This window comes from Euleptes europaea, chromosome 12, assembly GCF_029931775.1.
Source record: "Euleptes europaea isolate rEulEur1 chromosome 12, rEulEur1.hap1, whole genome shotgun sequence".
Taxonomy (NCBI): domain Eukaryota; kingdom Metazoa; phylum Chordata; class Lepidosauria; order Squamata; family Sphaerodactylidae; genus Euleptes; species Euleptes europaea.
The window spans coordinates 61,545,290-61,617,378 of NC_079323.1; the positions used below are offsets into that span (position 1 = coordinate 61,545,290).

The following is a 72,089-nucleotide window of genomic DNA, read 5'->3' on the forward strand; positions in this document are numbered from 1 at the left end:
TCCTGAGATTCTATTTTATGTATTTATTTACTATAGACCACCTTTCTCACTGAGGTCGCTGGAGGATTACAACATTTAAAACAATGCAATAGGAACAATATATACCAAACAATGTAATAAAAATAATATATGTATATATTGTACAATACTAAAACATTTAACAAACCATGCAATAAAAACTAGATTATTAAATTAGAGAACAAACTAGGAAAAATGTCTAATATATATAATTAAGCAGGATTACAAAACTGAAGACCAATGCAACAAGATTGTCCCCATCTTCAAGAAGGGGAAAAAGGAGGATCCGGGTAACTACCGACCCATCAGCTTGACTTCTATACCAGGAAAGGTTTTTGAACAAATCATCAGTCATTTAGAAAGCATGGGTTTCTCAAGAACAAGTCATGTCAGACTAATCTTATCTCCTTTTCTGAGAAAGTTACTACCTTGCTGGATCAGGGGAATGCTGTAGACATAGTTTATCTAGATTTCAGTAAGGCTTTTGAAAAGGTTCCCCATAATATTCTTGTTGACAAATTGGGAAAATGTGATTTAGATCCTGTTACTGTTAGGTGGATCTGTAATTGGTTGACAGATCGCACCCAATGAGTGCTTGTTAATGGTTCCTCATCCACTTGGAGTGGAGTGACTAGTGGAGTGCCTCAGGGATCTGTCCTGGGCCCTGCATTGTTCAATATCTTTACAAATAATTTGGATGAAGGAATAGAGCGGGTGCTTATTAAGTTTGCTGACGATAATAAATTGAGAGGGGTAGCAAATACGGTAGAAGACAGAGCCAGGATACAGGATGATCTTGACAGGCTGGAGAATTGGGCTAAAACCAATAAAATTCATTTCAACAGAGATAAATGTAAAGTTCTGTTTTTAGGTAGGAAAAATCAAATGCATAATTATAGGATGGGGGAAACTTGCAATGAAAACTGCATAAAATATCACTGACAATAATGAGAACCCTGTTCCCTTTACAAAATGCTGTCCTGAACAATTCCATTTTACATATCCTACAGAACAAAAGAAGTCTGGCAGCCTTCCAGACTAGGGTTGCCAACCTCCAGGTGGTAGCTGGAGATCTCCTGCTATTACAACTGATCTCCAGGCAACAGAGATCACCTGGAGAAAATGTCTGCTTTTGAAAGTGGACTCTATGGCATTATACCCCATTGACACTCTCCTCTCCCCAATCCTTCCCTCCACAGGCTCTACTACCAAAATCTCCAGGTAATTCCCTACCCAGAGCTAGCAACCCTATTCCAGACTGAAACAAAGCTTCCCAGTTATAAAAAGCCTTTAAAACATGCTCAGACTTACAAGCTCTTCTAAAATGTAATAAAACATAAGCCTTCCACACTTCCACACACAAGGTATTTTACAGAACTGGTCTAACAACTGGGAAAAATGAGAATTCAAGCAGCATCAGAATGAGCAGCTATATGGGAAGGAGGCCAGAGAAAGCACAAGTCACATGAACTTAAGTGGGACAAGGGTTCATATAAGGAGATGTTGGTTTAGAGGTTTCCTCCCCCCCTCCCCATGCTTTATTTCCCAAGTTTAGACATTGTCTCTGAAGTCAGTTCCCACCCCCCAAAGAGCACCAAAGGGTGCATTGGGGTGTTGTGACAATCATCTTCTTTTCAAGCTGAGAAGAACAGGTGAGAAATAATACCCACAAGTAATGCCAACATCAAGTCTGGCCCAGAGCCTTATGAGTTCACAACCCCAACATCAATCCCCATGTTCTCCTGGCCAGAGGTCTATAAACTATTCCTTTTCAAAACTCAAGTATAAACTACTGTTTCACTGTAGAATCATGGAGTTGGAAGGGTCCACCAGGGTCATCTAGTCCAACCCCCTGCACAATGCCTCAAGCACAGGATCCAGGGGTGAAAGTCACTTACATTTCTTACCAGTACTGTATGTCTTGGAAGGCTCCATACAGAAGATGGAGGGAACCACTTCAACCCCTTCCTTACTGGTACTCCATACCAGTTTACTTTCACCCTTGATAGGATCAGACTGACTGGAAGAGAGGATGCTCTTAGTTGTTCACAGCAGAACTACCTGGTCTTTGGCATCATAAATGCTTTTTTATGCAATATTGTGAATGCCTAGGAGAGAGCTCTTTTGAACCTAGTGGGGACTAGAGTTCTCCTGGAATTATAACTGATCTCCAGACCACAGAGATCAGCTCCTCTAGAGAAATGGCAGCTTTGGACTCCATAGCATCACATCTATGGCAAGCTCCCTCCTCTCCCCAGACTCGTGCTCCCCAGGCACCACCCCCAAATCTCCTCAAGCCCAAGGTGGGGATTCCCCAAGGTGGCAACCCTAAGTGGGCGTTATCTTTCTACAATTTCAGCAGTTGCTTCGTGGCAGTTTGTAGGAGTAGTGGAACTGGGATTCTGCAAACCCCGAAGGACTGATCTTTCTTCTGTGGCAAGTCACCAGGAGGAATCAGGAAGAACTAGATCCTAACTGAGGAGATAGGTAAGTATTTGTTTTCTTTACACTTTTTAATTTGTAGGTAGTTTCTTCTTCTCTTGTAGGTAGTTTCTTCTGTAAATATTTTATAGTTAAGCACAAAAGAATCTATTGTGCTGTTTTCACAACACAAAAGTATTTAGTTCTGTGTGTTTGTCTAAGATATGCCTCAGCCTTAACTACAATTTTGCGTCAGTCTTTCTCTCTCTCCTCAAAATTGGTTTTTAAACTCTGTTTGATATTTGGAGGTCACCTGCCTTGCCTGAATGAAAAACCCAAAGCAAATAATGCATCCTACTTTATGCTGCATTTGATGCCATGCCAAGAGGCATTTTATGGGCACACCTGGTTGTAATAAATACCTCTTTAGGAATAATTTATTATATTTAATCCCAGCTAGTGCTTTTTATACAAAAGTGTTGTTTTGCATTGCTAGACTGTGAAAGCTTGTTGAAAAGGTAAGAAATATAAAACAGGCCAAAGAACTTACCTTTGCTTCTACTGTGAAGCATCCTGAGAAAGCAAATTGGAGACAAAGCTGTGTCATGGTGGAGCCACATGGCCCTTTTCTATTACAAAATGATGCAGCATCAGACATTAACATGCATCCTGGTCTTGAAAGCCCTTCAAATTGTGGTCTAGATTGCCCTCAAATTGTGACCGGCCAGTCTATGATCTGGACCAGTGGCACTCACTCCACAGCTTGCAATTGCCATCACCCCAAAAAGCCGCCTGATTACTGTATGCCCTGTGCACCACCCCAGCAAGTACACAATACAATAAAAGAAATATTACTGTTCCTAATAAATATACTATCCCATCTATATCCCTTTAAATTACCAGATTCCTTCTGAGCTTGTAGTTGTCTCTCCCTACTACGACAGTCCTTGCGTATCTGGAATAAGGGAAAGGGCTTCTCTTGTCTGCTTTCCTGCTCTCTCTTCAGCATTAAGAACAGCATCTCAGGTGAAAGAGTGAAAACTGCCAAGGTGCTGGGTTGCCATCCTCCAGGTAGAGCTTGAAGTTCTTTTGGAATTATAATTGATCTCCAGAATACAGAGATCAGTTCTCCTGTAAGAAATGGCAGTTTCTGAGAGTAGACTCTATGGAATCACATCTCCACTGAGCTCCCTCTCTTCCACAACCTCTGCCCTCCCCAGGTTCTGTACCCAAACTCCAGGAATTTCCCAAGTCAGAGATGGCCATCCTATCTAAGGTTGCCAACTCCAAGTTGGGAAATTCCTGCAGATTTGGGGGTGGAGCTCACGTGCGGAAATGAGCCTTTGAAGCTTTTAATGGCATGGAAGTAAATAAAATTTTATTAAGCTTTTATTCAAGGGACAAGACATTTTTTCTCCAGGCAGCTGCCAATGGGGGGGGGGGTGTTCAGCAAAGCCAAACCAAAGCCTCCCCTCCCCCCTGAAAAATACCTTATTGGTATTTGGGGGCAGTGCCGGATTTACGTATAAGCTAAACAAGCTATAGCTTAGGGCCCCACTCTCTTGGGGCCCCCCCAAAAAATTTAAAGGAAAAAAACCTGGATGTACATTTTCAAAATATAAGATAAAAAACAAATATTGTCGAAGGCTTTCACGGTCAGAGTTCATTGGTTCTTGTAGGTTATCCGGGCTGTGTAACCATGTAAAATTCCAAGACCACGGTTACACAGCCCGGATAACCTACAAGAACCAAAAAACAAATAATTATTTCACTATTTTCACTATTTTCACCCATTACCTTCAATAGCTTAGGGCCTCATCAAACCAAAATCTGGCCCTTTTTGGGGGGCAAATCCCAAATCATGCAAAAATTTCCCATCATGATTCGGGCTGCTTCGGCTCCACCACCATTAAAAAAAGACTGGGGGGAATCCTCTCTCCCCCGCCCCCTCACTTACCTGATAGCCAGCCAGGCTGGCCCAGGACTCCACCGCTGCCACCTCCAGGCCCCGCAGGGGACGCGGAGGTGTGGGTTGGTGCAGAGTTGCAAGCCAGGCTCGGCCTGCAGCCCTGCACCAGCCACTGTTGCCACCTCCATTTATGTTTACTCATAAGTAAGCCTCTGTGAGCATAATGGTACTCACTTGTGGGTATATGTGTCTTGCAGCCTTAAAATACTTAACAGCAATAAAGCACCTACAGTCACCCGGGGTGCATAAAAGATAAAAGTACAATGTTGTTGTCCTGTTCACATACTGCTCTCCAAGAGACTCACTGTCTTCATACTCTCCAGCCTCTATTCCTGCCATGTCCGCCCAATATTTCTTTTTCAGTTTTCTTTAGAAGATTTAATCCTGCCACCATCTACACCACTGGTTCCCAACCAGGGGTCCACGGACCCCCAGGGGTCCGCGAGAACTAAATTAAGGTCCGCGAAACAAAGTTATAAACCCATAATAAATTAATATTTTCAATTAAAAGTTCTCTATTATAAAAATATATATTCAAATATTATTCTAAGTTTAATGTTTAACTAACAGTTATGATTAAAGTTTATTTTCAAATTCTCGGGATTTTTATTTTGAACCTTGGGGTCCCTGCACCGAACAAAAAAGTCCTAGTGGTCCCTGGTCAAAAAAAGGTTGGGAACCACTGATCTACACCCACAGTAAGCTGGAACTGTTGTGGGAAACTGATTGGTCAGCCACAAAAGTCTCTCCCTTTCCAGCTTTCTTCAGTCGAATCAACAGGGTTTCTCTGAGAGTGCCATGCCTGACCTTGAAGTGGTAGATGAGGTTCTTTTCAAACCTTGCTAGCTGAGATGGAGAAGAAGTGGACGGGGGTGTCATTAAGCTGCAGGGAAGAGAAAGAGCACATGCATGGAGCTTGGCCACGATAGTTGCAGGCTTATTCAGTGAGAAAATACTGGACAGTTACCGTATATGTCCAGAACGTCCTCAATTTATTTACTAGACAGAAAGGGCAAATACTAGGGTTGCCAGGTCCCTCTTTACCACCGGCAGGAGGTTTTTGGGGTGGAGCCTGAGGAGGGCGGGGTTTGGAGAAGGGAGGGACTTTGATGCCATAGAGTCCAATTGACAAAGCAGCCATTTTCTCCAACGCAGAGAATGTTAATAACAGCCAGCGTTGGTCCCTGAAGAAGGCGTTAATCGCTGAAACAGAAAGATCACCGGGCTTCTGTTGAGAACTACTGCACTACTGAATTGCTACTCTCAAGAAGCATATCTGTGGAAGAAAGGGAGGTTGGCACCCCCTTTCATGGACTTACCTATAATACTGTTATTTGTTTGTAACAAGGCATAGTCCTCTCTTCGGCGTTACTTTTAAGGCAATAATTAACAACACATGTTTTTGCCTACATACTATCAGTGGTGGATATGTTATTAAATACCACTACTTTATAATCATTGTGTCTAGCTTTGTGAAGTGCTGTTTCTAGTTTGCTGAGTACCTGGAGGTTGGCAACTTTAGCTAATACTGGACTGTTCAGTTCAAAATGAACACCAGTTTAAAACTGGACACCTGGCAACTCCGTGGCCAGCTTGCTCTTCTCTGGGACAGTTGCTGTGGCTCCTCTGAAGCCAGATTGCTCTCCTCACAGCAGGCCCCTGGAGACTGGGATGAGAGTACAGAGGCTGCAAAGAAGAGGGAGAGGCTGCTGGAGAGTACAGGTCCATTCCTAGCCCAAGGCTTCCTGTTCAAGAAGGCTAACAACTAACCCCTCACCAGCCCTTCTGACAACAGCTGTTTTAAGATGCAAACCACCTGCTAAACACAAGCTCTTCTGAACAATGGCCTTGCCCATTTTTCTGGAACATGGATAGGTTGCCAAATGGCCAGGAGGAAAAAAAAATGTCCTGTCTCTTCAATAGAGACTTCATGGGATGTTATATACCAGGTGATTGTATTTATCTCCATGCCATGAAAAGCTTCAGCTGCCCATTTCCATAAACTAAGCCTCTATTAAATGGGTAGGACATTTTTGTCCAGGCTTGTTGGTAACTCTAAATAAGGGATGAGTGCCACATTGGAGAATGGCTCAAAAGAGGCACAGATGGCTTGTCAAAAAGCCACGTGTGGCTCCCAAACCACTATCACTGATCTAGATGTAGATGGATGCCCACTTTTCAGTAACAAGATAGAGGGAAATTGTGCTGCCCACAATTCTCCTGATATATGTGGTCACCATTTTATGCGATTAGGGAAGTGCACATATTTCCCAGCATACTCACTGGGCTTTCTACTGTACATACCAAATCTGGAAAATACAGACACTGTCCTATGCACACAAAATGATCACTGAGTATATCATGAGGAGCACAAGTAGTGGAATCTGCTCTTAGTGTGGTTTGAGCATGATAACTGTATTGACTAAATAGAGCTGTGATGGGTAAAAATCAACTTTGTATTGGGATAATGATCATGGGAATCTACCCTTAAGAATTCACTGAGAGTTGGACTGTATGAAAATCAAACCAGGTGTTATTGGCTTCCACATGTAAAGCATTTCAGTACTTTCAAAAGCATATAATGCCAACCACAGGTACATTGTCATGTGTAGTACTTGCTAAACGCTCCATTTTGGAGTGTGTAGATAGGGTTTATATTGATGCTGGAAAGTTACTGGCAATCACAGCTTCCCAGCATGCGTACGAGCAAAGCAGAAGCATCAGCAATCATGACACGTGACACTTCCACATGCATTTCACTTATTTTTTTCTAATACAGAAGCTGTTTCTGCCTAGTAAATTTATAACTTTAGAAGTGGCTATCAGCCAAAATAGTAGCCATAAAGTTCTAAATATCATCTGAAGGTTGGAGTTTATGCAACCAGTGTGCGAATAAGATAAAGGACTTTTCCATGTGGAGTTTTTATCCGGGTTAATTAACACATATTAGCTAATAATTAACTTGATATCTGTTAAGCACTGTACTTTGAAAGCCCAAGAGAGATGCTTCATAGGAATTAAAAGCAGATTTTCAGAATTAAATTTATCTGAGAGCAGGATTAAACTTGGAAAAGATACCCTTAACTGGTACTGAAATGCTTTCTTGAAGCACAATTCCAATTCACTATTTTCATTTCTTTTTTTTTTCATTTTAAATTAAAGCACATTAAACATGAGTTTTAGAAATATGAATAACATGTTCTGTCATTTCAGTCTTTCTTGTTTTATTTCTCATAGTTCCTTCTGCAAGATGTTCAAATGTGCACACACTTAGGAGAGGATGCAGTTACCAGGTTAGTTCAGGAGGAAGGCTCATGGTTTCTCCCCCCAACTACATTCCTCTTAAAATTTGAAGAAGAAAAATAACTACAAAACCTTTTCATCTGAGCATTAATAGTTTTTACAACTGCTAAAGATGAGGAGCCACATTTTCTATGGTATCTGTTCATTTACTCATTTTCTGTCAATTGTCCTTATCCTTATTTGCCAATTATTGGCAAAAATAGATGATAAAACATTTCTCTCTCTCTCTCTCTCTCTCTCTCCCTCTCTCTCTCTCTCTCTCTCTCTCACACACACACACACACACACACACACACACACAAATTTAACCTCACCACAACTTCCTTATTGCATTAGAACATTTTGGATGGAGAATTTCTAGTGTAGGCTTTGATGAAGCTATCTTATTGTTCAAAAATTAGCTGTTGACTCAGATAATTCCCCCCCTGAACTTACTATCCTTGTTCTCACTGCTGGAAGCCTGAAAGCTGGAACAGTAAATTACATGATCCTTCTTATACCAATGTATGCACATATATTTGATAGTTGAGCTCAAATTATATTTGGGTTGCCAATTAGGAGCAGCATTTGCAAATGCACAAAAATAAATACACCTTTTATTAAGTGTTCGAAACTGGCTCACTTTTTTGTGCATGAAGGTTCTTGCATGGCTTCTTGGGAATTCCTTGTACTTCATGAATCAACATCAAATTCGATATTCACAGGTGTGGATCAACTTAAGGTGGGGGAGAAGGAGGAGGCAGCATTTATATGTTTTTAAAACAAAAAGCATAATTCCATTTCAGCAATCAAAATAGTTTCAAGACCAAGTGGGGGTTAACCAAATCCCCCTTCCCCCTGTAGACTCCCCTCATGTCATTCCTAAGGGTTTCTGATTCCCCAAGAGCAGCATTTCATGGAGACTGGTGGGCTGCAGTAGGGTGGTGAGGCAGGGAAGTTCCATTCTGACACTGGAAGATTTAGGGCACAATCCCGAAGGGGGGGTAGATCTGTGGCAGCCAGGAGCGACAGAGCCACATTGTCTCCTCAGAGGCTTCCCGACCACTGCAGAGCCTAAAAAAGCCTTTAAAAAATAAAATTATGAAAAAGCAAATACCCCATTGAAAACAGTGAGGATGCACCACCCAAAAAGGTGGTGCAGCCCCGCTGCCGCTCAAGGGGGCATTCCCCAGATGAAAGGGCTGTGGAAGCTGCCTAAAGGCAGCTCCACCCCTGGAACACCCCAGGAATGCCCCCCTTTCACACAGGCACAGGCTTTTCCTTCTGGGAAAGCACTGCCGTTGTGGCTGTGCTGGCGGCGGGGGTGACAGTGCCCGGACACCGGTGTATTTGCCCCCACTCTGGCGTAGATGCCACCTTATTCTGTGATAAGGTGTCACCTACACCAGCACAAGGTCATGTTGGCTCCAAAGGAGCTTCGCCCCCCCCTTCAGGAATGGGCTTCCTGTCAGGATCCAGCTCAATGTATTTGTTCCTCCCTGGGACAGACAATATGGACAAGTTGTTTGCAAACAAACCTGCAGTGATATATGGTGACCTGTGAGAAACGTATCAGTAGGGGAATCCCCCCCACAAGTTTTGACTTGTATGTGTATTCCTTTATCTAAACGCACACAATTAAATCGAAACCTGGCAGCTTATTGAAATTTAAGAAAGTATTTGCTGGTTGTTTATGCAAACATTTGAAACCTATTGCAATATGCCTGAGATAATAAAAAGAGCAGAAATCTCTACAGTCAAGTCCTTCAATAATTGGAACAACACTGACGATTACTAGATAATACAATAGAATTTAGGGTCACCAACCCCTACGTGGGACCTAAAGATCTCCCAGAATTACAGCTGATTACCAGACAACAGAGATCAGTCCCCCTGGAGAAAATGACACCTTCCTTGAGATCCCTTCCCTCCCAAACCTTTGTCCTCCCCTGGCTCCACCCCTCCATCCTCCAAGAATTTCCCAGCGCAGAGTTGACAACCCTAACCCTAGCATATGATGTTCTTTTACTATTTTTCTTTTGAAATTTGTGTTGCATAGATGTGTTTGGTGTTATGTGCTGTTTAACTGATTCTGATTTATGGTAATCGTAGGGATTGATTGATAGTTCATATTTGTATCCCAACTTCCCCCACCAAAGCAGGACTCAGGGCAGCTCATGCCATGTTAATACAATTCTACAATAGTTAATAAAATTAGGGCCCAATAAGAGGCCAATACAACTAATAAAAACAACAATGGCACCTAAAAACTTATAAACATCCTCCCCACAATAAAAGTATCACAACATACAAATCTAACCCATAGTTCAGGGAGCCAGATAAGCCAGACAACCTGGATGATAGTTGGAGAAGGCTGTTGAGGGGACTGGGCAGAAAAGGATGGGGTCCAAGGTTCAGGCCAGCAGTCCCTATGTGACTGTTGCAGTCCTCAGCCATAAGCCAGGCAGAACATCTTTGTCTTACAGGCCTTGTAACCACGTCCAAAACATCCTATTAGTACCAGCTTTGCTCGGGGTTTGCAAACTGAAGGTCAACCATGGGGGAATAGGGTTGCCAGGTCCCTCTTCACCACCGGCGGGAGGTTTTTGTGGCGGAGCCTGATGAGGGCGGGGGAGCCAAATGGGGAGCCAATGCTGCTTACACCATTCTCCTCCATTTTGTCCTCCCATAACCCTGTGAGGCAAAGGCAGTGCTGAGAGCGAGCACCTGCTCTAAACTATACTACCATACTTGTATTTTGAAGTGGCCCAATGACAGAAGACTGCTTCTCCTGGATATTTGAATCAGATGAAAAAAGATGCCCTTATAGATAGAAGTACTGTTGTAAAATGCTAAAATACAAAATTTCAAATTAGAAAGTATCACAACAGACACAAAAAATCCAGTGAAGCTAACCCTAAAATATCTAGCTCTCAACCAGCTATTATTTGCACTAGAATTAGCTATCTTGAAACTGAGGAGATAAGGTGAGATACAAATATTCTAAATGAATGAATGAATCAAAATAATTAGGAATACATCAATTTCAGAATTTGACAAAAAGCATTCTTATGGCTACTACCACTGAGTATAATATTACAAAAATCTGAAAAGTGAAATTTATATCATCCAACATTTTGTTTCCAGCAGTGACCAACCAGATGTTTTTCAAGGATGGAATAAACAAGATGACCTTCTCCTGCTGTTTGTTCCTAGCATCTGGTTTGCAGATGTATACTGCATCTGTGCATGGAGATTTCATTTAACTATAATGTACTGTTATACCTTGAAATGCTCTTGCACTGGTAGTAGCTGATCTGTTTGTTTGACCAGGTAAGACAATCCTTTTGAGACTTTAGTTTGATGTTAATACTTGTACTACATTCTGATAGAATATAAATTGATATCCTGAGTGCCCGATCACAATGATTAACACTGTCCTAGCAAATCCTGGTCAATCTGATGTGGAACCACTTTGTGTTCAACAGATGGATAAGGAGTCCTCGGTTATAATAAGAACAAGATCCAGTTAATTTCTTCAGGATATTACAACTGTATTTTCAAGGAATACACAAGTAAGTGTTCTCCACAGGCAACAGGGCACACCGTGGCCCATAGCTAGAAACTCAGTGTAAAATGTACTTTAGAATCCTTTGAGAGGAAAGCATTAGGCAAAAACAAGATGATATTTCTCCAGTATTACAATACAACACCTTGCCCTCAGTCTTTGCCGTGGTTTGAGATAAGTAACTGATCTCAGAAACAATATTTGTAGTAATATTTGAACACAGCAAGGTCCTTTAAAGGTGGTTATAGTTAATTAAAAACAGCCCTCAAATGTAACTTCACCTTCCCCCCCTCCTCCTTCAGCGGAAATGAATCTTGATAGAAACAGATAAGATACTCATGTTAAGCTTTAAAAAAACATGTGCAATAATATCCTAACAGACAGTAATAGGTTGAAACTGACAAGTATAGTTACTTATTTTTGGCATTCATGCCGATAATGACTAAAAATATTATTTACCGGATGTTTTGCGGGAGCTCTTTTAGAATCACCACAGTCTATTAGCTAAACTTCGATTTTATGATAATGCAGATGCAAACATAGGCTTTTTGGGTTTTCTGCAATCAGCTTCATGCTAACAAAAATATTGCCTGGACACATAATTAAGAATACTAGCTTAACTAATCAGATGCCTTATGCTTTTTATTGCATTAACTTTATGCCATAAAATCCACTTTGAGAAGGATAGGTTATAATTGAAGTAAGTAAGTAAATAAGTAAATAAATAATCACAGGAAGTAATCTCTAAATCTCTGTTCTTGTGCAATTTCCCTTCATTACAGAGAGGCTTGTATGGAGCTTGAAGTAATATAGCAGTATCCAAAAGTGTACTCAGACATCTTCCTCTTTTTTATTTGATTTATTTACAAAATTCATATCCTGCCTTTCTGCCCTCACAAGGGTCACCAAGGTGGCTAACAATTTAGAACATTCATGATAAAATCATATTTTAAAACCATTAAAACAACCCACCAACACATCCTTAAATCAAATTATAAACAAAATTAAAATACAAAAAAGAGCAATTAAAACATAGGTCAGGAAGAAGGGATCACTGAGGGAATGCCAAATGAAACAAAAAAGTCTTCAGCTGTTGGCAGAAGATAGTAACAGAAGGGAACAGATGAATTCTCCTTGGGCAGTGAGTTCCAGAGCTTTGGTGCCATGACCAAGAAGGCTTGCTTCTGAGTTGTCACCCACCCAATCTGAGAAGGCAGAGGCACTTGAAGCTGAGCCTCCGAAGATGATGGTTGTTGTCACACAAATTCATAAAGGAGTAGGTGGTCCTTCAGGTAAGTTGGTCCCAAACCATATAGGGTGTTGAAGGTCACAACCAGAACCTTGAATTATCCCCAGAGACAAATTGTGAGCCAGTGTAGATGGGCCAAGACCACATTCTCTAAATTGTTCAACAGTGTCTTTGAAACCCAACATACCGTATATACTCGTGTATAAGCCGACCCACGTATAAGCCGAGGTGCTTAATTACACCCCAAAAATGGGGGGAAATTAGGCACCCGCGTATAAGCCGAGGGTCGGCTTATACAACGCCCCTGCCCCAGGTCGCCCTCCCGCCCGGCCTCACAGGCTCTCCAGACCCACCCCGACCCCAGCGCCACCCTAGGGGGGAGGGGGAAGAGCCCCTGAACCCCTTATTCACTGGGAGAGGCGGGAGGACGAGGCCCGCTGATCAGCTGGAATAGCGCCGGGCCCTCCCTGACCGTGAGCTGGTGGCTTCGGTGGCGTCAGCGGGGCCCTGCCTGCGCACAGGAAGGCCCCACTGGCCGCTCCCAGGCCGCAGGGAAGGTGCGCGGGCCAGCGGCGGTGGCGGCGGCGGTGGGGCCTGCCTGCATGCAGGAAGGCCCCGCTGGCCGCTCCCAGGCCGCAGAAAAGGCGCGAGGGCCGGCGGCGGGGGGGGCGGCGGCGGGGGGTGGTTGCGGCGGGGGGGCAGCGGGGGGGCCTGCCTGCAGGGAAGGCGCGCGGGCCAGCGGTGGCGGTGGCAGTGGTAAGTTCCCCTTCCCTCCCCTCCCCCCTCCCCTCCCCTACCATATTGACCCGCGTATAAGCCGAGTTGGCTTTTTTCAGCCCTTTTTTGGGCTGAAAAACTCGGCTTATACGCGAGTATATACGGTATATCTATTCTTGAATATTCTTCCCGAATAGAATGTAAAACCTCTTTTGGGGCTGTTTTTGCTTCTCCAAGCATCTTGAAGTTGTAGTATTTCCATATATTCTATTTATTCAACAATTGTTTTCGGTAGGCGACCACCTTTGTGATTCTTTGATCTGTCAGCTTTCGGGTTGAGAACGTTATTCATATCTCCAATTACAATTAATTGTTGTTCCTGATGTTCCATTATCAGCTGAAATATTTTTTCAAAACATTGTTGTCTTCCATTACTTGGTGCATAAATGTTGGTCAATGTAATAACTTTCCCTTCTGTTGATTTTAGCTTTACCAAGAAAAATCTCCCTTCTGGATCCTTGACTTCCATAATTATTTTAAGATAAGGGTTTCCTATGTATACAGCTGTTCCATTTTTCTTTTCTTTAGCCAATGTGGTCACTACATATCCTACTTTTTTATTCTTCAATAAGTGTTCATGCTTTTGCTTGATATGAGTTTCTTGGATGCAGACTATATCTGACTTTTACTTCAATAATTGATGAAATAGCTTGCTTCTCTTGGCTGGTGAATTAAATCCATTAATATTCAAAGAAATTATCTTTAGCTTATCCATGTTTACCGATTGTTAAAATGCAGCTGCTTTGTCTAATTTGGTAGCTTCTCCCTGATCTGCTTTTTCCTTCTCTTGTTTCTTTTTGCCTTTCTCTTTTTGTTCTGCTTCTTTCTTTTCTTTGTCTTTGTCCATGTCTTTTTTCTTCTGATTAGTTCCCGATGTCGGGAACCAATTGAACCTTCTGAACACTTCTTCAGGGCAACCCAGCATGAATCTCCAGATGACCTTACCCAGCAGGTTCATGTAGATGTTAAAGGCACAGAGGAAAAGATTGAGCTTTGTGGGATGCCATAAGCCAAAGGCCAAGGGGCTGCGCAGCAGTCTCACATCAGTACCTTCTGAAACCTACCTTCCAGGTAGGATCGGAACCACTGCAGAACAGTGCCTCCCAATCCCAGCCCAGAAAGGTGGTCCAGAAGGATACAATGATCAATGGTAATGAAAATCATGGAGAGATCCAGGAGAATCAACAAGTCGCATTCCCTCTGTCCATCTCCTGGGGCAAGTCATCTTCCAGAGTGACCAAGGCTGTTTCAGTCCCATAGCCAGGTCTAAACCCAGATTGGAAGGGATCAAAACAATTTGCCTCATCCAGGAAAACTTGGCCCTTTGATTTGGGGAAGAGTTGCTTTGAGGAAGAAAAGAGTATGCACCAAGAAACACATTGGCAGGCGCCATGAGCACCATGTTTGGGATTACTTCTCTACGGCCCCATCTGTTGGGGTGCTAATAAAATTTACTGATAAGAAAAATGCAGATCTGTATAGAAAGGGCTCTTTTTCTAGGATCCAGATACCATTCAGCAAGTGCTGCTCCATCATACAATATGGCATAGTAGGAACATGTAAAGTTAAGGGGATTATGGTGATATGTTACCTTTAAAAATGGTACCTGTGTGCTGGCAACCCATGATGAAAGAAGTCATCTCATTTTCATGGTTGAACAATTCATCTCATGATTCAGACATGCTATAAAAAGTCTTAAATATTATAGAATGCCAGGTGCTTGAGGCTAAAGTTTTTCTTGCTATTTTTCTTGGATGACATGCTGAACAGATGTAAATATTTTTCTGTGGTTCAAGCAATATACAGATCATTATAACAGGTCATTTTTCAACAATGGAGTTGAACAGATTTTGGCCACTCTTCTCCAAACAGCTGTACAACTTCTTTACCTACCATTACCTTGCTGTCAATAACTACAAGGTCTTGACCAGTTTTCACAAGTTGATTGTTCCTTTGCTGTTTTGCATGATACTAACTTGGAATTACTTGTATTGTTCATGGTGATAATTTGAGCCTTTAGTATTATTTAAGAATCACTTTCAGACTCCTCAATTAGGTGACATTTGTCTGGGTCACCAATCATTTAGCATCCTAGTGTTAAAAGATTCTCTGTCACCCTTACTATTTTGCTATCACCATTGACTATGAATTGTTTTGTTCTGGTGCCTAATCTAAATTAGTTGCTGAGAAGAGTTAATTGATTATTAACTTCCTTTTCTGCTAGGTTGCCAACTCTGGGTTGGAAAATTCCTGGAGGTTTGGGTTTTTATTATCAAGGATAATTAATGAATACTTAATATTCAATAGAAAGAAATAATTTGTATTTATTTATTTATTTATTTTATTTATGCCCCACTTTTCTAATGGCAATGGCAACCTAAAGTGGTTATTCTCCCCTTCTCTATATGACTTAAAAACCCTGTAGTTCTAAATATTACAATTTCCATTTACTTTATGGGCTTTTAAGTCTGGGTGTTGCCTATTCTGATATTAGGCTTCTAATTCTATGAAGGATATATGAGTATACAGGACTGGAAAACAGGTTTAGCAATAACCTGAAGCAGAAACCTGAGTCCCTAAAAGGATTTTAATCAAACTTTGTGTGTACCTTTGATTTAGGCATGGGAAACACGGAAAACTTTAAACTCAAGAGGTCAGTGTTTTCCACAGTTTGGGGGCATGTGGAAATAGGGGGTTCCAATGGAAACAGTCTGTCAATCAACGGGTTATTGGATGTGCCTAGTACTTAAAACTCTAGTGATAATTTTGCCTCATCTTCAATCTTTTTCTTCCCTTCTGCTCACATTTGGCAGACGGAGAAGATAAATCTTTTGTTCCATAATTTGTTTCTTCAAATATATGAAATCTGGTCAAGATTAAGCTATATTATGGCTTTATTTCCTCATAACCATAGTATTTACACTGGCCTACCCCTGGAGGTCCCTTTCTTGGCTAGCATAGATTTTCATACTGGTGTAGGGGCCTTAAATAGGGCTGTCAAGCCCCCACTTGAACTCCCACCCCCAGCTTCCATTCCATGCCACTGCTCAGAGCAGTGGTAGCAGAAAAAATACCCCCCCCAAAAGCCATCAGGCCAATGACATGATGTTACTTTTTGGGGAAACCTTGACATCCTGTCAGCACTCTCTAGGAATCATCAGAAACTATGGTAAAACTCAGATGTTTTCCCCAGATGTGACATCATGCTGTCACCAATGTGACCACCATGTCCATGCTCTCTGGTCTCTTGCTGGTTGCCACGATGTGTTGACAAAAAGTACTGTAAGGGATTGAGAAGGTACTAGATTTGTCACAGAATGTATGTAGCATATTCCTTAGCAAGTGTACTTCAATTACTTAAGTATGAAATAGGCAAGAGGTTTCCCTGCCCATATTCCCTTTATACAGGCTGAAGATTGGGCCAACAGTACCTCTTTGGTGGTACTCCCTTTTCATGCCCAGGTGACTTGGACTTTGTGTAGAATTTTATAGGCTTGGTAGTTTGCCTGATAGTTTGCACTAACAAAATCCTCTAAAAGTGATTCACTCACAGGCCAAGGAATATACATTTAATGATGGAGACAGAAAAGCAGTCTGTTGACTGTTCTTTGTGTGTGTATAAAATGCTGTCAAGTCACATTTGACTTGTGGCAACCCCTCATGGGGTTTTCAAGGCAAGAGACATTTAGAGGTGGTTTGCCATTGTCTTCCTCTGCATAACAACCCTGGACTTCTGAGATCTGAAGAGATCAGGCTAGCCTAGGCCAGTGATTTCCCCAAAATCTCAAAATGCAGAGCTCCACAGGGAATGAAATTGTCTCAGAGTTTGAACATTTAACTGAGGGGGGCCATCAAATTTTGTTGTCAAGTTCAAAAATTTGGCAGGCTGAAAGAATCATGGCCTCAGAGCTTTATGTTAATGTCCACTTCTAGCAACCGATGTCACTGCAATGTCAGAAGTCATCATGTGAAAAAATTCCAGTACTTTAAGGGTTCCTTATTGAGGTTTCATATTCATTTGTATTGGGTAGCTCAGTACCCCAGATGTTTTGCACTGCAATAGCTCACAATAAGCTTCAGAACAGGTTGAAAATATAGGGACATTATAGCCTGGAGTTATGATAAACATTTTTTTTCCTTTCCCAGTTGCTCATCATACTAGTCTAAAACTTTTTTTAAAAAAGTGGACAGGGGGCTTGGAATAGTTCACAGCACAGCCATCTTCATATTACTCCCTTCCTCCACTGTCCCATTCTCAGCCTGCCTTTTAGACTTCTAGACATGGGGGACTTGCTGTACAATATTGCCTCTTCTCATTTGTGCCAAAGCTGTATTGAACTGAGGATTAAGGTGCTATTAATAACAAGAATGGATGTGGATTTTTCCTGTTCCGTAATTGACCTGTGAGTCAGCTTTGCCCTGTTTTCCATTCTACATTCCTTCCAGTACAACATGGAGAATTTCTAAGTTTTCTAAAATGTTTCATCATTATACATAAACACTGGTGTGCCTCTGTAAACTGGAAGGAAACTGACAAAATGTGTTATATTTTAGGATACTTTGTAATGGCTATACAAATAAACTCACTTGATAAAATGTGTGTCATGCACAGTCATTTATACAAAATCTGAAAATCAAAATGGGGAGAACAGCAGATTGGTAACATACTCCTGCTACTCTGCAGTTGGCAGTGCAATCCTAAGCAGGTGTACTCAGAATCCTACTCAAAACTACACAGTGGGGCTTACACCCAGGAAAGTGTTCTTAGGAATTCACTGTAAGACCAGGTAATTCAGGATTCCAAAATCTAAGGGGAAATTTGATTGGATGAGAATTTGGTAAGCTTCATTGATAATATGTTCTATGTGACATCAATGTGATAGTATAGTGATAGTATAGACTTAGACCATGCTTTACTGGAAACAACCTCTACACAGTCCCCTTGGAAATGAATGAGGTACACATGAACATAGTATTCCTTACATATGTGCTCTTGTGGTGCTCCTATTAATTTCAAAGGAGCTCACATATTCCTGATGGATTGTATTTTTAATGTACAGAATCACTCTAGGCTGAAAATATGTGAAAATGTTCCCTCCATTCCTCCCTCCTCAGTTGATGAAAAGATCAGAGACCATTTATTGGCTTGTAGAAACCTTTTCCCGATAAGAGTGTATTGTTCATTCTGGTAAACAAAAGCAAAGCTATCTTTGGATATCTATGAAATGCTAGCATGAGGGTTTAATCTATGTACCCATCTTAAGGGTGTTTACAGTTAGAAAGTCAATTTTTGCAGCACATTCCTGGGCTCTTTCGGCGAAAGAGCTCAGGAGGCAAAAAAAGAGGCTGCGCTGGCGTAAGTGGGACGGCTGGCAGCGGCCGTCCCATTTACGCCATGCAGAGCAGCCTGGATGCTGGCAGGGAGGCCTGGACACCGTCCTCCCCGCATTGCTCTGGCAGCGCAGTCCAGGGACGCTGGCACAGCCTCACACCGTCCCCAGGAGGGCGTTCCGGGGGCGTTCCGGCACTGGGCTGGGAGAGGAGTCACCTTTATGCGGCCTCAAAAGCCCTTTCGGGCCAGGAATGCCCCTTTTTTATTTTGGCAAGATACGCCACCTAAAAGGTTGCACAGATTTTGAAGGGTTGCACAGATTATTCCCACTGCGAGGAGGTTTTGGCCCCAGTGTGTGTGTGTGTGTGTGTTGGGGGGCAAAACCTCCTATGACTGGTGCAGCCACTCCACTCAGGAATGCACAGTTAGATTCAAATGACAACATTTGATATATTACTGAATTAAATTTACCAGTAATATTTTATTATCCAAACATTTAACAGATAACAATACATATAACACTGATTATAGTAATGGAATTATAGGAGGTCAGAAATGAAGGAGAAAAAGAAGAATGACAGGTAAACAAATGATCTAGAGGAGAAAATAAGCCAGGATTCCACATTTCTTCAGGGCTTGGCATAATTTTCAGTAGTAAGTACAGCATCACCAGCAGGTTCAATCTGAAGACAGATCTTTTATATTAAATTAGGGGGACCAAGTTCACCCCTTGGCCCCACAGAGCAGATGTTGAACATAGGCCTCCTTTCCATTGTCCTACTTTCTCCTGGTTGAAAGAAAGCCAATTCTTATTTTAAGAATTCATTTTTTGATCTGTTGAACAAACTCTGTACTTTCTGAGGAACTCAAAATTTCACAAGAGTTTTGCCAATTCAAAAATATGAGCCTTAAGGAGTGATGACAATATAAATCACTACATTAAAAGAAAAACGCCCCCTCAAAAAAGCCCTAAATTAAGGATTATTGATACTGTCAAAAGTAATCAATTTTCTTCAAAAATACATTGAGAAGAAATTTTTAATGGAGTTAGCCTTATTAAATTTAACATTTCTCAATTCTTGATTTGAGAGTCTAGTATAGTTAAATTGTGGAACTCCCTGCCCCGGGATGTGGTGATGGCTGCCAACTTGGAAGGCTTTAAGAGGAGAGTGGACATGTTCATGGAGGATAGGGCCATCCATGACTACTAGTAAAAATTAATACTAGTCAAGATGCACACCTATTTTTGCAGGATGCTGCTGCAGTCATCTTGTTTGTGGGCTTCCTAGAGGCACCTGGCTGGCCACTGTGTGAACAGACTGCTGGACTTGATAGGCCTTGGTCTGATCCAGCAGGGCTTTTCTTATGTTATATCTCTGTTCTTAGATGTTTGGCATGTTCCAACATAGTCATTGTGTACACTGTGGATCCATCCAACACACAATTTCTGTTTGCAACAGAGCTCTTGCACAAGCAGATATGTAAGAAAAAGATCACAATAACTGCTTGTACTAAGTCAAACTTAGACCCACTTGCGTTTCCACTTACACAAGATATTGTGCAAGCAATCCCAGGTTTTCAGGAAGTGAACCTGCAGCTTCTTCATTCTCAAAATGGCTCCCTAAGGTACAATACAGGAGAGCAAGGGCATTAAATACAGTCCTGGATTTTCTCTGCTCATGAGTAAACTGTTCACAAAGCTCTACTGTGCACTGGGCTAGGATAAGGGACATAATGATAGATCAAGGGTAACACAGGACAATCCTTCAAAAGTGTTCCAAGTAGAAATGGCTGAAGGCTGACTTTGTGGGTCAGCAGAAGATGTTGCGCAAGATTACATGTCTGCATGTCACTGTGTATATGAGCAAACTAGGATGTGGACAGGACATGTTGCACAAGATCTTGCTCAAGGTTAACTATGCTAAGTAGATTCCTTTTCCATTTGTACATCTCTGGATCCAACACATTATATGTTAATACAAAAACTAGAATTTAATTAAAATTGAGTAGTGTGTCTTGTTGCCAACACTTGGCAGTGGTTACCTTTTAAAAAATGATTCAATTTCTGGGAATTTTGTACGAGCAAAAGATCACCCAGATCTTCATCATGAAAGAAGGAATGTTGTTTGAATCTGTAATAGCAAGATAAGCAAAGACAAAAATATACACAAAAACTGGGAAAAAAACCCAGGGAGGATTCGCTTGTCTCTTTCTACATCTTTATCTGAGCTAACACAAAGTTCCTCTCAATGTCACATGTTCGTTTTGCAGCTCCAGTGATAAATGGGGATCTCAACAGCTGAATTATTGTTGGAGCTGTCAAATGTGTATGTAAGTTGAACTCAGGCAACCTGGAGAGAAAAGGATATCAAATGTCCAATGAGTATTGAATGAACAATGAAATACACACAGAGAATATCTGGATGATGTTCAACAACAACGTTGGCAAAGTGGAATTTGGATAAGAATTTTGTGAAAGAAAATTCATTTTGCCTCAAATGTAATGTGTGTGATAAATATTTGCACTTGTGTAGCTGCTGCACATGCTCCCTCTTGCCCCTGACACCTGTACCTTATTATGCTATCAATATAAATGCCAATGCAACATGCATTAGTCGGTAACCCTGTCTTAAGCACTTAATTGCCATCACCCACAGTAAATGTTAGGCAAGGCATAATCTGTGGGAAATGGAAGCAGGATATTATTTCAGTTTGCAAAGTAGAGTTGTGTCAAATTTTTTATGATGTGCAGGGGTGGACTGGCCATGTAACTTTCAGGGAAATTTTCTGGTGGGCCATTGCTCTAGAGGGCCACTGGTGGCTGGGAACAAGCTGAGCCAAACCCCAGGTATTCTTCAAGTGCCTCAGGGGCTACTTGGCTCAGAACCTTTATCAGCAAAAGTAGTTGGTGTCAGCTCAGCAGTTGTTACTTCTTGCACTGCTGCTACTTTGGGGAGGAAGCCATGGGTACATCGATGGTCACTGTTGGTGCTGCTGAGCTGCGGTAGTTTGTAGCATGACAGGGGCCACTCAATAGGCTTGCTCCAGGACCATTTTCATTTCCCAGACAGCTCCTGGTGATGTTCCATTTTTCAGTTACAGAGCTGTCTTTGGTGGAAAGTTATGAAAATGTTCACACAAAATAACCCCTTACCTCCTCTTCTTAATGGAATATTCCACATTAATTTGGAGCCATTTCCCCAGCCGTCTGTAATCACCAGGACAGCACGATTAAATTTCCTTCTGGGTATTGTTCCTCACTGTATTATTTTCGATAGGATGCCCAGCTAGATGCACATCCCACTAAAGGTGATAATGGTTTGAAGAGGAATGACATCCATGAGTGACTAATAAGTGGAAATCCTCTTTATATGCGGCATTCATTGATTTCAGGGCAGCATTTGATTCGATCTCCAGACCTTTACTTTGGGACAAGCTTGAAGCCACAAACATTGACAAAAGGCTCCTGATGTTGCTGTGAGTCCGACATGAACACACGGCACTGAGAGTCAGGTGTAATAGAGGAGGACATTTTACTGCCCCCATAAACACCTATAGAGGAGTTAGGAGGTTGCCTTCTCGCCCTCCAGCTTTTTGCCTACTATATAAACAATCTTGTTAGTTTGTTGAACGCACCGGATTTGCATCCTCCTAAACTGGCGGACAGGCATATTCATATACTGCTCTACACCGCTGACGCGGTAATTTTTTCAAGTATCCCAGTAAGTCTAAGGAGGGCGCTTATGAGAGTGGCAATGTTTTGCGAGAAGGAACGCTTGATGATTAACTACAATAAAACAAAAGTCATGGCCTTTGGCAGACATCCTAAATATAGGAGGTGGAGCATTAATGGCCACATGCTGGAACAGGTAACCCAATATAAATACCTTGGAACGTCAATCCAGGCATCTGGTTCCAAGTTGGCCCAGAATACCCATGTAGCCAATTTGGGGGGAAAATCAGCTCGATTAATAATCAATTTCCTCCAGACCAAAGGAGCACATTATATTCCAGCAGCACTTAAACTTTATCAGGCGAAAACCCTAGCACAAATGCTATATGGAACACAACTTGATTCTCCACCCTCTTGTCTTACTCCCATTGAGTGTGTGCAATCCAAGTTCCTTAGAGCTGCCCTACAATTGCCAAGATGTGTTCCAAACGCCTTGATCCGTTTAGAAACTGGCATGGTGAAGGTGGAGGCAAGGATTGCCCTGTCCTCGATTTATCTCTGGCTAAAAATTAACTTCAACCCTAATGTGAGCACTTGTCCCCGTGGTAATCCCACAAACAGCATCCACAGACAAGGAGTCCAAAAGAGAGCTGATTTATTGGAAAACATACAGGTATGCAGAGCTTACAGGTGCATTGGCATGATTGCGAACAGGTAGCACAGTGCAGGGCCTATATGGGAAAGCGTTAGTCACAACAAGTCATGGCAACCCCCCTCCCAACGAGGAGCCGTTCCCACGGGAGATAGCGCTGGAACAGGAATTCGACAGCAGTCTCAACCTTGAGAGGCACCTGGTGGAATCGAAACTAAAACATTCTCAGTCTGACAGGCTGCTGAGAGCAGAGGAAAGCAGGCCTGAGACCTAAGGCCTGACACCTCCCACTGACCCTTTGTGACACCTTTAGGTCAAAATGGGTGATAGCCATAGAAGACAAATTAAATAACTTGGGTTTTACACCCCTAGCACTTTAGGGTGGGAACAAGCTAAGTTAATTATATCCCAAAGGATTAAAGACATTGAGAGACGAGCAGATTTAGCAAGGGCGCCTCTATTCATGACACCCCTCCATTATAAATACATCCTAGCACCAGCAGCCTATCTCCACTATTTAGAGATAAATAATTATAGAAGGGCCTTTACCCTGGCCAGATGTGCAGCCTTACCTTCTGCTATGCACGAGGGGAAATTTAAGAAGATACCCTGGGAGAAGAGATTCTGCCCCTGCAAATCAGGGGACTTAGAAACTATTGAGCATGCCCTCCTGAACTGCAATTTTTATACATTACCCCGTTCGAAGTTTATTTAGCCCCTCTTATTGAGAATGGGACCTGACAGGGCAAGAGAAAGGATTGAGACACTCCTACAAGGGGATAATCCCTCAGTCACTCTTCAGGTTGCGAAATTTTGCATGGCAGCAATGAAAATTCGACACCATAGAACAGCCTCTTAGTGCAATTGACAGATGTGTCTCAGTTGTAATTTTCTTTTTAAGTGTTATAAGACTCAGACTGTAATTCTTTGCTTGTAAGAATTTATTAGTCCATGTTTCCTGTTTTATCTTGTTTTATCTGGCTAAGGGCCGTAAATACATTATCTATCTATCATCCATGAGTGAGTACATACACATTAGAATAATGATGTGTACCTGAAAAAAATCTGTATTTTTCAGATTCAGGTATTAGGAAGAGCACACAGATACTTGAATTCCAGGTTATTTGAGTTTCCCAGCACAGTTTTGGCACTTGGGTCCCCCAGTACAAAGCCTTTGAAATATAAAAAGTTTTAGAATCAGAGAAAATGCAAATCACTTAAAAATTCTTAAACAAACAAGAGAAGATAACCCAACCCTTTTAACAACAGCACAAAACCAAACCAAGGAAAACTATTTTTAAAAGAACAAGAACGAAAAAGGCTCCCTTTCCCAAACCACAACCCCCCCAGGCAAAAATGAAAAACACACAAAAAAACCCTTGAAATAATGTTTTAAAACAAAGCCAGTAATTATAAAAGTGGTCCTAAAGAGGTCCAGCAGGCAAGCACAGAAGGTGTTGCCAGGCTGGCTGCACCCCAAGGCAGAGATCAAAACAGCAGCAGCAAAAGCAGCAGAAGCATTCCAAAAGATCTAGCCATGAAATGGAATCCATCTGCAGGTGTTTTATCTTCTGTTCATGCTCAGAGATCCATAAAGAGATGGCAGAATTGTCATGATTGGGCAGGCAGCTCAAGTGCTCTCCCTATGTTCTTGTCCCAGGGCCTGAGCCCCACCCCCTTCCCATTGCCCAGGAGTCCTGTTAATTTGAAAAGAAAAACAGGCCTGGGAGCCTTAAAAAGGCACCCCAAATATTCCTGGATACTCACAAATATTTCCAGTGTTTTGGAGACGCCAATTACCTGTATCCCGACAAATCCTGAATATCATCTGGATACCCGAATATACCCAAAAAATACCAGTAAGGTGTATTTTTGATATATAGTCAGGCCAGACATATTCAAGCACACATCCCTACATTAGTATGCATGCACTACAATAGGATGCAGAGGTCTTGCCATGGGATTACTTTCAATGGTCATGCATTTGGCCATTTTAATACATTTTAATACAAGGAATATTAATTCATGCCTCAGCAACAGGGTCATGCTTCCTCTAGTCACTGACGTCTGTCCCCTTGGGAACTGTCTCACACCCCTTGTGAATAGTCTCAAGGGAGGCTAATATTTGGCTCAAAAAAATTGGGGCTCATTTCTCAGGACTGAAAGTTCATAAAACATCTTCTTCCCCATTTCAAAGGACCTCTCATTGAAAAGGAATCGGAAGGACCACAGAAATCCCTTAATTACTTGGACACAACTTAGGACTTTTTTAGCCTATGTACCTGGGTTTTCCACTGAATCCTCCTGGGAGGGGGTTTAAACCAATGCCGGCTTCGTGGCAAGTATATCTGTATGATATATGTAGTTCCAAACATTCACATTACATTTTAGATCTACACATCAAATATCTTAAATGTACTTGTAAAATCATACACCACACACCACCATGCTTCCCCAAAATATACTTTTGTACATTAGTGGGTTGGTCACATTTTATTGCCCGCACTAGGCAACATCTCCCTTATATCTATAATAAAACCATAAAACCCCCAACCTTCAAGAGCAACTTGGGGAACAGTTTAGGGAGGCACAAAGGGCTGCAGTGGAAAAGGGGTGGCTAGAAAAACGTTGGTGTGCATGTGGTAAGCTGTGCATGGCTACTTAGATATGAGCATCATGTGAAGAGCCTCTTGATCTTCAAGTGCCTTAAAGCGCAGAAAGACATGACAAAACCATAGATTTCTCTGTGTGGAAAAGATACATTGCTCATGTGTGCAGCTCTGATTTGGATTGTGGCTACTGCATGGAGGTGGAGGCAAGATTTAACCCTTTGCCCTTCACAAGGTGGCCACTTTAAATTGTTGTATGTAGTGGCTGCTTCCATGGGGTGAGCTATTTGGCAAATCAGGTGCTCTCCTCTACATAATTGCAAATGTTCAAAAAGAAAAGCCCCCATTCACACACATCCATAGCAGGAGCATGGGAATAGTTCCCTTGTTGTTTAACCCTATGTGCTCCCAGTGCATGATTCTACTACAAGGGGCAGATCAAATCATGTACATTTTTTTCACCTGATTGCTTCTTTCTCCAGCTCGGTGACAGCCAGGAAAGGTTCATATACTGGCCTAATGAGTCTGTTTTTCTTTCTAAAGTGCCATTTACATTTTAGGCCATTCCTGTTGCTACAATGACTAAATCTAAATGAGAAACGCAAAGCTCTTCAAGGAATGAATGAGGAACATGTGTGAGTGGTGTCAATACGTCTGCCTCTGAGAAAAAAAGAGTCACAGTTTACTTATATCCTCTCAAATTTAAGGCAGCTGTTTTGTTTTGGCACAGGCTACATACTTAACCATAAGAACGGCAGTAGTCCAAACCTCTGGATTCCTATGTTTGCATATTGATGACATTATTAATGGCTGCTTGTTGATGCTATTCTGGCATTTATTTCTTTGACGATAATTTTTTTCACATAAGAAGGCACATTAAACCTCTCCCAACATGAGCGTTATCTGTTCCAGCAAACAAAGAAAGTACTTGCTTCTGGATGTTTACTTGCTAATCCTGATATAACTTGGGGGTTTGTGGTATATGGAGACACATGTGTCAGTGAACAAGATCCTAGAGTTTCTGAAATGTCTTTCCTTTTCTTTCTATATTTTAGTGATTTATTTCTGGAAATCTCATCAAAACCCATAGTGCCTAAAGCATACTGGAACCATTAAGGCAAGACAAAGCTCTCTCTCTTGATTTCTACTTAGTGTTTCCCAGTGTTCAATTTTGATGTCTTGTAAATAGTGAAGGAAACGCTACACATGAGAAATCAGAAAGCCACAATAATCAGCTTGGCAACACATATTCTAGGATATCAGCTCCAACTGTGGTTATTACAAGAACAGCACAATACACTAAACCTGCTGTATATTTATTTCCAAATGAACCTGCTACTTTCTCAATGGAAATAGGTGTTTGGCAATTTTTGTCTCTCTTTTTTTGAAGAAGAAAAATATTTAGGTTTATTCAAAGCCTTCTTGTCTTGTTTATTTGGGCAAAGTCTTGAAGGGACTTTGATCAAGTTTCTTCAAAGATTAACTGACACTCTTTAAAAGTACATCGGTTTCTTTTAAAGCAGGTATTTGCTTAGCTCAAACCAGGGCGTTGAATTCTATGGAATTATACAGTTTCCTGGTCTTTGCTGTAGGTTTCCTTAAGATATACTGCTGACATCACAAAGTCTCCTCTCAGATTCCTTCCCCTCCCTCTGATTTCCTCAGTCAGGTAATTCCAACTGAGACTCTTACTAACTTGTTTTTGACTGACAGCGAGCACAAGAACACGTTGGGTGGGAGTGGTGGAGAAGGAGGGTTTTCAAAAGCACACATATATACATTTCATGAAGAACACAGATCTTCGGTGAAGGACCATCCAGCTTGTCATGAGAGTAACTTCAAGAAAGGAATTTGAACCTTGCTCCTTTACAGGTAAGAGGAAATTATAAAAAGGACTGCATAGCTCTTTCGTGCTAGTTGAAAAACTTTGTGTAGAAATTGAAAGCGTTGACTAATGATCTTAACCCTTTAAAGGTTACGCAAAATATCTCGAAGGAAAGCCTGCCTGTGAGCTTCTGCCTGCAGAGTATAAAGGTATGTAGTACTGATGGAAAAGCACAAGCTATACTGCTCCATTCTACTGATGTGATGATACCTCAGACACATTTTGATATGCTTGTGAATGGTGGTGGGGTTGAACCCCAGAACTTTTCTTTGCAAGTACTTTTTCTGTGGTATGATTTTTGAAGAGTTTCCAAATGTTTATTCTGGTGCTGTTTTCTGATCTTTTTTTCTTTAAAAAAATCAGTTTTATTTGTTATGGCATTTAACTTGATCAGAACACTTCAAAATCTCTATTACTTATACATAGAAGGGAATATTCTGCAAGAAGGTTTTTTTTGGGGGGGTTAAAACAGTACTCTCTTAGAAAACATGATGAATTTACTTCTAAACTTCTGAAAGCTAAGATCTGAGTTGCAAAATTTCCAGTTGATTTGGTGCAACTTGGTTTAGCTTACCATTATTATTCCGTTGTTCAGTCTACATCTTAAACAAATTTATAGCTAATACCTACGTTATGTTAGTTACAGAAATCAACAAAATCTAAATGCCTAATGAAGATACACTATATTTATCTTTGATAGATTATCCATTTGCAGTGTGTTGTTGATATTTATTTAATATTTGCTTTAATTCCAATTTTATTTCAAATAAAATCTTATACAAATGTCCATGCTAGAGTCTATTTTCATAAATTAGTTATTGGGGAAATGTGTCTGAAAACAGAATGCAGTTAAATAAATACCTTCATGCACTCAATTCTCACTGCTTTAATTGGAAGAGTTAAACATTCTCCCATTAAATCAACTGGACCTTTCCTGGGTTTTCACTGTTTCCGCATGTTGCCAAAGGCTCACTAATCAACCGTAATTTAAATATGTGAAATCATTTTGATTATGTGCTGTGACCTGGTATTGCTTTTGTGAACAAGGCCTAGAGACAAATCAGAAGTTGGTGGCTTGGACTCTAAGAACCATCCTGTACGTAATATATGACGAGGCAGTAAGACTGCCAAACATTAGACATTCCCTTTTCAGCCTGCAAGTGGGAGGCAGTCTTTTTAATGGTCCCCATGAAAAAAGCCCTCCCATCTAGGAGAGCATGACATCTTGAAGAAATGTTTGGCATAGCCTTGATGAGCTGGGTTACTGCCCACAGAAAGCTTTTACTCAGGGGAGAATTCACAATTATGACTGAAATAATATGGTCCAGAATTCTACCACTGTGGTGTGTAGAATGGATCTTAGTGACCAAAACACAAACAAAACAAGAATTGTTCTAGAACTGTCAAGGCAGGCACCCTAGAATTTGTCCTGGGTTAGCCCAGAAATATACTGTTTGCAACCAGCACACAAACCCAAGCTTGTACTTTTTTTTTTTTTTTTTTGGTTTGGGCAGAAGAGCAGAATTATCCAAAATACAGGATTTGCATTCAATCCTGGTTCAAACAAGTTAACAACAGACCTTTTCAATCTGATCAGTCAAGCAAAGAAAACAAGTAAATGTGACAATTATCAGTGCAGCACCAAACTTTTTTGTTTGTTGGTTTGTTTGCAGAGATTTTACTGATAGTGCCGTTTCTTCCTTTTATTACTTAAGAGATGTTTTGCTGATACAGATAGCCCGTAGCTTCTGGTAATAAGTAGAAAGCTAAACTCCAAAGTATCAGACAGTGCCCAAGTTTCAAGCCAAGAAAAACAGAACTTAACTCAAAGTGGGTAGCCGTGTTAGTCTGTCTGCAGTAGTAGAAAAGGGCAAGAGTCCAGAAGCACCTTAAAGACTAACAAAAATATTTTCTGGTAGGGTATGAGCTTTTGTGAGCCACAGCTCACTTCTTCAGATACAGCTAGAATGTGAATCCATCTGTCTTTAAGTAGAGGAAAGTGAATTCAGACAAGCATTAGTATGTAAATGTTAACAGTATGTAAATGTAAATAGCAGGCAGGATGGGATTAGGTGTGATATGCAGAAGAGTCTGTGATGTCCAGGGGAGAGATGGGTGTGGAGAAATCAGCATTGGTAATGAGCCATGAATGCAAGGTCATTATTCAGCCCAGGTAAATGCATTGACTTTAGTTTGAATATCATCTATAATTCAGCAGTTTCTCTTTCCAATCTCCCTTTGAAATTCCTTTGTAAGAGAACTGCTACTCTTAAATCTGCAACAGAATGTCCAGAAGGTTGAAATGATCTCCCACTGGTTTTTGAATATTGTGGTTTCTGATGTCAGACTTATGTCCATTTAATCTTTGTCTAAGAGACTGACCTGTTTGTCCAATGTAGATTGTGGAAGGGCATTGCTGGCATGTGATGGCATAAATCACATTAGAAGATGAGCAGGAGTATGAACCTGAGATAGTATGGCTGACATTGATGGGTCCAGAGATGATGTTCCTAGAATCTATATGAGGGCAAAGTTGGCACCTTGGTTTGTTGCAGGCCTTGGTGCCAGAGTCCATGTTCCTGTTAAGTTTATCATCATGGGTGAGAAGTTGTTTTATTTAGCCGGCTGTCTGTAAGCAAGAAAGGGACGCCCCCCCCTTTGCTTCAGCGAGGGAAGTGTCACAATCCAGCATTGGTTGTAGGTCCTTAATAATACGTTGGACTGGTTAACTGTTTTGAACGTAACTGTTTTGCACACTGACTCTGAGAACGTATTTTAGAACTAAGGCCTAAAATGCATGGCCACTTACCACGGTTTCTGCCCAGGCTCCCCCCCCCGTTCCAGCCAGGATTAAATGAACCCAGGCCGGGGGAGTATCTGTATGCATGACCCATGGTGAAACTGTGTGCTGCTCCGTCCGTGTAAACAGAAAACGCGGGAGCAATGAACTTCCTGGTCATCCAGCAATGCCCCCTGCCCCTGGTGATTGGTTGATTCACTCTCACTGACCAACCACAGCCTCTGGTGTCCACACCCCGCTTTCGGGTAAGTTGAACGAGCCAGGGATAACGTTTTGGCTCCTCGAGCGCAAATCCGGGTTCGTTTTGGGTCGACACATCGCTCGGCCAGCAGCAAATCAAGTGCAGTTCATTTGCGAGGATTTGATCCTGGGAATCAACCCAGGGAAATTGGGAATCAACAGGGAGGAGCCTGGGCAGAAACCGCGGTAAGTGGCTGTGTGTTTTAGGCATAAGATGGGTTTTCTTTGACTCCAGAAAAGCTAAGGTAGATCTTGTAATTTTTACAGTGCTTTTTAGAACAGAAAACCTATCTAGCACAAATATATATGTGTAATTGTATAAAGAGGCAAACATTTGTTCTGTACTAACTACAAGTTTGTGCATTAAAGTGTTAAATCAAACTTTCTAGTCTCCTAGAACCTATGAACTGTCAAGTACTAGAAGTTGCTGTCCTGCTGTTCTGTACCTAGCCAACCGTAATGAAAAAATGATCATGAATGAATTACGAGACTCCAGGGGCACTTTAACATTTTGTTTAAATTAGTCTATGGATATGTTCCTGGCATTGATGTACGTGAAGAAACACTCTCCTGAGTCAATATTCGTTTGTTTGGCAATGTACACCTTGCCTGTCCGTTAAACATAACATTCAAGATAGATTCCAAAATTATAAAACAATAAAACAATCCTAATTAAAACAGTGAAGAAATTTAACTATGTATTTTCTTCATTTATACCCGGCCTTTCTCCCCAACAGGGAGCAACAGCAGCTACATCATTCTCTCCTCCATTTTATCCTCACAACAACCCTGTGTGGTTGGTTAGGCCAAGAGTGTATGACTGGCCCAAGGTCACCCAGCAAGTGCCCATGGCAGAGTTAGGATTTGAACCTGGGCCTCCCAGAACTAGTCTGACACTCTAACTGCTATACCAAACAAGCTCTCCAATAAAACACTGACCAGTAAAATATACTTCAGTTTCTAAAGGAAGTAGTTATTTTAATGTCATTAGACACGTGAGATGTAATTCTCTTGGTACTTAAAAAAGTGCCAATTGAATATGACAGGATGGAGTTCCAAAACCATGGTGCCATCACAGGAAAGTTCCTTTCTTTGGTTACCAACAAGTTGGGGGGCAGTGAAATTCCTTCCATATTAAAGAAATAAGTTTCTGATGGCTACTCCCAGGCACTTATCTGGTTGCTATGGTCCAGGTAAAGTTTCTGAACAATCTTCAATAGATCCCCCATATTACAGTAATCTGGCTTGGATGATATCTGTCATAGGTACCAGTAGCAAAATTCATTTCACTCTAATATGAGGTACCACAACTCAGGTCCCTCGATTGCAGCCAAACATTGCCCCTCAAATCACTTTACAGCCATTTCAATTATAGATATAAATAAAATATTAAAAAGTGGTTAGGGAAAATTGAAATCTGGTTGCAAACCTGTTGGAGGAATGGATGCCTGGCTGCTTCCTGTTCCTCTGATCTCAGGAAAGGCAGCAAGTAACTGAGAGGATCTGGAGCTGGGCATGATGGAAGAGGTCTGGCTACTTTATAGTACAACCGTGAGTAAAGTCCAGTGAATTGACGGGCTTAGAAGAGTATAACTCTGTTTAGGATTGTGCTATAATTTTAAGAGTCCATAAATGTGGGGGATAGAATGACTGGACAATGGTGGGTCATGATGTGTGCGAGCTAACCCTGTACTGATGTTTTGAAAAATTGACCCCAGGTGCCCTTGGTGTATGTCTCATGTGAGTCAGATGTAATGAATTGATGCACAACTGCAGTGTCTGAGCACGGTGCAGACAAATTCAATACTTTTAGTGGCAATCATGATCCATCCCCCTCCCTCCTCTCACCACCTGCAGAGTCTGATTTTAGATTTCCAGGTTTTAGAAGCCTTAATCAGATTGCTGTGATGCCTGAATGCAAGTGCCTGATCAAAGTGGCATATGTTTCTTTCCTTTGTCCACAGTGGCAGATAATTTTGTTGAAAGCAATGAGGTTTAACAGTAGGGATGTGTGCATTTATAGCAATTTGGTTTTAATAATTTTCTCTGTTATCGTTGTTACATGGGTTCAGTTTCTTTCTTCTTCTCTTTATTTGTTTCCATTTGCTGTTTTCCCACCCAACTGTGATAACATTTTCAAGGACTGTACCCCTTGCCCAAGGGATCCTACCTGCCAAATGTCCAGTAATTTAGATGAAAGTTCACAGCTTCGTGGTGGTGGTATAAAGTGTCATCAAGTCACAGCTGAGTTATGGTGACCCCTTGTGGTTTTCAAGGCAAGAGACGTTTGGAGGTGGTTTGCCATTGCCTGCCTCCATGTAGGCTGAGAGAGTTCTGAGAGAACTGTGACTGGCCCAAGATCACCCAGCAGGCTTCACGTGGATGAGTGGAGAATCCTCAGATTAGAGTCCACCGCTCTTAACCACCACACCATGCTAGCTCTCACAGCTTTATAGGCAAGTTGAAGTTTCACTTGCATCACAGCTAAAAGCAGACATTTGGCAACCCAAGAAAACAGATACTGGACAGAAACAATATAGAATTGGGGTCTGTGTGAATTCATTCCCATCTGAAATGGGAGTGGGAAGGTATCTATAGTTTTTGCAAAAAGGAGGGCCTGGTAGATGGGCATTTTACTTTGCTACATTTTCAGTACTTTTCTCCCAGTCCAGTTCTAAGACTAGCAATGGGTCTGAGGCATCTATAGACATTCATTTCCCAGTTTGGATTGGTTATAGCTACTGTATTAAAGAATTGGTATATTCAGTTTGGGTTTGGATTAGTAACTGTGTAACTGCACGTACCTGTTAAAAGTGCTTACCTTTCTCTGGAATGTGCAATCAGTTTTAAGGCAACTGGGTTTTCCAGAATTAGACTGTAGCAGGGTACTTACCCTTCATAAATTTTACTCAGAAAGACTTGATTGGTGGGTTTCTCACAAGCTGTGATCAGTTGCTATATTTTGCGTCAGGGAGGAATTTTCCACCAGGACAAACTAGTTAGTGGTGATTTGGAGGGTGGTGTTTCATTTTATTATTATTATTTTGCTTACTGTAGTAGCCTGAGGCTTGGCTCATTTCCTTGAATCACCAGGAGCTATTGCTGTTATCAGTAACTGATTGCCATACCCTCATCTCTCTTTGTTGCACTAATGATCTGGTGGGTGGCATAGGGGATGAAAAAGAAGACGAGGACTCAGAAGTTAACTCTCTATGCAGGGGTGAGAAAGTTATACCTATAAAACTTCTCTCCCTGTGAGAGGCACAAAAGCCTTCACCTCCTTTGCTTCTGATCATCATATGGTTGAATGGTCCTGTCTTTTTATGGGGAGAAGTAATATTTGGACTAGATAGGATATGGATCCCTTCTGCCTCCAACATTGCTTTATGAAATGTCAGTGAGCCAGTTATATTTTTAAGATGATTGTTACTTAACTGTATTCCTCATGTCACTTAGATTATCAGTACATATAAAATAAAAATCCCCAGATTTACTTCAGCATTTCCAGTCTCCACATTGTTGCATGGAGGCAATGCCGGTGGGGATTCCAGATACTCCTGTATTGTCAAATCAAGGTTTAGATATGGATCCCACCAAAAATTTCTGCAAATTGAAGGGGGTAATTTTTGCTGATTCCACTTCACTTCCTGTGGCAAACGTCTAACTCCCCAAACTATTCCTGGGGGGCCATCATCCCCCATAAGCAGCATTTCAGGGGACATTTGGGGCTGAAGTGGGAGGAGGTGGGAAATTCATACTCCATGGACAGAAATTCTTCTATCCACAAAAAAGGTAGGCAGGATCCAAGCAATAGTGTGGAAAAGAATTCTTCTAGTACTTGGTTTATCAAATTAATCCCTTGAATTTAGATGTTGCAATAATTCATGGAATATTAACTATCATCCTATCTGTGCTGATTTTCCTCTCCATCTGTCTATATTGCCATATTGTTTAGGTTCTTTTCTTTCTTTTTTCTTGATTGCCATCACAAACTTGTTAATTGTTTGGCAATGACTAATATCTGTTGTTCTGTTAAAGTGGATGACGCAGTAAACACCATTACAGTTTCCAACCTTCCTTACATTCTGAAAAGCCAACAAAACAGATGAGTTCAAGGATAGGCTTGTGTACAGACTGCTAAATTACAACAGTGTGGTTCTTACTTCTGATCAAAGGATATATCTGTTCATCAGCAAACATGAATATTATTTAGCACAATCATTTCAGAAATCAAAGTTTGACTTTCTCAAGACTGTTGAACCTTTGAGCAGAGACAAGGCCATAAAGGAAAAGTAATAAAGATAAGACAACACAGAATGTAAATAAATAAGCAGCACACACACATACAAAACTTCATTTTGCAACAGTTGTGTATGCTTGATAAGGAAGGGTTTGGGTGGTTTTCTGGCAATGTAACATTGCAAAACATTACGCAATAAATGATATCACTTAAGACCCAACAGCAAACCTATGCTTCCCAGAATGCTTTAATGGGTGGATTTTAGCTTTGTTCAGCTCAGTGGAGTTCTGTGGTGGCTCTTTAACAAAGATATTTCCTTCTAATGTAGTATTGATCACATTCCTAAAGATAAGAATGTATTTAATTGCTTTTTCAATATGTGGACTAGAAATGTCCAGCATCCTTGTAAAACCAAGTCCATCATTCACACAAACCTCCAGTGGTTCAGAGCTCTACAGTGGAAAAATGTTTAACTAGTCAGATAAAGCATGTACCATTGAGTTCTCAGCGATTTTTATAGGGAGTCCTTCTAACTCTATGTATAACTCTGTGTACATAAAGGATAGCAGATCTACAGCTGCCTAACCTGGACAGTCTGTAGGGATCCCTACATATGTGCAAGTGTATGCACATGGGTTCTGCATGCATGATCAAGCCCTGATTTTGGCAGTGTCCCATTCACTTGTGTATGATGTGTATGATGTGAGGGACTTCCTACAGATGTCTGTTGGTATATACAGATATTTGGGGTGTGGCCAGTAGGTGTGATCCCAATTCATTCTTCATGCACACAACAATACATGCTTTGAATAATTGAAACACTAATAATGAGCATAAATCTCTTATGTTGATCAGGAAAGGGCATAATTAGGTCATTTCTTTTTGTGCTTATACACTTGGAGGGCAAAGAGGAAATTGGGATTCCCTGGGCAGCTGTTTGCTGTTCTCCCAGAAGGTTCACTTTAGAGAGAGAACTACTGTATAAAAGGTTGCCTCTCTCCTCTCAAGACCATGTGCAAGGCTTAATTGGCATTACATTGCCTTCTTTGACTGTATTTTCCATCATTTCTGCCCACTTGCATTAAGTCTGTGTGTTTACTAGTTGTGAAACCTCAGTAAACGTTTCGTTTGATCATACTTTCTCCACAAAAACCTTTCCCCTAATCTTTCTTACTCCCTCTTTCCTGTCTCTTGGCCTTTAACCTGCTGTGACTCCATCTTGAACTAGATACAGTTATAGGGCTGACCTAATCCTGATTCTGCAAATATATCCCAGTTTTCCATGGATGACTGCAGGCATTAGCCTTTTTCTGTCACTGTGAAGTATGTGTTCTGCATATCTGTTGATGACTTGAGTGTATACAGATGAGTATAATGTGCATAAACCCTCATGCTCACCCATAAATAATATGTACCAACTTTTCCTCACATATATATCAATATCCTTTGCCCCTTGTACAAGTTTATCAACTTGGTTAGTACCTATTAAAAGTGAAGTACTAGTTATATTCAACTTTGTTTCATTGGTTCCTTTTCTCCTCCAAACAGTTACTTCTGGGAGCCTGGCCTTCACATATGGGGACTGTGATTCAAGGAAATAGGAATGAAGCTGACTGAGGCTCAATGAATGAGGGTCACAGGGAACCTATGGAAATGGAGTCAGGGTCTGTTAATTTTATCCACACCTCCAACATACCTCAGTCACCTATACTTCAGATATCCAGTAGCCAAGCACATAAATAACTGCAATGTATCACCAAGAGATCCATGTCAGAAACTGTGGGCATCCAGCTACTCTTGTAACCCCAATTAGGGTTGCCAGCTCCAGGTTGGGAAATACCTGGGTGGAGCTTGAGGAGAGTGGGTTTTGGTGAGGGGAGGGAGTTCAATGGGGTATAGTGCCATACAGTCCACCTTCCAAAGTGGGCATTTTTTCCAGATGAACTGATCTCTGTTGCCTGGAGATCAGATGTTATAGCGGGAGTTCTACAGCCATCACTTGTAGGTTAGTTGTAATCAATTAAACAGTTGTAGGCTCTTATTAAAAATAAAAATTCAACAAATAAATGCTTGCAACAACATTCTTGGTATGAGAATTATGTTATAATCACATTATTATATTCATAAGTAAGATGGGGCAACCCCTTCCAGACCCCATAACTCTGTACCCCCTGACCCAAACCTTACCAAACATGGGGGTTCTTGCAAGGAGAGTCCCTTCTAGCTACCCAGAAAATTTGGGACCTCTACTTGCCAAAGTGCCCCCGCAGGAGCCACGGAATTACGTTGCTAATATGTTAAATGAAAAGAATAGACTAAAATTTGATAAATAGCGATAATACAGATAACGTTTAGATTATATAGCTACAGGATTTATTAAGTATATTGTATAACACTGAAATAATCTTATAAGAGGTATTTGATGTAAAAAGAAATCTATTCCCCAAAGGACTAGAATCTGTGTGACTGTAAATGTATGTACTTTTTTTTCTTTTTTTAAAAATTAATAAAATATCTTTTTTTTGGGGGGGGGGGAAGGAAATACGTTGCTAAAAAAGCCAGATATTCAGGAATGGCAGATTCGGCTTTGCCAACCTCCGAGATTTTGCTGATTTGGTAAACCCGAACCAGAAATTTACTGAATTGGCATTTATTCGGTATTTTTCGGTTCGGTTTTTACCGAATCAACAGCCCTACTTTCCAGTACCCCCAGTGGGCTTATCATGCCCTTGTTCTTATTCTTACTCTGATCATAGGAAAACCTTTTTTTGTTGCGTTTAGCATTTCTCGCTAGCCTAAGCTCATACTGATCTTTAGCTTTTCTAACACTCTCCCTAAAAGCACTAGTTATTTGTTTATATTCCTCTTTGGTTATAAGGCCCTCCTTCTACTTCCAAATGAGTCTTTTTAAATTCTCAAATCTTTAAAAAGCTGTTTATGGAGCCACCCTGGCCTCTTCAGGCTCCTCCTGTTTTTCTTCTCTTAATTTTCCTTCCCCTATTTACAGGGCATAGACATAGGTAAGTCCACAGACATATAGTGCAAGTAGGAGTCAAATTCATTATAAAGAAAGTCAACAGAGCTGCAATCAGACGAGAATGTCTTTTGAGAGAAGTGTTGCTGCTGGACAGAGATGTTATCCTGGTTTCGGTAGCTATGACAGATATTTGTCTGTTGAACACCCTCAAGAAATCCCAACCATGCCAAGAACATGTTGCTTATACCAACTGGAGCATCAATGTCACTGGATCTGGCTTCTTTCAAATAAGCCAGTTTAAAATCAGTATAATCTACAATATTGTGTAGATCTCTGAAAATGCAATCTGTAGCTGCTGCTTCATCCTTGCTTCAAGCAAGATAGCACAGTTCCCTGCCTTTCACAAAACACTGAAGTCTATTAACTTTTTTCATTAAAGAAAGGATATGAAGTGGCAGCTGAAAGCTATTATTTCATTATAAAATGCTCAATATTTTTCCTTATTGAGCTTTGATGTTTTCACCTCCCTCATAAAACATCAATGATTTCAAGAGTCTTTTGGACATGGTAGTGAAATGAAATAAAGAAACATGGCATCTTATTCTCCTCCTATTTTATAAGTATTTTGCAATCATAATAACTGTCTCCTTTGTTTCTTTCTACATATCCTATGCAATTTCAAACAGCACTTGATTTTCATACATCAAGCTTCCTTATACAGGGAGCACTTAAATAGCTGAGCTTCCATGTTCCCAACTGGTTACAACAGGTATAAGAAAATTCCTCTGGAGGCCTTTCCTTCATTTTCCCAAGAATATGCAGAAATGGAAAGGGGGAGGGGCATTTTCCATTCATTTCACGGAGAGCAAGATATTTGGCACACTCACCAGCCTTGTACTGGAATTTGGGTGGGTCTCGGAAAAAGCACAGACTTCAGTGGAAAACATATATGGGTGTGCATGTGAAAAAGTATTTTAAACCCAAAATTGACCACATACATAGACTGGTGAGAAAAAATATATTCAGAAGTCAATTATGAAATATTGCTAACAGCATTGCAAATGAATGAATGTCCTTATTGGAAAGCATTATTGGCATTACAATGTCTATATTTGATGAAGGAGCTGGGCTAAAACTACACATATGCGTGTTGCATATTTGAGGTATTTTTGTACTTGCCATTTTAGTGACAATGACATAAGAAGAGCTGGATCAGACCAGAGGTACATGGGTAAGTCCAGCATTAAGTTTCAGATAGTGGCCAACTAGTTACTCTGGAGGGTTAACTAGAGTGCAGAAAGGCCAAGACTTCCCACTGATGTTGCCTTCTGGTGCTGGTATTCAGAGGCTTACTGCCTCCGAGTGTGGAAGTTCCCTTTAGTCACCAATGCTAATAGCCGCTGATAGAACTTTCCTCCATGAATCTGTCTAATCCCCTTTTAAAGCCCTCTAGCAGTGAATTCTACATTTTAATAACTCATTTTCTTTCTAAATCTGTTCTAAATCTGTTTCCTTCAGTGCTAGAATTAGTTTCAATTCAATTCAATTTATTACCATCATTTGACCAGCATTATAAAAATACAAGAATAGATATCGTCAGCCTTACTAAGAAAGTCAAGGCAAATTTGAAAACAAACCATAAGAGCATTATCAAAAAAGAGTATGACCGTTATTAAAATAAATAAATTAAAATTAAAAATTACAGCTGTAATTTCTGAGCCCTACATATTAACATGCAGTATCTAGCGACATTGATCGAGACCTGGGGATTATTGCCTGCTAACAAGTGGTCCACTTTAGTTTTGTCCGTTTCTCCAGAGAGTTTTTCTAGCAGAGGGTTAATCATTTTAATTCTAGCCTCCCTGTAGAAGATACACCGTAGGAGCATATGATCGATCGTTTCCACCTCATGGAGCAGGCATGGGCACTTTCTTTCTATAAAAGGGATCTTCTTGAATTTGCCTTCAAGTACCGCAGAGGGGAGTGCCGCACACTTGGCAAGGGTGAACGCTTTCCTGATGTTATTGGATTCCAATGTGACCAAATAGGCTGCTGGGGTGACCACATATTTGGCACTCTGTGGGCATATGAAATCTGGTGTTCTAGATATATCAGCTTGACGCTCGGTGTCTTCAATCCTCTGCCTGATCAGCTGTTTACTAGAATTAGTTTAATGATATGTGCCTTCAGGGAAAAATGCCATATTAATTATATATTGCCTATTAATTATTACATATTAATTATAATGATTATTATGATTTGTGGCATAACACCAATTTCCTAAGTTGACTAACGACGCTGTGCCACAGCTCCCACAGCAAGATAGGGACCTGCAGCAAAATGAGTGCCTAGGAGAGGATGAAGAGGATATAAGATGGAGCAAGGCTGAAGATGGTTCATGCACCTGTGGACCACAGTAAATCCAGTTGTGTTAGGGTATCTCCACAGATACTGATAGATATTCTAGTAGGAAGGCAAAATGAAACTGAAGTGTATGTAATTGAAACTGTTGTGTGACACATATGCTGTGCTCTTAACAAATTTGATATAGGGATTAGGATGTAATGAAAACAAAATTATCTTTTGTTTCAGCTTTGCAAATTCGCTAATGTTTATCTGTCCAAACATATAATTCATTTTTTAACACACTGCATAATTGCACAGGTTTTAATTAAACAAAGCATGCTGATGAATTTATTTGACTGCTTCTCGACAGCTTAGTTTTTTCTTTAAAAAAGTAATCTATTTGCACTGCTTTTAATTTCACTGCTTTCCAAAGAGTTTTAGTTTTTGGATGTTACCTGTATGATGCAATTCATAAAACAGTAATCATAAACTTGTTATCAAACTTCTTATCAACAAGTATAACTCTGTGTACTTCAGTTTTGCAGCGAAAACCCAATGAACTTTAATCGCAGCAGCATGTAAAATCATAAGGATGGTAAAAGAGTATTCTCTAACCTTTGGATGTATTATTCTTGATTCTCCTGTTTGTCTACATCCTGTAAAAATGTTGATATAATTCTGACATAAGCAAGAGCAAAGGGTCAAAGTTTTAGAATAAAGTACAAATGTACCAGCCCACCAAAATTATATTCACCTTCATAAATCAAGGCCACCTAACCATTTTATTTATTTTATTTTATCCATTTATTCCCCCTACTTTCTCCCCAATGGGGTCCCAATGCAGCTTACATCATTCTCCTCCATTTTATCCTCACAGCAATCCTGTGAGGCTGAGAGACTGTGATTGGCCCAAGTCACCCAGCGAGTTTCCATGGCATGAGTGGGGATTTGAACCTGGTTCTTTGATACTAATCCACCACTCTTAACCACTACACCACACTGGGTCTAGAGGATGTGGCACATTGGTCATCAATTAATAATTAATGTTTTCTTTGGGTGGTTAGTAAATACTAGGCTTTGCTAGCAGGTTCCAGAAAAGAACTCACTTCCTTCTGGACTCACTTCTTTCAATAAATATACAAAAACAACCATGTGCTATAATTGTTGCAGTAGACGACAGGATTCATATGTTCTTTAAGAACATAAGAAAAGCCCTGCTGGATCAGACCCTGTTGGATCAGTCCAGCAGTCTGTTCACATAGTGGCCAACCAGGTGCCTCTAGGAAGCACCCAAACAAAACGACAGCAGCAGCAGCATCCTGCCTGTGTTCCACAGCACTTTTGGAGGGATGACCGGCAAAACAGGGGGCCTCTGCCTGCATCTTTCAGGAGATTCATTTGGTCTGGTTCCAACAGGCTGAATTGTATCCATTTCACTTCACTCCCCATGTGCTGCAGAGCCTAACTTTCATCTGGCAAACAATTCCACTAGTGAACCACGTATATCCTTTCCAACTCACATTTGAATCTGATGATGTCATAGAATATGTAATAATTTGCAAATATTTAGTTGCTATAAAATAATAGGAATGCAAAAGATGCATTTATGGGTAAATAGGAATTGATTTTTAAAAATACTGGTCATGTTCAATCCTTGCACAAACCTAGCATTGCTGGAGGTACATTATTTATTTGCTTTTATTTTTTTTAGAGAATGTATATGCCACCTCTTCAAAGAACTACTTGAGATGACTCACAAATTTAAAATGCAATAATTACATCATAAAAGCAAAAAAAAAATATTGTTACACAGACGATGGTGTTAAGCTGTGGCATAAATTTATAGGTTGTTCATCCCTATACTATTAAATCCTTTACAAATTGCTGATGTGAGCTCTCAGTACTAAGTTGTGAAGTTCTCTCTTTAAAGGCAGGTGTCAAGGAAGTACATGATCAAGATCTCTAGTAGATTCCTGAAATGTCTTCATTCATACATTTGTGTACTCACCAGTCCCTTTGTCATCCATCTTCTCAGTATCCTTGGCTCACTATAACCATGAGATCAGAACTTACCAATGAGAGCACTGTGATATATTTTATGACATGTTGTAGGATATTATCATAGTGAAAGAGGGGGAGGATGCTATGTCAATATACTGAAGGATATGCTCATTAAGAAAGCAAACAATCAGGCTGAACTGCACACTTGTAGTTAGTTGTATAGTGCTTTTTAATGTTGAAAAGAAGATTCTACATAGAACCTAATATGTGTGTGTATGTTCCATCAAGTCACAACCAATTTATGGAAACCATAGCAAGGGGCTTTCAGGGCAAGTAAGAGGCAGAGGTGGTTTGCCATTGCCTTCACCTGCAGATTCTTCGGTGGTCTCCCATTCAAGTACCAACCCTGCTTAGCTTCTGAGATCTGGGAAGATTGAGCTACACCATAACATTCCATATCACTAGAACTTAACATATCATTAGGGTTGCCAGGTCCCTCTTCGCCACCGGCAGGAGGTTTTTGGGGCAGAGGCTGAGGAGGGTGGGGTTTGGGGAGGGGAGGGACTTCAATGGCATAGAGTCCAATTGCCAAAGTCGCCATTTTCTCCAGGTGAACTGATCTCTATCGGCTGGAGGTCAATTGTAATAGCAGAAGATCTCCAGCTACTACCTGGAGGTTGGCAACCCTACATATCATAGTGTTAAGTATCTGACAATGTGTGTCTGCAAGGGAAAGAGCCTATTCTAGGTTTGCACAGAAATAAATCTCCTTCAGCACTAGATCAACCTATGATTTTCTTTTTGTTTGTTTTTACTTCTGTATTTACTTTCTGTTCTCTCCTGGGTGGCAGTTTCTTTTAAGGATTAAGAGTAGATGTTTAATTATCAACTGGAGGGACATTTACAGTGCAGTCCTAAACAGAGTTGCATTGTTCTAACCCAATGACTTCAATAGACTTAGAAGGGAGTAACTCTGCTTAGGATTGTACACTTTTTTTTTACTTTGTAGCAAGCCAAAATCACCATTGCTGATTTCATTGTTTATTACTGTAATTACACAATAACAAAATAGACCCAATGAAAATGAAACAAAAGATCAGTGATTTAGTAAATTGCTTCACAGTTTTAACTCCACCTCCCCCATTTATCATTTTGTGACATAAAAGGCCAGCAGATAGACTGGAGGAAGTAACAAATTAGACTGAAAGGAGAATGATTTTAACTGGATAGTAGACCTGGAATGCCTCTATAGTGCTGTGACTGTCGTAGGGTTGCCAGGTCCCTCTTCGCCACCGGCAAGAGGTTTTTGGGGTGTAGCCTGAGGAGGGCGGGGTTTGGGGAGGGGAGGGACTTCAATGCCATAGAGTCCAATTGCCAAAGCGGCCATTTTCTCCAGGTGAACTGATCTCTATTGGTTGGAGATCAGTTGTAATAGCAGGAGATCTCCTGCTAGTACCTGGAGGTTGAATTTAAAAAAGGCTGGCAAGTGCCAAACAGTCAGGTTGAACTCAATCAAAGTAGCACCTTGCAATAGCAGAATATATCTGAAAAATTACACTCCAACACAAGCTAGTGTGCATAATAGTAGTATTGCATTCACAAAATCAAAATGTGCATAATACAAATTGTGTGCTTGCAACAACAACAACATAAGGGAACAATATACAATGTGCACTGTATAGGATTACAGGACAAGCAATGGGCTTCCGGTAAATCTTCCCATTTCGCTCATGCTTCATCAAACTTGAAAATCCTCACAGTTGGATTGTATTCCATGAAAACATATCCAAAGTTTGAAAGCAACAGAGAAACAATTAGATTTACTTGAAAAGCTTATATATGGTGGAAGGAATGTAAGAGATAAAATGGGTGGATAACCCCTTTTTATATAGCACACTAAAAATCTGGAATAAATGGAAAAATAAATTAATCCCAGAAATATCTCCACTGATTCCATCTAGGTTACATCCTAAATTCTCATAAATTGATAAGCCAGAGAAATATTATATATGGAAAGAAAAGGGGATATGTAGAATGAGAGACTCCTACAAAAACCAACCCCCCTTTATGGTAGCAGAATTAAAAGAAAAGCTAGGAATTTCAATAAACTGGATGCTATTTCATCAGCTATATTGTTTAATTTTGTATCCTTCAGTAAAGCAAAGCATGACGAGGAAACTGGGAAAATTCGAGCAAACTCTAATGGAACATATGAACAAGACTAAAGGATTAACTTCTAAAATATATCTACATTTCACTGAAACTAATACATCCAATGGATTAAAATAATCTGCCGGGCAAAGCACAAGTTGGGTTCTGGCACGGCCACTCATCCATGGACCATGCCATTGTTCTTTCCTTCCTGGCGGAAAAGTACTCAACTCATCTGAAGGGCAAACTCTACTCAGCTTTCATGGATCTCCGTGGGGCCCTTGATTCTATTAACAGAAGCCTTCTATGGGATAAACTTGGTAGACTAGGGATGGACCAACACTTCCTTTTCTTGATACGGAAACTCCACTTGGGGAACACTTGCCGAGTTAGGCTGGATAAAAGCGGCCAATTGTCTGAGAAATTCCCCATCTCTAAAGGAATGAAGCAGGGCTGCCTACTTGCTCCGGCCTTATTTAATCTGTTCATGTCAGATTTACCATCCCATTTATCCACATCTGAAAATCTTGCACCCAGAAGGAATTCCTCACCAGTCCCCCTCCTGCTATACACGGACGATGCTGTCCTCCTATCCATAACTAGAATTGGCCTTCAACAGCTTTTATCTGCCTTCTCTGTCTTCTGCTCACAGAATGACTTAATCATTAACTCTGAGAAATCTAAGATTATGATCTTTTCTAAAACCTGGAAGGGCCAAACATGGAAAATTGACTGCAACCCAGTCGAACAAGTTAAGTCCTTTAGATACTTGGGCCTTCTTTTTCACTACAATCTCAATTGGTCGCACCACCGGAAAGCAGCTATTACTGCAGCAAGAAGCCAATCCCAAGCGGTGACACGATTCCACTACCAAGAAGGACATCAGTTTATCCCTGCAGCTATTCAGATCTACTCATCAAAAGTTTCTAATCAATTATTATATGGTATCCCTGTTTGGATCCAGGCTCTTACCTCGGATGTCGACAGTAGTTTGGCTTCTTTCCTACGACGGACATTGGGGCTGCCCAACATGATTAATCTCTACACTCTTTGTAAAGAGCTTGGCCTCCACCTTCTGTCTACAAGAGCCTGGACCACCACCGTTAAGCTGTGGCTGTGTATTCACTTCCGCTTTGATCTTTCCACATTACTGCATGACATGCTAAGGGATTCCTGCGTCTCCTCATGGTATCAATTCATTCGGCAAAAAATTAATTTCTTAGGAATTGTCAGGCCTGCTCTCTGCTGAGACAGCCAGACTGTGTGTGTTTTGATTCCACCAGGTGCGTCCCAAGGCCAAGCCTGGTAACTGCCAAATTCCTTTCCTGTGGGAACTGCTCTCGTAGGGGGGGGGGTTGCCATGGCTGCCACCACTATCTGATATGACCAGTGCTTCTCCATATAGGCCTTAGGCCATGCCTTTAGTTCTCATTCGTGCCAATTTACCTGTTAGCTCTGTATACCTGTAGGTTTTCTAATAAATCAACTCTCTTTTGGACTACTCATCTGTGGATGTTGTTTGTGGGATTACCACAGGGACAAGTGCTCACATTTTGGCACGAATCCCTCTCTACCTTTTACCTGCCTGGCTGGAGCCCTGGAGGGATTGTTGGGATCTCGGATTGGAGCAGGGCACGAGCTCTCCGAGTGAGTTGCCTGTGGCTGGAGCCCTGGAGGGTCCTGAACCTTGGTACCTTCCGTTGGGACCGTCGGACGAATTCCCCGACGACCCTACTCTGCTGAATGACATTCTTGCTGAGGTGCTGCGGATGGATGCGGAGATTAATCGCCTAGTTGTACTTATTCGAGTTCAGTGGCGTCGCCTTGCTGAAACGACCCCCTGGACGACCCCCGACGCAGACTGAGGTGCTCAGCACGACCTCCGAACGCTGGATAGTTTGTTGGAGGATGTTCGGCTGGTGCAGGAAGATTTAGCAACTTTGACCAGTTTGTTAGCAGGATTAACTTTACAGGAGTTGGCAGCGGCCCCGATCCGCCCTGTGTGCTGCTCCCCCATGGAGGGGAATGCAGGAGGAGGAGGTCCCAAGATCAACCGTGCCCGATCCTAATGTGTGCCTGAAGGAGGCACAAGATGTGGCGGCCCGGACGGCTTTACAGTTTGTGGGACTGACCTCGGCCACGGTTGGTGGGGGATGAGAAACTGCCTAAGAGTAAGATTTATCCCATGAGCGCTTCCGAACGTACCGTGCAAGTCCCCCGTTTTCTTGTGCACAAAGAAAGCAGGGGCCAAAGAAGGGGTGGTAGACGATCGGATGAAACCCCGAGTCAAAGAATTGACTCCAAGAATTCACGTAGCACGGTACGTTCGGAAGCGCTCATGGGATAAATCTTACTCTTAGGCAGTTTCTCATCCCCCACCAACCGTGGCCGAGGTCAGTCCCACAAACTGTAAAGCCGTCCGGGCCGCCACATCGTCTGCGTTGTGGGTGGGAAGGTGAACATCTCCCCCCTTTTCTGCCTCGGAAAACCCTTTATGTCTGTGAAAACTGAGACTTGGCATTTTCTACTTCTCTCTCTCTCTCTCTCTGTCTCTTCCTCCAGCCTCCCCCCTCCCCATTCTCTCGTATGCAAACACGGTGCTGGCTTCTTGGACTGGCGGAGAAGTGGGGGAGATGTTCACCTTCCCACCCACAACGCAGACGATTGTCTTCGTACACAAGCATCCCGAAAGCAGCAAATCTCTGCTTCTCCAAAGCAGCCACCAAAATGCATATTGTAATCAGCAGTCCCACAGCCTGTAACTTTTCCGGGACATGCTCACTATACGATCACTTTCGAAAACTCAATGCAGTCACCCAGTCCAATGCCTATCCCATTCCTCTGATCTCGGATCTCTTGGGACAATTAAAGGAGGGGCGTATCTTTACTAAATTAGACTTGGTGGCAGCCTATTACAGAATCAGGATTCGGGAAGGCGATGTACCTCTAACAGCCTTTTCCAGTTGCTTTGGCATGTATGAATTCTTAGTGATGCCTTTTGGATTAAAAGGGGCCCCAGGGGTCTTAATGCAATTCATTAATGAGATCCTACATGACTTGTTGTATAGAGGAGTGGTGGTTTATTTGGATGATATTCTCATTTACTCTAAAACTATGGACGAACACGTTGCCCTGGTGAGGGAAGTATTGCAACGTCTCAGAGGCAATCAGCTCTATGCTAAGGTTTCCAAGTGCGAATTTCACCAAAAACTATTGACCTTCTTGGGCTATATAATTTCACACCACGGTCTCACTATGGACCCTGAAAAGGTGCAGTCTGTAACCAGTTGGGAACCACCCTCAACCCGCAAGCAGGTTCAGCAATTTCTTGGGTGCGCTAACTTCTACAGCGGGTTCACCCCCAACTTCGCTCAAGTCGCACTCCCCATCACTGATCTCCTTAAGACTAAGGGAAAAGGAAGTGCCGCCGCATTGCCTTCGGCTAAAATCAATTGGACCCCCCAGTCCCAACTCGCTTTTGATACTCTCAAACGACTGTTTATCTCTGAACCAGTGTTAAAACACCCTGATCCTGAACAGATGTTTATAGTCCAGGTGGACGCCTCGGACATGGCAATGGGGGGTGCGCTTCTGCAGCGAGGGAGGGACGGTCTTTTGCATCCGTGCGCTTACTTCTTTAAGATGTTTGCGCAGTCTCAGCTCAACTGGCCGATCTGGCTAAAAGAAGCGGCTGCCATCCACCATGCCCTCACGGTGTGGAGACAGTTTTTGGAAGGTTCTAAAGTCCTTTTGAGGTGTGGAGCAATCACAAAAACCTGGAGGCGCTCACGGGGGCCCATAAACTGTCCGCGAAACAGGTACGCTGGGCGGACTTCTTTGCTCAGTTCCGTTTTGTATTGAAACATGTACCCGGGAAGCAGAATGTCCTGGCTGATGCTCTATCCAGACTTCCCTAATACCCAACCAAGGTTGAACGCCCCACAGAATCCCTGTTCACTTCTGCTCAAAGAGGTTTGCTGCCCACTCTAGCAGTCCAAACTCGATCGCAAGCCTGGCTCCCACCACAGCCTTCGCAAGGGGGGGAAACTCCAAGCCTGACCATGCCAGTCGGCCCGACTGCACCCCCCCCTTGCCTCCTTCGCCAAATCCGCCTGCACCCGGTCGCCCTGAGAATTCAGCCGTCCGACCACCCTCGGGGACATCAGCTTCCCCTCATGCCAGCACAGTGCCCACAATGCCGGATAGGGGAGGTCTAACAGACTCTTTTTTGAATTACTACACAGATAGTATATCACTCTGATGCACCTGGCAAGAATAAGAAATGTACACACCCTGGAATATTGGAAAAAGTGCAAACAACCAGACAATTATATTCATATGTGGCAGACATGCCTTTTAGTATCACAATTTTTGGGGAAAATCTTTGCAGAAATTTCAAATATTATGCATCAAAACATTCATGTCACATCTGCATTGGCCCTGCTATCAATATGGGGGGGGGGGGAGAATAACCAAAAATTAATAACTAAAGGATTAATAGTGTTTATGTTAATGGCCGCCCGGAGGTTATAGCAAGATATTGGAAAATGGCAGGATTCTTAACGTTACGTTCTTGGTATTCAGAATTGTGGCAAATAGCTATGGCAGAAAAATTGACACATCAACTTAGAGTTATTAAAGGCAAAGCTAATATATTGGATTTTTATGAAATGTGGCATGATTTCATCTCATACACAAACCAGAAAGAAATTCAACATGCATCTAAACCATTTCAAGGATGCTAGAAGATAAATTCAAGTTATAATGACCCTTCCTCTTCTTTTCATTTTTAAATGTATTAAACACCTGTGCTATTGTATTCCTTTTATACCTGTAATCAAAAGGAAAAGGAAAAAGTTTATATATATATATAATGTGTGTGTGTGTGTATTTACAAGAATTTGCAACAAATATTAAGCCCTCGACCAATAGTGCTGTATTTATAGTTTCACTTTTTTCCCTTTTTTTCTTTGCTTTATATATTTATGTGTTCCTGTGTTTGTGAATTGTGATTGTGTCTATATCTGTTAATAAAATATGTTTTTGAAAAAGAATGGAACGTTAAGCCCTTTGATGAGCAGATGTCTGTATAAAAACTTACTGTCTTCAAGAGGCAGGTAATATTCACACAGCATAAACTGGAGCAAGGGTGAGAGGGAGGGGGCGAATCACTGATTTCTGCTTTGGAGCTCTAGCTGTGGAGGTGGTTGAATTCAATGAATGTGGACATCATAACACGGCAAGAGAGATGCAAAAATGTTCTGAGTGTTTTGTAAGTCCGAAAATGTCATTCATAAGAAAAGTCTAAACACAGCAGGGTTGGGGAGGGGGGAGGGGTCTTTGCATGAACTGTTTGTCTCTTCCAATAGCATTTTTTTAATTGCTGTTATTAAAAGTTAATAGCAGATGTGGAAGCTACTACAGTTTTTTATTTCAAGATGAATTTGATTCCTGTTATAAAAATATCTAGATCAATAAAGTCTTAAATAAAATAAAGCCTGCTGGCTTTATTTTATTTAAGACTTGTTGATCTACAACAGTACTGATCTACAACAGTAGTTGTAGCAAGCCTGTCCATGTTGAATTGATTATGGCTGTGATCCTAAAGTTCTTACCCACAAGCAAACCTAACTGAAATCAATGCATTTGTCTCATAACATAAATGGTTTATGATTGTAGGCTATGTGCCATAAACCTATTGGGTTGACTTCATGCTTTGCACATAAATCTTTCATGTGTAAGTATCAGATATTGTTTTATAAATCTCTGAGTGTAAATATATAGACATTCTTTGATAGCCAGTAGGGGATGCAAATGAGTGAACTATTAAATAGAAATCTTTTAGTACTTTATGTAGGGATACTTGGAAGATGTTTATAAAGCAGTAAGGAAGAAATCATGTCTGTTTTAAATAAGAAGGGTATTTAAAGCTATTTTAAAAGATCTCAGAAAGAAATTATGGAAAGTCTTTTCTCTGCCAGAGACCCTGGAAAGCTATTACCAGAGTAGACAATACTGAGCTAGATGAACCCATGGTATGAATGAGGATAAGGTGGATTCAAATGTTCATATTCAAAATACTGAAGCTCGTCATCATGATAAGATGAACATCAAGGGCCCTGCTTCAGTTCCCCCCACCATCAGAAAGGATTGCCGCTCAAAATAGAGGCTTTTCATGGCAACACCCCCTTCTCTCTCTCTCTCTCTCTCTCTCTCTCTCTCTCTCTCTCTCTCTCTCACACACACACACACACACACACACACACACACACACACACACACACAACACAGAGGGGGGGGAGGGAGATCCCTTGCATGCGCTGCTACCAGCTCACTCTGATTTTACACACATAAGGTCTATCCTCAAACAACCCCAATCCATTTCAGTCACCTCCCAGCCTCCCAGCTGGTCTTCCTGATCTACTGGATCTCTCTGTCTGCCACTCTAACTCCACTGTTTTCCCTGAAACTTTTCCTACAAGCAGTTACTCTTACCATTGTAGTAGTCAAAAAGGGCAAGAGTCCAGTAGCACCTTAAAGACTAACAAAAATATTTTCTGGTAGGGTAGGAGCTTTCGTGAGCCACAGCTCACTTCTTCACGAAAGCTCCTACCCTACCAGAAAATATTTTTGTTAGTCTTTAAGGTGCTACTGGACTCTTGCCCTTTTTGACTACTGCAAACAGACTAACACGGCAACCCACTGTGAATTATCTTACCACTGTAGGAGAGGGATAGGGACAAGGCAGGCCCATCGTTTCCTTTCAGTCTGTGTCCTAGCACAAGAATAAGAGATTGCTTGTCAGCAACAAAAGGAGGAAGATGCTAATCTGGCACAAGGAAATCTTTTCCATCTCTACTCAAAATCAGGCTGGGGAACACATTGGCCCACCATGTGTCACTGAATGAAAAGACTAGAAAAATGGATTGCATATTTATAGGAGTAACTGGAATATCCAGCGTTACAACAGCGAATATTGGAATAAACAAAGCAGAGGTTTGGAAAGAATGCAATCTTTCATGGTTCCAGGCACAAGTCAGTCAATCTGGGAAGAAGGAGGGGGGTGATGAGGATTGCCTTTCAGGATAAACTCACTGCCTGCCTCAGGGTCTTTTCCTCTGGTGCAGCTGGTGTGGGCTAGAATACTGAAAGAGAGTGACCACTGATCTGATGCAGCACACCAAGCCTGGCAACTACCTATTCATTTGACAAGCACAGCAGAGAACAAAGGGGAAGTTATTCAGCCTAAAGAATCCAACGCGAATTTCTCTGGGTTGTAAAGATATGAACAACAGAAATTCAGGATCACACGAGAAGAGAAATGATGGAGGAAACAGCATGCAGGAAGTCAGGGAGGAAAGGCCAGGATCGGATGGGATCCATTCCAGGAGATGAAAGGAAGTGACTAACTGGCACATGAATGCTTCCTAATAAAGAACACAAATGGAGAGAGGAAGGTACCAAGGACTGGGTGAGATACTATTCTAATACTTATTCAATAGTCTAAGGTCAATATCCAGAAATTATTTGCTGTATAACACTGACAACAGAGGAGACACTGCCTGAAAGTATAAGTGAGAAAATGAAAGATGGCAGGAGGCAAAAAGCAATTGAAAAGGTGAAAGCAAGGTCTTTCATACTCATAGGTCATGCAGGGATAAGACTTACATGTTAACTCTGGCTCTTTGGAAGAGATACCCTGAAGCAGTTCCACCTGAGGAGCAATACAGGGAGGAAAATAGCACTCTCTTGGAGATTCACAACTGTTCTTTAAGTTTATTCACAGATGAATGTAGGCTGATGTGAAATGATAAAGCTCTAAAAGGCTTTGAGCCCCTCAGACTACTTCTGTGTCCCAGTTAGATCTCTTAGGAGTGCCTGAGAACATTTGGGATCAAAATAACAACCCATGAAAGGCACATCCAGAAGTATTCTTGTTGGCTACTCCTCAGTTGTGCAGCTTCCTTCCAGTTGAAAGGTTCGTGTTATTAAAGGCACACATCTTTAATGGGTTTATCCCCCCTTCTATGTTAGTTTTTTTTAAAAAATAATTGCAAATATCAAACAGAAAAGAAATAGAAAATATGATAACAATGGTGGCAAGATTTAAGAAATTCTGATGCAAGCAAGAGTTGTATGTGTATGTCAAAGTAACAGATGGGGACAGAAAAAGAACTAAGGAAATACCTGTGCAAATTAATGGAAAAAGATGGAGGGAAGATGGAGATAAAGTGGGACATGGGTTCCAGGTGCCTTGACATAATCTTCACCAGAGTTCCCAAAAGTGCTGCTTCTATGGATTCATAAGATTTTGAAGCACAGCTCCCTTCTTCTGCCTGATTCAGACTTTCCATCTTCCAATCATTATTGCGGGGGGTGTCCAGACAGCTGGAATTTCTGGGTGAAAGCTGTTACTTAAACCTGGTGTTTAATAGAGATAAGGTTTTGTCCCTAATCACGGCTCCATGTTTAGTGATGAGAAGTTTCTCCATCTCTACCCCAAGATTTGTGGACATAATGTTATATGAAGTATACTGTTCCAAGCTAATTTTTGGCTTAAAGTGCTTACTGCTGAGCAGGTGCATGCAACAATTCAGGGAGCAAGCTGGCTGGAGCTGTCCTTGCAAGTACCTCTTTCTGGAGAGGGACGTTTATAGACTGCAATTTCAATTTTAATGTATTTATTTAGATTTATACTGCACTTTTCTTCCCTATGAGACCCAATGCGGCTTACAAAAATAATTTCCCCTCCTCCATTTTATCCTCGCAACAATAATACTGAGAGGTATGTTAGGAGAGAAAGTAATTGGCCCAAGGTCACCCATGGCAAAGTGGGGTTTGGAACCTGGGTATCCCGTATCCTATTCTGACACTCAAATCAGTGCACTGTGCTGGCTCTCGAGGCTGTAATTCTTCTTTACAAGCTGATCCTAACAAGGGACTTCCTGTCCAAGAACTGAACTCCAGAAGAGGAAACATTCCCTGGCTGTCTCCCCACTCTTTTGTGAATCTCTCGGCACCTCCTTGAACAGATGAGATAGAAATATTTTAACTAGTAAATAAGCAGCGAAAGCTGTCTATACAAGGAGGATCATGCTTGTAAGAAAAGATTCCACTTGCAACTTTCAAGCCCTTGTCATTTATGGATTTACTTATGAGTAGGCAATCCAGAGTGTTTAAACAGGAGACAGGGCACACTTATTAGGAAAAATCTACAAGCTTCTTTTGAAATATGAAACAGAAGGCGAACAAGTGAAAATCAACATGATAAAATGGATGCAAAATTTTGGAGAAATGATTAATATGGATTTATGGGAAAAACTTTGTACCTCCGAAATGAAATACACCGTCTCTCAAGAAGTGAAAGAAAACTGGTATAAAACATTTTATAGATGGTATTTGAGTCCTAATATGCTTTCCCAGATGACTACCCCTGGAAAAAAAGGTGCCTGTTGGAAATGCCAAGACACTGATGGTTCCTATTTTCATGTCTGGTGGACATGTTCAAAGATACAAACATATTGGAAAAGAATCCATCAAGAAATTCAGTTAATGTTAAATATTAAGTTAACATTTGATCCCAAATTTTATCTACTCAGTATAGTGCCATCTAACTTACCTTCGAAATTTCAGGACGTTTTTAAATATGCTACTACCGCAGCCAGAACGGTTCTTGCAAGAACTTGGAAACAAACCCACATACCCGAAATAGAAGACTGGAAAGAAAAACTATTGGAATATGCTAGTATGGCTAAGATGACTTTCGAGATTAATTTAAAATCTACTGAATCTACAGAGCAATTCCATGATAAGTGGATGTCATTCTATACCTATATGAATTCCAGTTAATTGAATGTAACATGATGGTTATGTAATATTCAATTTGTTATACACAATTGTAATGCAACTTTAGACCTTCATATAATAAATATTAATATAAGCAGTAATAGAATGACATTATGTAACAGTTTTATCTTAGTATAGAGAATGTCTCTTAATATACAATTGAGCTTATTTTTTATTATTGTTTTGTTTTTATGCTCATAATTCTTAATCCCTCCCTTTTTTTCCTGTACCCCTTCAATTATATAAATAAAATTTATAAAAAATAATAATAAAAAAAATAAATAAACAGGAGACAGTGGTCCCTGCGCTAACACAATTTCTGTGAGAAAAGAAATGCAGATAATTGGCTTGGGCTCAGACTTAGCTAAAGGACTTGTCCCTGTGTGTAACCAGGCATCCCAAGCCAACATTTCTTCTGGGTTCAGAGGCTCTGGTGGACATGTGGAGTTTCCATTCCTAAGGGATTTTCCACACAAAGGAATCTGCTGCTCCTGCCTAGTGACTGGATAGATCACAGACATAGGAGTTCCGTTTGTGCATCGAAGAGCATGTACAATTTACACAGGTTGTAGAAGCATAAGGAGAAGTCATCACTGGGGGGAGGTTAAACATTCCATATCAACCTGCTCTCCATTGGGTTTAAAAATATGAGTATCATTTCTCGCCCAGAGTGTGATCAGCTGCGGATCTTCTTGATTTACCAAGCCATGCATTTTTTCCTCCTGATGGTCGATGGTTTTCCCTACAGGAATCTGCATGTTGTTAGTTCTGCATGTTGTTTGGGTCCATTTCCTTAGTTCTATTTCTAACCTTTTAGCTTGTCTAAAAAGCATTTGTGAATGGGTTGCCACCCCCACTGATATGCTCCCGCTTTCTATTGCTGTTGTTCAGATCACTCAAGGTTTTGTAATTTCTTTTTCCTGTTCACTGTCCAGATATGTTGTGCAGTGTATGCGCACTATTTTTTTTTAATGCACTGGGATCCCTCAACGAAGTAAACCTTAGAAGAAAGGAGTTCAGCCTTTATAGTTGTAGCTGCTGAAGAAAATGAGACTAAAATGTAATTTACCTTCATCCTGCCAGTAGTTACTCAGTCATGGGTGTAAACATAAATATTCTTCTACTGACAAAACAGGAAAGTTACAATCATGAATAATTACATTGCTATCCTCAGCTGGCACACATCTCTACTACAAGTCCGCCTTTGGTTTCCAGAAATGATCTTTTAAGTAGTTACAAGGGAGAAGTATTTTTTTTCCTGTGGTTCATAAAAATGAATCACTTATTAAAGCACTCTCTTGAAGCCAAACAATGGAACAAAACAATACTAGCTGCACAAAGCAGCAGACTACAAAGGATGCAAGTTGGGGAGCTTTTCTTTTTTTTAAGAGCAGGAAGTTTTGTTATTGGAAACTCCTGTTAACTTGCTCTGGCCTTGCACTACGTAACCACTGTCTGATCCTGGAAACTCTTTTTTTGTCTCTTCGAGCTGGCAAAGGCAGGCTCTTCCCTTGCTCTCTGCTTTGTTCGGTCCGGGATGTAGGCACACTTAATCTCCATCTGGACTGGACTGGGATACACAGTAAACAAATGTGGAGAATGTTGTGGTCCATTGTCTTCTGTGGTTGCTTTTGCCTGGGCCCAAATGCTATAAAGCTGTATTTGTGAATTACCTCCAGCTTTCCACTTTGAAATGGGAGAGGCACATGATGTAAAAGCTTTGAAGAGTTTTCAGGTGCAGATATTTCTTTCCCAAATGTGTCTCTGCATCCATGAGACTGTTTGTTTTCCTGTCTCTCGAACACAGTTGCATGTTCAATGAAGAGCTAGAAATAATTATTTAATTTGTGAAAATCACTCTCAAAATCGTTGTTTAAAAATATTTTTGCCAGTGTTTCCAGGGATGGCATAAGTCCAAGTCTGGTTTGGAGGGATCAAGTTAAACAGTTCTAGTTTTGATGAAAGGCCATTCTCCTGCATGCCTGTGTTTCATTTGTTGCCATACATGCTATATTTGAGAAGCATTATAGTACAAGAAAGACAAGATGTGATACAATTATTTTCTAGATAGACCATTAATATTGATGTGGAAATCAGGAAGATTATTTTCTGCTTGGTACAACATTTCACGCTCCTTCTGACAACTTTAAAATCTAGTCGCTTTCTGACTGTATAAATGTAACAGAATCATAATCCTTCAATGATTTTAATATGGAATCTATTTATTATGCTGGTTATAATGTTTTCTTAACTAACCATTTTCCCCTCACTTTTTAGGTCTGAGACACTGACAATGGAAGCTACACAGATCAAAATGTCACAAAGCCCTCTAGTAAATGAGGCCATTGGTGCTAAACTGAAGAAATGCAAACCTCGTGTGATGTCCAAAAGTGGCCACAGCAATGTCAGGATTGATAAGGTGGATGGTATTTACTTGCTTTATCTTCAGGATCTGTGGACCACAGTTATTGACATGAAGTGGAGATATAAACTTACTTTGTTTGTAGCTACTTTTGTAATGACTTGGTTTCTTTTTGGAGTCCTTTACTATGCCATTGCATTTATTCATGGAGACCTGGAAGGAAACAAATACTCACGCAAACATGTCCCCTGTGTCATGAATGTAGACTCCCTAACTGGAGCATTTCTCTTTTCTTTGGAGTCCCAAACAACCATTGGTTATGGCTTTCGTTTTATCACTGAGGAGTGCCCTCATGCCATTTTCCTCCTAGTTGCTCAACTGGTCATCACAACTTTGATTGAAATCTTCATCACCGGTACCTTCCTAGCCAAAATTGCCAGACCTAAAAAGCGGGCTGAGACCATTAAATTCAGTCATTGTGCTGTCATCACCAAACACAATGGACATCTTTGCCTGGTGATCCGAGTGGCAAATATGAGAAAGAGCCTTCTGATTCAATGCCAGCTATCTGGAAAGCTTCTGCAGACCTATGAAACCAAAGAAGGAGAGCGGATCCTGCTTAACCAAGTTACTGTCAAATTTCATGTTGATTCTTCATCTGAAAGTCCTTTCTTGATATTACCTTTGACTTTTTACCATATATTGGATGAGAATAGTCCTTTGAGAGATCTTACACCCCAAAACCTAAAAGAAAAAGATTTTGAACTTGTTGTCCTTTTGAATGCCACAGTTGAGTCAACAAGTGCTGTTTGCCAGAGCCGAACCTCGTACATTCCAGAGGAGATCTTCTGGGGTTATGAGTTTATGCCTGTGATTTCTGTCTCTCAGAATGGGAAATATGTTGCAGATTTCAGTCAGTTTGAGCAGATCAGAAGTGCAGATTGCAACTTGTACAGTATGGATTCTGAAAAGCAAAAACTAGAAGAGCAATATAGAAAGGAAGACCAAAGAGACAGAGAACACAGAACAATGTTATATCAGCAAAGCAATGTTTGAATTCTTATTCATCACTTATTCATTCATTTTTTTCCGCAAAATGGATAGGCTGAAATGTCTTGTCTAAACAGCTGTGATGCCGAGCGTACCTGAATACATCATGATTAAGTTTGCTTAAGTTGAGTCTATAAAATGGGAAAACTAATATGGATTTCTCTTAAGGATCTACCATAGGCCAACGTTTGTAGCAGACCCTTTTGCTTTTCGGTCAATATGTGGAGTTTGATATGTTGAACAAATGTTTCCAATATGTATTCAACATAATTTAGCTGTATAAGTAGGATAAAAGAGTTGCTTTTAAAAGGCAATCTGCAAGACTTTATTTGCTTAGCTTCACATGAGTTAAGCAAAGGGAAAAAATGTGCAGTGGGGTTGGAAATCACATTTTTACAAATCAGTCTTCACAGAGAGAAAAGTATTTGTCTGATAATAGCAGGCAGACTCTAAAATGGTTGCCTCAGTATCATGACAGCTTATGGTCAGGGTGACATGAAGAACATTTTTTGTGCCAGTGCAGATCCTCCTTTGAAAATTATGAACCTTCCAGCTGCTGGTTATCCAGAAGAAACCACCTCGATTAAATGATCCTCCCCAGAGCCAGAGTAAATGCCTATATAATCTGAGGAGCAAAGGAGCAGGTCTTTGCACTGCTCTTTGCCCACTCTCCCCTGGTACCAAGTATGTAAAGCAGCATCTAGCATAGCTTCTTCCCTATCGGCCATGCAAGTCTGGTAGGAGAAGACTATCGCTTGCTCACCTGTGTAACTGGTCAGCTGTATATTAAATAATAGAAAGATTTGGGGTGTTTTAGAGAACAGTCTGATTTATGATACTATTTTTGATAGTTAGAAAAATGTATACAAATCTAAGCATGCGGGGAAAATAGTTGTTTAAAAGTTTAAAAATGTGCTATTGCAAATTAACATTATTGTTTTTATGCAGTGTATATAGCATTATAGTAGCATATTGCAAAAGATTGCTTGCTTTGCTTTGCTTTGCTTTGGACCATTGTTTAATATTCCTAAATAAAGCTTTCTGAAACATTTACAGTCAAATGTTTCACAGTCTGATTAATGTTTAGCTAGCCTATAAAAAAGAATGCTTGAGATTCTACTATATAGTGATTTCATGTGACACAGTAAAGCCAACCCATCAACTACATGGGGTTACCCTATATTTTGTTGTGTATTGGTTACTTTTAAAATAAGATCCATGCACGCAAAAGGATGCAGGGGGGAGGGGAAAGTCATGCTTCTGTGCATGGAATTTAAATGAGATCCAACTCATACACTTAAGCGTTCCACCAATTTTTTTATCCACCAAAGTTTTCACATCAAAAGCTTTCACCCTGCTTTGCAGCATTTAGGGATCTTACCAAATTTCATGAACACACTGTTTTGATTGAAAAAGCCCAGTTTCTGCCATGGGTTGACCCTATCTATGTATACCATTATGAGTATCTTGGAAGGATGCAACGTAAAACAGAGGTTTCATTTATTTTGATATTTTTACCCCACTTTTCTCTCCAAAGGGGATCCAAAGAAGCTTTAACACTGCTCTCCCCTTCCCTTTGTATCCTCACACCGACCCTGTGAGGCAGGCTAGGCTGAAAGAGAAGAACTGGCCCATGGTCAACCAGCAAAGTGGAGATTTGAACCTGGTTTTCCCAGATCCTAGTCTGACACTCTAACCACTAAATGAATATACCTGGCATGAGTATACAGAGAATACAGGATGACCCTGGGACTTACAGAGTCCTCCGTTCACGTTGTGCCAGAAAGCCTGGTATAACTAATACTAGTGAGATACTAAAAGTAATGTCTCAACTCTTCCCATACTTAGACCTTGTAAATGTAGGCCTGGTATAGAGACACAGTTCATCAAATGAACCTGCTCCCACGTGGTGCCACTTTAGTCTGAAAGTGAATTTGACTGTCATAAATTAAAAACAATTCACTATACATAGGAAGTTAACATGTCAGAAAGAATAGGCCAGAAATCTTAATACCTAATTTTCTACATGCGTAAAGCTTCTTTTAAAAGGAAAACATTCAGTCAAGTTATCAAAGTGATACATTATTTGAACAATATCGCCACAAGATTAACTCTACCCTTAAGATTCCATTATCAAAATGGAACCAAATTTTTGCAGCATAGTTCCTATATGTCAAGGATGTGTCAAATGGGCTCAGTACAGGTAGATGACTAAGAAGTATGCTTAGGGTAGCCAGCCCTGAGGCTGCAGATTCCAAGAACTTTGGGGGGAGGGATGGAGCCAGGGGAGGGGAAAGCATTACAGATGCTGTAACATCATTCCTACATCACAGCACGTGCGACACTCTAGGATTACCTCCAGTCTCCCTGGTAAAGACCATAGAAATTAAGGGAAATATCTAGGGCATTGTGTGCACTGTGATGTCACTTTTGGGGATCACCCAGAAGTGTGAAACAGCATCTGCAACATCATCTTCCCATTTTTCTCCTGCTGTTCTATCAATCTAGTGCAGACATGGCAATCGAGGGCCAGCATTTAGCTGCTGCAGGTGGGCAAATGGTAAGCCTAAGCATGTTCAGTGACAAAATAAGTGGTTAGGTTGGGTTATAAATAACTCATATACCCATTTGCTATAAAGTGACTTCATGGAAAGGTTCAGCTTTATTGAGTTACCCAGTCACTGCTGCAGTGGTGGAAAGTACACATAATATCCTCTGCCACTGACTATAGGACTAAGGGACACTGGAAGATTGCAGCTCTTCCCTCTCAGGAACTTGCTGGAAGGAAGAACATCAAAGCAAAGGGATGAGCAGTCTGGTTCCAGCCTTTGGCCAAACAACAATCAGATTAAGAGAATTTGCTTCCTACCTCCTAGCCAGGAAGAATTCTGTTGCAACTGCCAGTTGTCCTGTAACTGCTGTAGCCAGACAGAGGAGGACACTCTGGCGTCTGCCACCCACAAAATTAACACAAGGGCCTTGTGAGGTGTTGCATCTTCTCCCTCCTAAGAAGAACCCTGGCAAGAGAAGACCATCTGGAGTCTCAACTGGATGTACACGCATCATTTTATTCTGGCACTGTCATGCTGTTGCCACCTCTCTACTTTTTCCTTGTGTGCCTTGTCTTTTAGCCTGCCAATCCCTTATTTTCATGTCGTTGTAATACTTGTCCCCCAACATATGTTAAATTTAAATAGATGTGAACCACTTGGGAATATAATTTTAGACAATTTTTGTTTGAACGTTTTGATAAAATATAATAAATAAATTAACACTTTGATAGTGAGGATGAGTGATGCTTTGAAATAAAGATGTGTGTGTGTGTTAAGTGTCGTCAAGTCGCTTCCGACTCATGGTGACCCTATGAATGAAAGTCCTCCAAAATGTCCTATCTTTGACAGCCTTGCTCAGATCTTGCAAATTGAAGGCTGTGGCTTCCTTTATTGAGTCCATCCATCTCTTGTTGGGTCTTCCTCTTTTCCTGCTGCCCTCAACTTTTCGTATCATGATGGTCTTTTCCAGTGACTCTTGTCGTCTCATGACGTGACCAAAATACGATAGCCTCAGTTCAGTCATTTAAAGATAAGTGTTTAGTCAAATAAAGATAAGTGTTGGTTCTTGTAGGTTATCCGGGCTGTGTAACCGTGGTCTTGGAATTTTCTTTCCTGATGTTTCGCCAGCAACTGTGGCAGGCATCTTCAGAGTAGTAACACTGAAGGACAGTGTCTCTTCAGTGTTACTACTCTGAAGATGCCTGCCACAGTTGCTGGCGAAACGTCAGGAAAGAAAATTCCAAGACCACGGTTACACAGCCCGGATAACCTACAAGAACCAATGAACTCTGACCGTGAAAGCCTTCGACAAAGATAAGTGTTATTTATTGGAGATTTGATTTGTCAACTATTTTGTAATGTAAGGGCATTTGAGCAAACCATTGTGTAAAAACAGGGAAATCATGAAAGCCCATGACATATTTTGTGTAATGCACAAAGAAAACAACATTCCTGCTGGCTACTCCATAGTATAAGGCTATTCTTTCCCATAGATTATTAAAAACTCCAGTCAATTTATCATATTAATAACTTTAAAGCAGCATTGTTCCTCTGCTGGTAATAATATATGATAAATCATGGAAGGAAAAACATGGTGTATTACTCTTCTTTTAAGTAATACAGATATATTCAAAAAATAGTCATTCTCTAATCTTTGCAACTCACAAACACCATTGCCCATCATTTTAAGCAATGTTATGAAGGAGTTGGGGAACAATTGGCAAATTGTACTATCGTTTGAGTCTTTCAAAAGAGCAAGCCAAGTCAAAGGGGGTATAACACTGAGCAGTTCATTTTTTAAAAAGTAAATTTGTTGGAGATGCAATTTGATGAGTAACATAAATGTTTTTTATAATTAAAAGGTTTTTTCAGCAATGCCATTTCAATGTTTGTTATATCCATGTTTTTAAGATTTTAGTTGTAGCAACTGATATGTACTAATGTTACTGATTAGGTTATTTCCCCCATATTTTCTTTGTATTAATTGATGTGTTACAGTACTATAAAAAATTAAAGAAACCTGGAAATATTCTAAAGTGGAGATCTGAATAGATACATTCCACTTAAAGGCTCTAAGATCTCAAGCATAAATGCTATCTGGGCTAATGTGTCCACCACCCTGGATTCGCTAGATTCCCACAGAAGGGCATAGACTTTCTAATTTGGGGGGGGGGGCTGGGGCTGGGCAAGAGGCATTGCTATGATATCATATGGAGGAGCCAGTGACATCACAGGGAGGGGCCATGGGGGATTTAGGAAGGGATGACGGCATTTCCAGTTTTACTTCTGGAAGTGCTGCATCGCCGTGGCCAATATAACAGTCAAACTCCCAAATTTGGGGGGTTTGAGTGTTAAAGCAGCCGCAGTGGTGTGGCACTTCTGGAAGTAAAATCAGAAGTGCTGTCATCATGTAAGCATGCTGGTCCACGCATGCAGCCACCGTTCTGGGGGGCTGGGTGGATTGGCGGGCAAGTGCCCGCCAATACCACCCACCTGGCAACCCTAATGCCAGGTGTGCAACAATGAAGCTGGAGCCCTCCCTATTGTCCTTATACCTCTCAGGTCAGCCTACAAGAAGCTTCTAAAGCAAAAGAAGCAAGTATGTGCAAATGACCAAAGTGGAGATCGATAATTTGACCTTGCTGATCTTTTATCCTGAGTTAATTTAACCTAATTTGAACGTGCAAACACCACATGCATTGTAGACCCACTTATGACTGGATGTTCTGTAAAATTCCTGGAGGGAAAAGGTTTATAAAAAAATCTCTCAGATTTTTGGGCCCTCCTATACACCACAGTTGATTTTGCGTAGCAAACAGGAATTCAAACTTTTTAAACACATGAAAGATGAAGGGTGGAGAAATACTTTCCTTCTCCAGGAAGTTATTAAGCATGTAAGAGTCTGGGAGCCAGTTGGCTGTGTTTCCCTTGCTTTCTTCTTTTACCACATCACTTTAGTGGCCTGATCCTCAAAGAGTCTGGTTCCAATAAGTAAGACTTAAGCTGGCAGAGCACTTCATTCTAGCCCTTCATCTCTTTAAAAAAAAGATGAGATAGAAACTTTTTTTGGGGGGGGGGATCTGCACAGTGCACTAATATATATATAAGCACCTGCTCAGTTTTTTAAAAAGCAATAAACGCCTTTTCCTGCTAGTATGATTTTGAAACGTTTCCTTTACATGAGATTATTATGCTTTCTCTATCCATCTGTACCTTCCTTGATCATCTCCCATATGAACTTGTAAACCTGGTAAATTGAGCAAGTGTTTTAAAAGGTTGGGGGAGAGCCATGGGAAAAGAAGCACATTTTTAAAGCTGCACACATAAGAGGTAGTTTAATCTCTCTGGAAAGTTACAAAGTAATAACATAACATTCAAACTAGTGTGTTAAGCACCCTGATCTTGATGTGCAAGTTATTTGCTAATACATTTGCGTACTCATGGACAGTAGTTCAACCTAAGTGTTAAATTCTTGTAGTTCTAATGGTGTAACTTGCCACCTGATCTTCTCCACAGTTCAGTTGCCTGTACAATTTTAACTTTCATGGTATATATTTGTGTAAGGATATAAAAAAGTCAGTTCACAAGATCTGGGTGGCATCTCACCTTATATGACTCTCAAACTTTGCAGTCTAAATATTTAGTAACTTGTTAGAGCAGGATGATGGATAATCTGCAAATATAAGTTGTTGGAGTGTAGGAACATCCAGTATTGTTTAATTATAGCAAAAATCAAAGTTAAACATGTTGGGAAATAGGATATTTTGTTTGTAGTACGGTAACAACTGCCCTTCTGTCTACAACAGAGGCTAGATCCAGGTGCTTGTTGAAAAATGTGTACGGTGCTTATGCAAAACATTCCTTGTCATGGTTCTTGTAGGTTATCTGGGCTGTGTAATTGTGGTCTTGGTATTTTCTTTCCTGACGTTTCGCCAGCAGCTGTGGCAGGCATCTTCAGAGGAGTAATACTGAAGGACAGTGTCTCTCAGTGTCAAGTGTGTAGGAAGAGTAATATATAGTCAGAAGGGGGTTGGGTTTGAGCTGAGTCATTGTCCTGCAAAGTATTAAAGGTAATGTGCAAATCATTGTCCTGTAAGTATCAAGATAATGTGCTACTGAGGGTGTGGTATGTTAATGTGGAACCATTGTATCCTGAAGTGATGTGTTAACATGTGGAATCCAAGGCTAATCCGCAATAAGGAACAACAATATATGTGAACCTACTGGCTGAAGAAGCTGCCTTTGGTAGTGAAAGAGCGATTGTTCATCCAGACAGCGTTTCCATTTTTTTCAATATGCTTCCTTCCATGCTCCCTTGAAGAAGCTGATGATTGAAACAAAATTTATAAAAGAAAAGAAAAAGTTATTAACTGAACTGAAATATAATTCATTTTGATACTATTGTAGCAAAGAGATATAGCTACTTCATTTCTCTGTCTTTATGTTTTGTTTTGTCTTAGTTGTCACACTGTATAGAATTGTATAAATTTGGACACTCTGTACATATTCACCACATGTTTGTAACAGGTATAATATAGCATTTTGATAAGCATTGAGAGCCTCATACTATTACTTTATACAACCTCCAGGTGGTGGCTGGAGATCTTCCGCTATTACAACAGATCTCCAGGCGACAGAGATCAGTTCACCTGGAGAAAATGGCTGCTTTGGAAGGTGGACTCTATGGCATTATACCCCATTGAAATTCCTCCCTCCCTGAACCCCACCCTTCCTAGACTCCATCCCTAAAATCTCCTGGTATTTCCCAACACGGAGCTGGCAAGCCTACTCTGAGGTCAGATCTATCCATTTAAATTTTAAAGGGCCATTATTTTCTATAAGAGTAGTCCTGGCCTTGCCCTGACCTGGACGGCCCAGGCTAGCCTGATCTCGTCAGATCTCAGAAGCTAAGCAAGGTGAACCCTGGTTAGTATTTGGAAGGGAGACCACCAAGGAATACCAGGGTTGCTTTGTAGAGGAAGGCACTGGCAAACCACCTCTGTTAGTCTCTTGCCATGAAAACCCCAAAAGGGGTTTCCATAAGTCGGCTGTGACTTGAAGGCACTTTATACACACACACAGTCCTGGCATCAGTTTTTGGAGGCCAGGTCTTCCCATAGAAAACAATGACCTTTAAAACATAAATGGAGGGAGACGCTGGCAAATGGCTGTTTGGGAAGACCAGCTCTCTCACGGTTCCTCCCTGCTCCTGCTGCCTCTTGGGGGGGGGGGTGGAATGGGGGGCAATTTCTAAACTAGTCCCAAGTTTTCATGACCCCTCCCACATACCTGGAAAAAATCCTGAAATGGTAAGGGGTGTCCTGAAAATTTGAGATAACAGAAAGTGAGCCCTCCCCAAATCCAGATCTGAAATTAATCATTTTTAAAATGTGCACATATCTGGTGTAGCTTTGCTTCGATTGGCATGTGTTTTTTTTTAATCTTAGCCCTATATTTTCCAGTGAGTTCAGAACCCATTTATAATAATAACCGGCGTTTCTTAAAAAAAATCTGTGCAATCAGAGCACCTTGCATTCACTATCTCTGTGATCCTTGCACTCATCTTGTAATGCAGGTTAGTATTTTTATCTCTGCACTGCAGAGGCAACTGCAAGGTCATGGCTCGCCTACAGCCACCTGATGACTTCATGGCCATGGTGATTCTTAGTTCCTGAACTACAGTAACTCACCTTTGTTTAGTTGTTCTCTAAATGTTAACTGATACTGCAAGGAACATTCATGGCACCTACTTCTTTTTTAAACCTGCCCTTTGCTTTGATTCTGTCTTAGAGGCATTGTATTTCAGCCTTTTATTTTACATTATGCAACATTTTGTTGAATGGAGAACCAATTATTTAAGCATGGGTTCACTTCAATGGCCTTCTTCGTATAAATGAGGTGTCAACCATCAACAGATGAGGGGCCAACTATCTACTATCAATATGCATTCATGTCTGTCCTTTATATTATCTAAATGGGATTTTTTGCTGTTTTCCCCTGCAATTGTCCTACATGGAAATCTGTAGGATAGATCTGAGCTGCAGATTGCATTACCCTGCATACTTTCCTTTCTGTTAGCAAAATGGTCTGAACATGCAATCTTGAAATCCAGGAAGAGAAATGATATGGGCAAAGGGGTGTTTATGTTCTTTCAAAGCCTACCTCAGGAAGGTGAGAGCAAAGTTCAAGCAAAGAAGTAATGATAATGTGTCATTTATCGTGGGCATTGGGTTGGTTTCACATCCAGAAACGCTCAGACTGGTGCGCAAGACTCCTTGCAAGGGCCTCATCAGAGTAAATGTGTTCTGAAACAAATGTTTGAGGCATCCATGGAAATAGGAAGTGATATGGCTGACTTGTACATTCATTATTTTTTCTCTTTTTGCCAACTAGATCCATTATTAAAATATCCCAGGATTATCCCATGTCTATGTGAAACAATGTATCAGATGCCTCTTACCAGGATTTGACACTTCTCCTAAACAGAGGGGCAGCCAGATCTATACCCGCTAGATTCAAAGGTCATAACAGTACTCGGAAAGCAAGCTATAAACAATTACAAAATAAGATCTTAAATGAGGACTGGTCCTTAGTGTTTAAGGACGCAAATTGTAAATGTTCAACTCACTTCTTCCAGACACCCTTCAACAGAACTTTCTCCTTGCCAAACTATTTCCGCTGGTTAGAAATTCATAAGTTCAGACGAGCTTTCGTATTGGCGAGACGCAATGCCCTAGACTCAGCCGAGACACAAGGGTGATACAATAAAATTATTGCAGAACGAAAATGCCCTTTTTGTCTGGATCAAATAGACTCCCTAGCCCACATTGTTTTAGCATGTCTACAAAATAACACTGCATGAAATAAATATATCACTCCTTGGATAAAACAGCTAAAGACACTTTCTGAGAAGTGGATACTGCATTATCTGCTGTCAAATAGATCAGTCAATTGTGTGAGAGATGTGGCAATTGTTTTCTTGATTGTGTCAAGGAAAATTAAATTTCATTCCCCCTTTTTATAGTGTGAAGTGGTTGATGAAGAGCCAGTGGCTGTTAAATCTAAGGAAAGGAAGGAAGAACAGTAACAAGGATGGCAACTATTCACAGAATTAAACTTCTGCACATGAAAGAAAACAGAAGCCCAGTGGTACCTTAAAAACTAACATTTATTCCAGTCTGAGCATGTGACCACATTCCCTTTCTCTCTCCACCCACCCTTCCACATCAATTAAAATGACCATCCTGTGTACAGCAGGCTGTTTCTTTGCACTATGCACTTAGCAAATGGGTTGTACAGAATTTTACTCAGAAGACAGAGAGCAGGAAACTGCTGTATTTACTTCCACTTGGCATCTCTATAAGGAAATATCAGTAAAAGGCATTGTCAACAATACCAGTGTGTGAATCAGCTATACAAACTACATATCAGAGACATGTTCACAGGAAATTTCTTTAGTAATATTGAGTCCTTTATCCTGTAAATGATTTTTGGCCATTGGCCACTGTAACTAATGCGTACACGAGAGCTTTACAGGAATTCGAGCCTGTATTTTGTGCCACTGCATGCTCTGAATCCTCCACACAAATCCTGTTTTTGGTAACATCTGTTCTTCTGGTGTTGGTGCATTCCCCTGTGCAATGAGTTGACTCAAGAGCCTCTTGCACTGACAGAAGTCTCTTTGTACTAGAGTAATTCACCAGAATGGGGGGGAGTAAGTGTTTGCTTACAATGTTCCCAAGCAACTGTCTTCCTGTTCAACTCTTTCACTCCCAGGTTGGGTTGTGCATATCGATAAACCCAAACCGAAAATAAACCCAAAATTAGCCATTTTGTCAATATTTGGGTTTTAGTTTTACCAAATACCAAAACCTGGGAATAAAACCAAAGCTGGATAGCCAATTGCCGAATCAGCCGATTAGGTATTTGGCTTTTTTCGGCTTTGGCTTTCCCCAGGCTTTTCCCTATGGGAATTTTTTTTTAATGAGCTCAGGGGGAGACATTTTTGGAGGTAGAGTTCCCACATTTTCAGGGTAGCTTCAAGTGACTTTCCTTGCATGAACCCCAAAGTTTGGTGAAGGGGGTCCCCCTCCTTCATAGAGAAGCATTGTAAACATTATCATACTTCTTCATGGAGGAGGGGGGCAACCCCTTCCAGACGCCATAAAATCAGATCCCTTGTCCCAAACTTTACCAAACTTTGGGGTTCATGCAAGGAAAGCCCCTTGAAGCTCCACTGCGAATTTGGATACTCTTCTGGGAGAATTTTAAAATACTTACTTTTTTCCCCCTGTAATGGCCACTTCCTCTCCAAAGAGCTGTGGGAAAACTCAGTTTCCCGTGAATGCTTTCCCATGAATGCCTGCACAATTGTGACTTGACCTCCAAAAATGCCCCCACAGGAGCTTCAGAAAAAAATCCCCATAGACTATAATGGACCCATTTTTTTCAGTAAACCCGGAAATAAAGCCAAAATACCCCTTTACTGGTACGGGTATTTGGCTTATTCCAGGTTTACCCCCAAAAATTGGGCCCAATAAACCCAAACCTGAAATTTACCATTTTTAAAAAAAATTTTTGCACAACTTTACTCCCAGGCAAATCCAAGGAATTGTTTCCCATGCCAGGCCACTAGAGATATCATTGGTTCAAAATGTAGCCACAGAATTGCTGACTACTAAGGATACAGTATACAGTCCTAAAGGGATTGGGGATGCCTGCTCTCATATGAACCTACCCAGAAGAAGAAAACTTCCTCAGAGGCCCAGGGGAAAGCGATTTGCTTAGGATCATACTAGGAGTTCTTTGTTGATTAGTGTATCTATTTACCACTCAAGAAATTTGTAAGGACATAAGACTGGGAATTAGGATTCTAGGGGTGTCGAACTCATTTGTTACTAGGGCCGGATATGGCATAAATGTCACTGGTCGGACTGGGCCATGCCTCACCAGCCCAGATCGGGAGTGGGGAGGGGTGGCTGCCTCAGCTGGCTTGCTGGCCAGGTAAGAGCTCTCAAGAGGCCGGACCTGGCCCACAGGCAGTATATTTGACACCCCTGTTCTACACTGTATTGGAGATGCTGGTGGTTGGGAATATGACAATTGACCAGTGCCTTGATAGTTACAGGTGATTCCTATATTATACCTGCCTGCAAATCATTTCCACCAATCTAGAAGTTATCCCCTCATTCCAGATAGATGTGTGTGTGTGGTTATTGTGGAGTGAGGGAAAAGCACTCTGCAAAAAAATCTGGTTTCATGCACACTATAGAAAATGGAATGCTGGAACAGATGGGAGCCGAGGGCAAAATTTGCCGAGGGCACCAAAAAACCTTATGCTAACCCTGGATGGGCCACCATACAAAGTAAATTTGGACTTGTGGGTCACCATCCATAAAAGGTTGGGACACTGTTCTAGAGAGTTTGAAAGAGCTCCAGAAATAAGAATTTGTGTTCTAATCAACTGCACCATCTAGTGGCCTGAAAATTTAAAAACACATTATAAGACCAGAGTCCTGCTAAAAATGGTGACACCAATAACTCCATTGAAAGCAATAGGACACCAGCTAGTCAGCATGTGGGTGGCTCATTTGTTTCATTAGTTTCAGTGGGAATTAGGCTCAATGTTAGTTGCAATAGGGCCACTGAGTTCTTCCAGCCACCTTTCATGTCTGAGTTTTTATGTCCCTTTTACCTTTTTAATCCATTTTCTGCATTATGGTGTGTCTTGCCTTAGCCAGTTTTTTGTTTGCATTGATTTCTAAATCTGTAATCCTAATACTGGGGATGTGGAATGGTAGTTCAGCCCGATCTTCTCAGATCTTGGAAGCTAAGCTGGGTCAATACTTGGAGGGGAGACCTCTGAGGAAGACTGCAGAAGGAGAAAATGGCAAACCACCTCTGCTTAATCACTTGCCTTGAGAACCCCATCAGGGCTTGCTATAAGTCTGCGGCAACTCAGTGACACTTTATACACACACACACACACAATCCCAATACTATTGCATTGTTTATTGGATGTCTTAAACTGTCTGACTGAATTGTTTTCTGTATTTTGTAATCTACCTTGAATCTAGTTGAAAAAGGTAGGCTAAAAATAAAATAAAACCAATGCCTACATATTGTTCTTGATTTCTTCAGGCCTGACTCAAATATAGGCATGTACTTTAGAAGCCCTGGACAGTTTTCCTATACCAGATCATTCAATTCCTGGCAAGAGGATCACATCTAGGATGTTTTAGGTTAGTTACAGGTATAGTGCACAAGTGATATTATTACAGAATCTTTGATTTAATTATATCCTTTATTACAGCAGCATAACTATTTTTCATCTTTAACATTAACTCAACAGAAAAGTCCATTACTGCTACATAGATAATTAAAGGAGAGCAATTCCATGTGTCCACACAAATATCTTTCTCACAGATAAGCAGATCAAATGCAAAGAGCCCCTTCTAAGACGATGCTCCCAATAAATCCAGCTTCCTACATTTATAGGTTTTAAAAATCATCTCCTAACAATAGCTGCTGTTTGACTTGAAATAGGTGCACATTCCTGGCTAACTAATTATACCTTCAACACCACACAAAGTTATCTATTATTGAAAATCTTTTTTAAAATATATAAAAATGACTGTTAGTTTATAAAGCAAGAGTTCAATGGCACCTGAAAGACTAATACAATTTATTCCAGCATAGGTTTTAGTGAGTTAGACATCACTTCATTAGATATATGAAGTATTCATCCACTAGGCAGATACATTTATATTAAAAACTGCAACAAAACAGAGTCAGGTGAGAAGTTTTCTTTCTTTCTTTTTCTTTCTTGTAACTTCTCCTCTGACTTTCTGTTTTGAAAGAAAGAGAGAGAGAGAGAGAGAGAGAGAGAGAGAGAGAGAGAGAGAGAGAGAGAAAGAAAGAAAGAAAGAAAGAAAGAAAGAAAGAAAGAAAGAAAGAAAGAAAGAAAGAAAGAAAGAAAGAAAGAAAGAAAATGTCACTTTAAAACAAGGTCTGATTGAAAGAGTAACCACCCCATCTATTGATGGATAAATAAAGTAGGATTAACATAAAATCAGATTTAATCTAGCAGAGAGTGAAACATAATAAGCAGATCCAGTTTTAAAAGTGTAGAGATGCAGCTGAACTAATTAATATCTGTAAGGAGTGGTATATATAAAGATGGTTTCCAATTGGCAAGGGTGTCAGACAAGGATGTATTTTATCTCCCTATCTTTTCAATCTATATGCAGAACATATAATTAGGAAAGCTGGATTAGATTTAGATGAAAATGGAGTGAAAATTGGAGGGAACATTAATAATTTGAGATATGCTGATGACACTACATATTGGCAGAAAATAGTGAAGATTTGAAATGACTACTGCTGAAAGTGAAAAGAGAAAGTGCCAAAGCAGGACTACAGCTGAACACCAAGAAAACAAAAGTAATGACTACAGGAGAATTACACAACTGTAAGGTTGACAATGAGGAAATTGAAATTGTTCAAGACTTTCTATTCCTTGGCTCCACCATCAACCAAAAGGAAGACTGCAACCAAGAAATCAGAAGGAGATTGAAACTGGGAAGGGCAGCCATGAAGGAGCTAGAAAAGATTTTGAAGTGTAAGGATGTGTTACTGGCCACCAAGACTAGATTAATTCATGCTATCGTATTCCCTATTACTATGTATGGGTGTGAAAGCTGGACAGTGAGGAAAGCTGATAGGAAGAAAATAGATTCCTTTGAAATGTGGTGTTGGAGGAGAGGGTTACGGATACCGTGGACTGCCAAAAAAACAAATCAGTGGGTTATAGATCAAATCAAGCCTGAATTGACCCTAAAAGCTAAAATGACTAAACTGAGGCTATCGTACTTTGGTCACATCATGAGACAACAAGAGTCACTGGAAAAGACAGTCATGCTAGGAAAAGTTGAGGGCAGCAGGAAATGAGGAAGACCCAACAAGAGATGGATTGACTGCAAAGGAAGCCACAGCCTTCAATTTGCAGGATCTGAACAAGGCTGTCAAGGATAGGACATTTTGGAGGACTTTCATTCATAGGGTCGCCATGAGTCGGAAGCAACTTGACG

At 40.9% G+C, this 72,089-nt stretch overlaps 1 protein-coding gene across 1 annotated transcript; it reads left to right on the forward strand.

Annotated features, from left to right (window-relative positions):
- The first annotated feature begins 27,365 nt into the window (after positions 1-27,365).
- Positions 27,366-57,464, forward strand: KCNJ15 (potassium inwardly rectifying channel subfamily J member 15). The gene is made up of 2 exons (XM_056858431.1): positions 27,366-27,422; positions 56,314-57,464. Exon 2 carries the CDS (start codon positions 56,330-56,332, stop codon positions 57,452-57,454), a length of 1,125 nt encoding a protein of 374 aa, XP_056714409.1. The 5' UTR covers positions 27,366-27,422; positions 56,314-56,329; the 3' UTR covers positions 57,455-57,464.
- The last annotated feature ends 14,625 nt before the right edge of the window (positions 57,465-72,089 follow it).

Coding starts and splice junctions, on each gene's coding strand:
- KCNJ15 (XM_056858431.1), top strand. CDS start 56,330: ATGGAAGCTACACAGATCAAAATGTCACAAAGCCCTCTAGTAAATGAG.